Source organism: Hippopotamus amphibius, chromosome 6, assembly GCF_030028045.1.
Source record: "Hippopotamus amphibius kiboko isolate mHipAmp2 chromosome 6, mHipAmp2.hap2, whole genome shotgun sequence".
In the NCBI taxonomy this organism is placed as follows: Eukaryota; Metazoa; Chordata; class Mammalia; order Artiodactyla; family Hippopotamidae; genus Hippopotamus; species Hippopotamus amphibius.
The window spans coordinates 40,531,074-40,603,162 of NC_080191.1; the positions used below are offsets into that span (position 1 = coordinate 40,531,074).

Genomic DNA, 72,089 nt, shown 5'->3' on the forward strand with positions numbered 1-72,089 from the left:
TGCCAGGGATTTAACAGAGATCAGATTGATAAAGTCTCTGCCCTCAAGAAGCCTGAATTCTACGAAGAGACATAAATAAATAATTGCATAGCGTGGTATGATTTGCACACTTTTTTTTTTTTTTGGCCACTGAGCGGCATGTGGGATCTTAGTTCCCCAACCAAGGATTGAACCCATGCTCCCTCTAGTGGCAGGTGGAGTCTTAACCACTGGACTGTCAGGGTAGTCCCGGAGTGTGGTATGATAAAGGAAGTAAACGTGATAGGGAGACAGAATGATTTCTAGGGGAGCTGCTTTAGATAGAATAGAGGGAACACAGCTTCACCAAAACGTAGAGCAGGTGAGGCAGCCTTTCAAGAAGAGAGAAGAGCAAATGGAAAGTCCTGAGACAGGTAAAACCTTGACCAGTATGTCTAGGGCTGGGATGCAGGATCTGATTTGGTCTGTATCCGGTTCTGACGCTGAACTTCATCCCCAGCACAGGACGTGTTGGGTTTGCTAGTGGCTTCACATAGTAGAGCACAGTGAGAAGCTGTTCCCCGGAGCACAGCCCTGAGTGGAGAACACCAGCTGTTCAGCAACCCTCACCTGGCAAACGTGGGCTGCCTCTCTACTGGACCATTTCACGGGATATTTCGCTTGAGAGAGCACATGGAATCTGGAGTCAGAGGCTGAGCAGGCACAGAAACAATGCAAAGGGGTCCCTTTTGGAAAGTCTCAGGGGCTGTCGGAGCTCAGTGTGCGTGTGCCTGTCAGTGCCACCGCCTGTGCACTCCTCCCACTGCCCCAGGAGATGCGTGGCATCTTGCAGGCATAGTCCTTCCACTGACCTTCTTACCTGCTTTCCATCTTCTAACTTCACAGAGTTAAGCCAGCTCGGCCGCAAAGTCATCTGGAAAATTAATTTCGAGGTCTTGTGACACCAGACTCTTGCCCAGATTAGCTTTGGCCCCCAATTTTCCTTCTTCCCGTATCATATTCAGTGATGAGAATGTGAGCCAAGGAGGAACCACCCTGTGGGCCCTTCTCAAAAGTCTATGATGCAGAGGAAAAAATTACAAAATGTGGTCAGAGCTTCCGAAAAAAGAAACATTAATAAAAGTTCAGTAAACATGGATTCCCCCCAAACAGACAAGAGAAAATAATGTGAACTTATCTTAACAGCACTGTTTTAATTCTAGTAATGTTCTAAGAAGCATCTTAGCCTCCCTAACTTCCTCTGTAAAAATGACGAGACTGACATTAGCAGCTCTCAATTTCCAGATGCCATGTAAAGGTCCATGCTGGCCAGTTGACTAGATACCATAAAGAGGGAAATATATTCAGGTCAGAGTAAAACACATTCTGTTTTCATCTGTCACTCTTCTGACTGGGACGCGATGGAAATATCAAAACCTCTGGGGTCACCAAGACCTGAGTTGAATCCTGTCTTTGGCATTCACTAGCTCTTTGGAAACATTATTTGTCCTTGCTAGCCTCGGGTCTCCTCCATAACTCAGGGGTAACAGTACTTACCTGATGAAATAAAATAATGTATCTACAGTGCTTATACATAGGTAGGTTTCAACAGATGCTAGGTCTTTAACCTTTCCCTGCCTTCTGAGATATTTTGAGTTATGTCCAGGAATGTGTATGCGCTTAGTAGGACAGAAAACTCTCTTCCAACTGAAACAACATTTGATCGTTGCCTCTGCTCATATATAAGACAGAGGAATGACCTGAAAACCTGTCTGCAAGGCAAGCCTTCCAACAATGTTGAGAACTTTTCTGTTCATATTGTTTAAATATCCAGAAGTATCCATTCTTTTTGATGTTGTCTGAAGAGACACAACCCAGAGAATTAAGTCTTGGGTTTTAGTTCCATTTCTCCTTTTAACTAGTTATGAGACCTAAGCTAACCAATTAAGTTTTGCTTCCTCCTTCATTTGACCAATTGAATTTGAACATCTGTCTTAGCCCAGCTCTTGGAGCTAGTAAATAAGAATTTCAATATGGTCACTAGATGACTTTGAATTGTGAGTAGCTTGTATTTGCATTCAAAGATAACAATGTTATATACTATGTTCTTAAAACAACGAATTTCTACCTGTTTTTGAGCCACAGCTACTTTTTTTGTTATTGTTTTAAACTTTATGTACCAGTTTAGGGGCCAGTGAAGTATGAGTGATGCATTAAAAATCATGTGGCCTTTGATTACTTGATACTTTAGGCAAAGTATTAATCATCTATTATGTGCCAGGCACTGTAGTAGTCATGGCTTTCCCCTGTCAAGGTAGGTATTATTATTTTTTTTATTTTACAGAAAACAAAAAGTGAGTATCAGAGAGTAAAAACGAATTTGCTGAAGGTCACGAATAATAGGAGACCATAAGATTTATTTGGTGTTTCTGCCTCCAAATTTCACTGCTTCACATGATTATACTATAACATGGAGGACACACATCTTCCTGCCAATTGTCAGGGTTAAGTTAAACAAAAGAACTTCAAGGTCTTCCACTGTAAACCCACCACCCCCCAAACACCGAGATATACATGAGGACAAAATAATTTCTTGAAGTTCTGAAAAAAAGTTAAAAACCACGATGAAACAAATATTCTCATTCCCTGAGTTAAGTAAGGCAATAACATTTGTATTGTGAATGACAAATGTTGCCTGCCATATCAGTAAACAAAGCCTGTTGCAGTCATCAAGCCACTACAGCCATCCTCCTCCTCCTCAGTCTCCCCCCATCTCTCCTGCCACAGTGAGCCCTGAGGGAACTCAGGATGGAGACAAACTGGAAACAAATGGGCTGCCCAATGCCAAGCCCTCAGCCATTGCAGTCACCCCCAAAGGTGTACCCTGAAGGGACTCAGGATGGGAAAGAACAGGGTACTGGCCCTAGGTAGCTAACATATCAAAGGAATGATTTCAATGAGATTCAGCAGTCCCTATCCAAGAGGCTACATCCTGGGCTTAAGTCCTTAGTTTTGTTTGCCAAAGAAAACATAATTCTCAATTTTTAGGCTGTGTTTTTTTTTTTTTCAGTTGATAGTGTGGTTATTTAATTACTGTGTAGTTCTGACTAGATTGCAAACTCCCTGAAGGCAGAGACTGCATTCCTTTTTGTTTGTCATTGTATCCATAGCACTAAGCACAGTGTCTAACATTGAAAGGTACTCTAGATTTTTTAATTAAAGCAGTGTTATGTGTATGAATGAACAAACTATTAACAAGAAAAGTTTCAGCTGTGAACTCAATAATTTTAAGCACAACTTACGGGCAAATCAAAAAGGAAAGAGACGGCTCCAACACCCCCAATTTGTCCTCCTGTGTTAAATCACAGACTGTTTATGAGACAAACACTTGGGCTGCAGTTCTGACCGAGGACACCTATACAGGGTGAAGTATCCTGAGTAAAATGAGTTTACAACCTGACATTTGGTTTTTTAAAAATATTGACTTATCAAAATAAAATTCACTGGCAAAATGTCATATAAGCAATTTTTATAAATAAAGAATCTGAGGGAAATGTACTGTGAGCGAAATGCCTCAGTAGCAGACATGTAATAAAGGTCATACTTATCCCCGAAACAGAGAAGACCCATGAAAGTATCAAGCAAGACATTATTGTATCCACTGGGTGGCGCTGTAGACCGATGTTGATGCTATTTTACACATTGTTAAAAGGTGTCAGGAAATTTTTTAAAAGTTAGGACAGTAATTCCTTATGTGTAAAAGCTCCTTCTTTCATTTGATCCTCACAACAGCTCTGTGAGGAATGTAGCGTATGTATTACTATCCCTTAAACGCAGACTTTAAACACCAGTAAACATAAGAAACAGTCATTCAGGAGATTTGGAACACATTTCAGCGGAGGTTTTCCCTTTAAAATGGCCCATTCACCTTTGAGCTGCATATTCCAAAGTTTTTTATTGGTGACCTGTGGTTCCTTTCTCCAGTCTGAAGTGTTCATCTCATAAAAAGACAATCTCTACGGAAGGGAGACTAAAGTAGCTGGGCTATACATTCCTGGGATGAGGGTTCGGCTCACTGCTCAGTAAAGATACCAGGGTGCTCACAAGACGCCCTGAAGTCTGGTGTCAGAGCCGTGGGCCTCTATTCATTTAACCTTTTCAGAACCTCAATTTTAGCATTTGTAAGAAGGGACTAGAAGTATTTTACCATTTGCTCGCTAGTCTAATAATATAAAATGAGTTCATATGTGATCATGGGAAGTGTTCTGTAAATGCAGGTTCTCATTACTTTCTCTGGAAGCTCACTCCACAGTCATTACAATTCTTACCATCCTTTAATTCTGCTCAAATCATGATTCCCATACAGAAGACTCTCAGCCTCTCAAAGCAGAAACTGACAGTTTGATGTGCCTGATCGTGAATTAGCTAATCAATGACTTGCTCTATTTTTTGATATTTTGCTCTATTGCTTTTATAGTTTTATCTTTCATATTTAGGTCTTTTTCAGTCCATTTGATGTTTACTTTTATTTTTATTTATTTATTTTTATTATTCATTTATTTAATTTTTGGCTGCATTGAGTCTGTTGTGGCACGTGGGCTTTCTCTAGCTGCGGCTAGTGGGGGCTGCTCTTTGTTGCGGTGAGCAGGCTTCTCATTGCCGTGGCTTCTTTTGTTGCTGAGCAAGGGCTCTAGGCACGTGGGCTCAATAGTTGTGGCTCACGGGCTCTAGAGCACAGGCTCAGTAGTTGTGGCACACGGGCTTAGTTGCTCCGTGGCATGTGGGATCTTCCTGGACCAGGGATGGAACCCGTGTCCCCTGCATTGGCAGGTCGATTCTTAACCACTGCGCCACCAAGAAAGTCCCTGATGTTTGTTTTTAAATGTCATGTGAAGTAGAGATCCAACTTATTTTTCTTCATATAATGAGCTAAATTTCCTAACATCATTTGGTAAATATTCTGGTTTCTCCATTGATTTGTGGTGTCACTAATCTCATATTCTATATACTATCTCTCTGTCCCATTTCTCCCTTTGTCCATATGCCAATAGCAAGCATGTTGTTTTAATACTGTTTTTAGGTCTTTGTAATATGTTTTAAGATCTGGTAGATCTGGTTTTGCCTCTCTGCTCACTATTTGCTATTATAGTGGATCAATTATTTTGTATAAATTTTATATGAAATATTAGTGAATCTTACTCTTTCATATACATTTCACAATTAATTTTTCAATTCAGCCCAAAACATCCTTTTAGATTTACATTGGAAATTTACTGAAACCTATAGATAAATTTTGGTAGAATCAATATCTTTGCAAAATTATGACATCCAATTCACTAACATAACATACCTTAATAGAGCTGATTTTTTCCTCTACAAAATCCTTGTGCATTCTGTGTTAGGTTCATTAATTCCTAGGTACTTTATAAGTTTTGCTGTATCTGTAAACAAAATCTTTTTTTTTTTTTTTGTTCTGTCTTATAACTTTTATTGCTGGGTAGAAAAACATTAATTTGTGTAAATAGATGCTACTTGAGGCAATCTTGATGAACTCCCAATTAGGTTTTATAGTTCGTTTATCTCTTTGATATTTCTGTGTAAATAATTAAAGCATCTGCATCAATGACAATTTTGTCCTTTTTTTAAAAAATATTTGTTTATTTATTTATTTATTTTGGCCGTGCTGGGTCTTAGTTGTGACACACAGGGTCTTCGTTGCAGCATGCATGATCTTTTGTTGCTGCGTGCTAAACTCTTAGTTGCGGCATGTGGGATCTAGATCCCTGACCAGGGATCGAACCTGGACCCCCTGCATTGGGAGTTTGGAGTCTTAGCAACCGGACAACCAGGGAAGTCTCAATTTTGTCTTTTCTTTCCTGATGTTTATATTTCTTATTTCTTTTTCTATTTTTGTTTTTGTTTCTTTGTTTGTTTTGCATGGCTGGGACCTCAAAAACTATGTGAAATATGTTGAATAGTGACAAGGACTCAAGTTATCAGAGTCTCTCTCTTTCCCTCTCTCTCTCTCACCTCTCTTTTTCCCTCTATTTCTCTATCTATCTCTATCTTTATCTATCTCTCTATCCATTGTGTGATTTTCATTTAAGCAGAAGTTAAAGAATACTGAAAGAAAGACTTGTGTATAATTTATTTAGTAATATCTTTTATACCTTATACTTTAAATTGCTTGTTCAGATATATGATGTCATCATATTAAGAATTAGCAAGATGGAGAACAATTCTTACTCTCTGCATTCGGGGATTTAGTTCCTTGGAAAAGCTTCCTGCTTTTAAATGGGAAGAATTTTCAAAGGCAATACAAATAAACATATGCATTGCCATGTGTTAAAAAACTGACTTCTACTAGGTACCAGAATTCTCTGTTAAAAGACTCCTAGAGGCCGCAAGTCTTAACATAAACGACTGTAAATTGGTATAGTTCAAAGCATGGTGTTTTCCGGGAAGCATCTGAAACTAGTTGATCACTTCCTGGTCAGCAAAGCCCATTCCCCGATATTGTCTCTCTCGTTGGAACTTTGCATTGGCCTGTGAGGAAAGCAGAACAGTTATCAGTATCCCCGTGTTATGGAAAAGGTGGCTTACCAGCTTGGCAGAGGTAGTTTCAGAACCCAGATTTCCGGTTTATATCCAGACACATCCCCAACAACCCTAGGTTTGACTATACTGCTGTTAACAAAGATGAAAAAGGAAAGAACAAAGCTTTTGTTGAGAGAGTGTCACGCTTTCTCTCTTGAAAGAAAAGGTCCACATGGTGTAATGTAAAGGCTACTGTTGTAGCACTAGGCCACTGACTTTGTTGGTGAGTAATGTAGTACGAGTCTGCCTTATTTTATGGTGCATGTGTATTAAAGAAATCTAAAAAAAATTAATTTGAGAAATTTAATAAGCCTTTGGGATAATTAGAAACACCTTAAACTCCGTAAAACCAACATGTAGGAATATTTACTCATCTTACTCTTCACAATTTGCCAGTTACAGCTGGAAGGGTGGGCGTGTCTGAGAATCTGAGGGCACAAGACTCTTCTCTGTGCTTCCAAAAGTGCACAACAGGAGGAGGTGATTAGAAGCCATGTTTTAAGTTATGAAGCCTTCGGATAGAGGGTCTAGGTGGTCCCAGCCTCTCGCTCTCAAAGCAAGTACCAACAGCACCATTATTTACTGTCTTGTTAAATTAAATACATTTTTCTGCACCCTGACACATTACCTCAGATCTTCTACAGTAAGAAAGAAGTGCTTTTAGTCCCAATTTGGGAAAAAAGAAACCAAGGCTCAGGGAGACCGGGTTTCAAGAATCAGAACTTTTCCTAATTTATTATGCTGTCTTCCTCAACATGTCTCTTCTTGGCTTCCTGTTCTTTGAAACTCAGGACAGCTTGGCCAAGCTTTTTCCTTGTTCTTTTATGGAAGGCAGAAAATTCTTCAGATTATTATAAACAATGTGTGAGTGAGTGAGTGGTCAGCTCTAAAGGGGGCCTCTTAAATATTCTTGGATGATATACCAGGGAGCCTGCCTGCTTCCGTTCCGAAACTGGTGATGTAATTCTGAAGGACATTGGGGCCACCAGGTGTGTGCATATGATTAGAAGCTAGGAACAGTCTCTATCAAGCTGGAGGGATGGCCTTTGTGTCATCTAATGCCAAACTAGTGTCCCTGTAAGCCCGATCCTTCCTCACTGTTGCATAGCTGGGAGAAGCAGAGCTTTCAATCCCCAGTGTGTGGGGTTTTGTTTTTTGTCCTGTTGCTCCTAGGTAATGAAAGGACAAGAATGCAAAAGAGAGGGCAAGCCCACTGGATTTTACATAATTGCTCATGAGATTAGACTCTAACACTTGCAGATGCTTCTGGCCATAGACTCATTGCACTTGGCCAACAGTGGTTTTTGGTTTTGATCTTAATTATGATTTTACTTTCAATACTTTTAAGCGAAAACACATTGTCCATGGCTACTATTGTGTTAATCTAATATGATTTACAGCCCCGGCTCCCAAAGGCACTGAGTTTATGACCCCTGGAGTTAGTAGTGATTCTCCCCCGCCCTGACATTTTTACGACTTTATGATATTGGAAAGGACAGGATAGTTGATAGGGAGAATGACTTAAAGGAATGTAGGGAGGGTCGGAAGGGAAAGTATTATCCCCTAATCAGGTCACTTTTGTGAAAATATTCAGGTATGCCCTAGGCATGAAACAGCTGTTCAGTGACCAGAAAATCAAGGTGGTTCCTAGCTGTGTTAGAAAGAGTGCAGCCAGAATGAGGTTGCTGAGCTGTTAGGTTCTGAAGACTGTGGACAAAGCAAAAATTATACATAGTTGCAAAGGGCAACCTTGAAAGTCAAGTCTCCTGTCTCAGGGAGCCTACAGCTTTGTTTGTTCTGCAACATGAAACCAGATTGCTGTGTCTTCATTTCCCAGATGAAAAAGTCATAATGCAGTAAGAGTAGCGTTACATCAAAACATTTTAAGCATTAGACTCACACAAGTGAGATTTTGAACTTTTGAAAAATATGAACAATTAAGACAACTTAAAAAAAAAAATCAACCAGTCATCAAGACACTTCCTCTGCTCCCTCCCTTAAAATTCTAATTCTGTATTATTAGAAGCCTTTATGCTTATATATGCATATCAAATTTCTAAAAGGATATACCAAAAAAACTTACTGTTGGTTATCTCCAGCAAGGGAAAATTGGGATGGGAGTAGCTGGGCAGCGAGGCAATTGTGAACTTGTTACTCATTTTGACCCATCATGTTTTTATTTATTTATTTTACCAACAGCATGTTATCCATTTATACATAAAAGAAAAATCTAAAGAAATATTATTTCTTTCATATTCTTTACTCCTCCCTGACTATTTATTCTTTTGTTTGCTATGATTTTAAGAGTTGTCACATACGTTTGAAAAATTATATTTTCTCTAACCTTATCCCAAATTGTCCATTATTAATAGGTAGTGTATAATTTAATTCGAGCATCAGATCATTTCTGTATGTCCCTTTTTCATGATCTTTCAGAGGAAAATATAATCATTGTTTGCAACCCAGACCCAAAATTGTTTCCAGCTTAACCCTAATTAATCTAAATAAATGAACTTTAATTTAACTAATTATTGCCAAAACAAATAGATCTGTGTTGACCTTTGCTAGCAACACTGCAAGACACTTGGAATCAAATGGTTTAGGTCTGGCAAGGGAGGGTGATGACTTTGGCCTCTGGAATGCTAGGTCCAGAGTCTATGACCAGCCAAAGTGGTAGTAAAATCAGGTTGAGTAGAACTGTGTTAAAATCATCCGGATGTCATGAACAAATTGGCAGCCACTCCTCTGTTTTATACGTGTCTGTAAAGTGACACTATGGCTTTATGCTTATGATCCCTGTTCTGCGGTTGACCAGCGAGATTATGTGAGTGTGTATTTTCTTGTGAACAGGCTGTACCTTCTATATTGTTGTTACAGCATTGTCATCATGCCTGCTGTGGTACAGTAGGTGGAGCACAGAACAGACCACACAGGAAAGAGGAAACCAAGAACCCTGCCTGTCAGAGTCCATGGTTTCCAAGCTATCCAAACACACAAACATATCTGTCTGAACATAATTTTATAGGTAAACACTAAATAAACATCCAGGATTGCTCTGAATCTTGCTGCTAAAGTCCTTCACAGAAAAGGTGTGGAAGGCAGAGAAAACATACATATATTAAACATGTTCTTATAGAACAAGTATGCAGTGGTCAAAGCAGACTAGGAAAGATCACACATAAGCCACAAGTGAAGTCTAAGCAGTCATAACTTGTTAGTTTTGCTGATTAGCTAACAGTTTTCGTGCAATGTGAAAAAAAAATTTAACCAATTTCTCAAATTGGGCTTAATTTGTATGAGTGCTTTTTTCTTAATAGAAGTGTTGTTATGATTCACAACAGGTTAAGTTTAACATCCTTTATGCTCCTAATACAAGGCTTGAGGCATATGGAGGAGGATTTGGGCAGCTTTTTGATGGATGAGGTGAGAAATGTCTTAGGATGGGGTAGAGATTGAGTACAATGTGTAACATCTTGCCTTGCCAAGTACACTGATTGATTATCTATCAGCTGATCCATTATGTCTTGGGGATATTGAAGAAACTGGTGGGTGGTTTTTGTCCGAAATGCTATTGTTGTAGCTGTGACAACCACTTCAATAAGTGGAGTCAATTACATTAAAGAAATAAACTACATTAATTCATCCTTCTTTTTCCTGCGTTCCCAGCAATTCATGAAGCTCCACTGATTTGAGGCCTTCAAAATCTCTCTCTGTCCTTTTACTGCCACCACCAATGGGATGACTGTCAGAAGTCTCCTAAGTGGCTTCCTTATTATTATTTTATTATTTTAATTCCAAAGTTCTCTTCACACTCACAACTCTTGCCGAGAGTCACCAAAACATGCCTTTTGATCATGCTTTTTCCTCATGGAAAACCTCCAGATGCTGCATTTTACTACCTAATGAAATCTAAACATCTCTGTGAAACTTCCAAGAATATCAATCACAAGGTCCATCTCCCTATTCAAAATGACTTCTCACTGCTCTTTTTTTTTTTAAATATTTATTTATTTATTTATTTTTGGCTGCGTCGGGTCTTAATTGTGGCATACAGGACCTTTCATTGTGGTGTGTGGTCTTAGTTGTCCTGCGGCATGTGGGATCTTAGTTTCCCGACCAGGGATCAAATCCACGTCCCCTGCATTGGAAGGCAGATTGTTAACCACTGGACCACCAGGGAATTTCCTCACTGCATTGTAATATCTTTTTTTCCCCTATAATTTGCTAAAGAGAAGGAGAAATTGAGAAAGGTAATGAGTGGGGAAAGAAGAAATTAATTAGCGTTTTAAAATTCCAGTTCCTTTGGATCTTGTCTCAGGTATAACTATGAAAAAATAGGCAGTGTATGCATTTCCCCCCTAAAGAAACTGAAGTTAGGAGAGGCTTGCCCAAGTTACTACTTGCCCAATGCTAGAGAGTGGATGGGTGGGGCTGGGATTCTGACCTAGGTCTCCCTGAGACCCTCCCTTTTTCGCAGGCTGCCCCTTCGCTCCCCCATCTCTACCAGCCAGACCTGGAATGCCCTTCTTTCTGCCTCACCTTTAAGATCCAGTTCCCAAGACAGTCTACCTGGACTCTCCAGATCTCCCTGTCCTAAACTCCCTGAAAATTAGCCCTTTTCCCTGACCCCAACATTGGATAAGAAGTCCCTCCTCTGTGTTCCCATGTCATCCTGTTTTTATCATATCACATATTTTTTTTTTTTTTTGGCACACGGGCTTAGTTGCTCCGCGGCATGTGGGATCTTCCTGGAGCTGGGATCGAACCCGTGACCTCTGCATTGGCAGGCGGATTCTTAACCACTGCGCCACCTAGGAAGCCCACATATTTTTTAATAAACATTTTTATTGATTTATAACAAACATATAGAAAATTTATGTATTGTAAGTATTTAGCTTGATGAAGTATAAAAAAGCGAAGCCATGCCTGAAACCACCAAGATGGAGAAATTACCAGCACTCTGGACACAACCCCCTTGCTTGCGCTCTTGATCATTATCTCCATCCTCCCTTCCCCAGAGGCAACCAGATCCTGACTTTTAAATAGCTTTCTTTTGGGACTTCCCTGGTGCAGCTGTTACTGAGAATCTGCCTGCCAATTCAGGGGACACAGTTTCAATCCCTGGTCCAGGAAGATCCCACATGCTGAGGAGCAACTAAGCCCGTGCACCACAACTACCGAACCCACGTGCTGCAACTACTGAAGGCTGCACACCTAGAGCCCATGCTCTGCAAAAAGAGAAGCCACCACAATGAGAAGCCCAGGCACCAAAACGAAGAGTAGCTCCCGCTCACCACAACTAGAGAATGCCTGTGCGCAGCAGCAAAGACCAACACAGCCAAAAAAAGAAATAAAATAAACAAATAAATAGTTCATTTTGTTAGCCTGCTTTCAAATTTTATATAAATCAAATTATACAGTGTGGTTTCTATGTCTGTTAGATTTGTTCCCTGTTGTTGTATACAGCAGTTGTTCTTTCATTTTCATTATAGTATGGTATTCCATTATATTTATTCATTTATTAATTATATTTATTCATTTTGCTGTTGGTGGAGTCCTACTGTGAATATTATTGCAAAGTTTTTATTGAATATATGTGCACTCTTTGGGGTGCATATACCATGGAGTGAAACTACTGGGTCATAAGTTATAAATTTGTCCATCTTTATTTAGTAGAAAATGCCAAACAGTTTTCCGAAATGGTTGTATTGATTTACACTCCCACTACAATGTGTTTCCAGCTGCATCTCATTTTCATCAAGTGATAATGTCTACATTATAATAGTAAATTCTTTCTCCCTCCCCACCCCCTTTCTTTTTCTCTCTCTTTGCCTAGCATGACACCTAGAAGGTTTCTTAGTAAAAGTCTGGTGAAATAACAAGCACATAGTTGTTTGCTTCTATATTCTTGTGGTCACCTTTTAGACTTTGGGGCTAGACTGTCATGATTTGACTTCTAACCTCTCCATGTCCCAGCAAATTACCTTTCTGTGCTAGTTTCTTCATTTTTCACATCACAGGGTTATGCTGAAGATTAAATAAATTTTGTATGAAGTACTTAGAAAAATGTCTGGCATATAGTATGAGCTCTATAGTATTAACTATTACTACTGTTCTCTGTCCTTAGGAACTGCATCCCATTAGACTCCCTAGAAACAGAATTGATTGGTAAGAATCTTTGGCATCCCCTCTGTGAAGCTCGCTCTTGGTCGTCAACCCCAGAGAGAGCTTCTGGACTTTTGAGGTTCCCTTTACCCCTCATTCATCAACTGCCTGATACCATGGGTAGGTGCCATGTCTCCCCAAGTAGATGGCAAATTCCCCAAGCATGGTATTTGACTTATCCTCATGGTAGCAATGGTTTCAAAGTCTCTTTTTAACCTGTGGGACTCTTAGCTGTTCTATTCCCCCAAACCCATATTTGAGCGGCTCTACCACTGAAAAAACTATGGAGAAGTGAGTTGTCCCTTTTTCTAACCATCATGCTCAAATGTAATTTCAAATGCTGACGGAGGTGTGCCCCACACCCTAGATAAAAGATACGTCTGCACATATGTTATTTGACATCATGGTGTTTAGTAAATATTTGCCTTTTTAAAAAAATTTTTTTATTGATCCCCTGTTCTTTCTGGACTTCCCTGTTCTTGCCCAGTTCCCTTCCCACCCACCTGTGTTTGATCTAATCTCCTCCTGTTTGTGTGACAACACTTGGGTCTCCTCTGGCTCTTATTAACTCTCTAGCAATGCAAATCAGATCTTACATAGTGACTGGCTGAGCCATACACCAAATTTCTACCCTTAAAAAATTAAAAAGCTTTGTATAATTAGATAAGAGAGTGCCTGCTGCAAGACCTGTGTTCAGATAAAAATGCGATTTAAGTATTTATTGTTCAAAGAGCAACTCATAACTGTTATTGATCATGAGAATGAGGGGGAGACGTGCCGAAAGCCTTTCTGTCAGGGCCAGCATCAATCATTACTAGGGCTTTAGATTTTCTTTGTCACTGTAGTTGATTTTGGCATTTGGGTTCGGTAAGGGGTTTAATATGCATCTAATGTCCATAGGGCAGAGCAGTAACTCAAATGCAGAGCTTGATCTGGGGCTCCCCTTCAGCAAGAAGTCGTTGACTCGAGGGAGACAGGCTAAGCGATCTCCAAACACCTGTTCAGCCCTTAGAAGCCTTCTGGGAGAGGTGAGATATAAGAGCCATGATAAAAAAAGAAAACAATCACTGCTTTCCCCAGGGAAGTCCCTGTGCAAACGGAGAGGTCAAGGTAGAGGGCGTGCAGAACCAGACCAACTGTTGGACCCCGTGTACGCTAGGCATTTGTGAAAGGCTTAGAAGAGTGAAAAAGTCCAAACAACTCGGACGCAAGATGATTATCTCCTAATATCAAGCCACCTTCCCTCCTCCCACAAGAAATATTCCACTGGGTTGAGCTCTAGAAAAAGTCTCAGAACATCGTTGGGTGGGCCCATGCAGTGCTGAGTGCGTACCAGCACTGAGAGGCTTCTGGTTCAAACCAGGGATGCACCCCTGCAGCTTCCTTCTCTGAGCAGACACTGGACTTTGTTCGGCTCTGGTTACTCAAGGACCAGGAGTCCTGCCAGCTCAGCATTTTGGGAACATAGCCATTTATGACAAACATCCTCACCCTTAGTGCCTTAGTGGCATTCTCCTATACTAGCAAAATGTTATCTTGATTTCCATTTCGACAAACTATTGAAAAAGTCTGTCTTTCTCATCAGGATCTGTAAGGGCAGAGATTTGTCAGCTTTGTTCATTGCTTTATCCCCAGCATTCAGAATAGAGCCTGACCCGGTAAAGGCACCCAAGTATTTGTTGAAAGAATTACCTGTTACTTCAGACAAGCCAAATGTCAGGACAAACAGCCAACTTCACAGGGCAGGCAATAAATACAGGGAACATTGCTTCATGGCTGTCCTTGAGACAGTTAAATTGACAAGGATGTGTTTGGATGGACTTCTGTATAATGACTGACATCATACAATGCTGCTGAGAAGCCCTGAAACAGAAATTGGCTTCAGGGAATTCCCTGGCGGTCCAGTGGTTAGGACTCTGTGCTTCCACTGCAGGGGGTATGGGTTCCATCCCTGGTCCAGGAACTAAGATCCTGCAAGCCTCGTGGTGTGGCCAAAAAAAAAAAATTGTCTTTACGACCACCCTGTTCTCTCCTAGTGTCAGAAGCTGATGCTACAGGAGGAAGTAAGCCACTGAGCCATAAATTACAGCAGCATTTCCTTGGTTTTCAATTTTAAACGAGGTCTACTATTGTCCCCTTAACTGAAATTTACAAAATAACACACATGACACAATTTCTGTAAATATTTTTCAAGGTTTTATTGCAAACCAAAGTTGGTTTATCACACACAAAAAAAGGTGTGTGGTAGGGAGTGGGGAAAGAATTGTACATATTATAACTATGTTAATTACAGTACATTAAAATGGTGGTTTACATTACAAATAAGCCTGTAAGTTTAAATATACTAGTGTTATAACCCAATGTACAGACTTTCTTTATCCAATACATACAATTATCAGGAATGCCAAAAAACAAAACAAAACAAAACCATAAATAATGCCCATTTTACAGGTGACATTTTAAACAATGAAAACACCAGGCTCTGACTGACAACTGGGGCATTGGTCCATAAAAACCCTTTCTAAAAATAGAAATATTTGTAGCAGCAATGCTTTCTTTAAGCATCTGGATACAAGTCATTGCAAGACCATTTTCAATAAATTTTAGTTATTAACTATATCTTACAAAAACAAAAACAGTCTACACATAAATTTATCTTCCAAATATGGAAGAAACAAACAATGTCCCACATTGTAGAGTCCTGCAAGTGTCACATTGATGCTTATAACTGAGTCCTTCTGTGAGCAAGCATACCACACTCATACGGCTGATCACACAGGAAGTCCACAAGGAGAAACAGAGAACAGAAACACTGGGCAATAGGAAAAGCTTTGGAGCTAACACGATCTCATCAGAAAAGGCACATTTCATAAGATTCGTGATCACGGCCTGGACAGACCTTGCGAAGCTCCTTCTCAGAACAGCGTCCTCCTTTGAACGAGACCACTGCATCTGTCTAGGGCGGCCCTCTACTGCTCATTTCAGAGATAGCACCACATTGGAAGAAAGAATAAAAAGGAAAACCTCATGAGCTCACTGAGGAGGATGTGCTCTTCGAAAAGCTTCCAGCAAACAGTGTGCAATAAGATTGCCAAGATGTGCAAGCTTCCAAGGATGTGCAAATTCTCTTTTAAGATGTCCTGTCAACTGGCAGCTCTGCCAAAAGGCTAACTAAAATGTTTCAGAAACGCCCATAAAATCCTTCACAACCAACCCTAAGACCGTTCAGAGGAAAGAGTCCACGGGAGGTGCATAGGAGAAGCCCAGAAAGGCCTCAGCTGCTTCCTTGACACTGGCTGTGAGGAGGATGCTGTCAGGGGACCGGCCAATGGAGTTGGGGACCGGCTCTTCGGTGAACTCGGGATCAAAGTGCCGCAGGTCGCTGGGTCCACTCTGTTGCAGGAAGGCAAAAAAACACTCCATGTCAAGAATTCACAGTGGAAACAAGGCAGGTAAATTCTCATGCAGGCTTTAGGCATTACAGGGACACTTCCACCATCATCAACCATTTCAAGCACAAAACCCAAAGGCCACACAAAGTGTAAACTATGAGGATAATGTCTACTTTCTGTCTTTTGCTAGTGTAATTCATAAATGTGCTGAAAAACTATATGAGCTTTGTTGGGACAAAAGTTCTGCTTTTTCTGTGGGTAAAATAATGGCTTATGAATAAAATATCTGCCAATTTATTCCTTGAGGGCCCTTCCCCCTCCACCACTACCAACAACTGCTCTGACTTAAAGAAATGCCATTTGAGCCTCCGTACACTCACAAGAGAGATACTCACCACATTTGGGTTAAAAGGGGGAGTAATCTTCTTATTAATGAGATCATCCCAGTTAATTAGGGAGAAGAAGACATGATTCTTAATCTCCATCTGTTGAGAAAGAAACAGGAATTTACATGAGTGAAATTCAAGAAGGGCGGTAAGGTCTAGTGCTCTACCCAGAAAGCCCAGGAGGACAGGAAAAAATGACTCACAAAGTCATCCTTGGCACCCAGCCTTTTGGTCCTGTCCTTCTGCAGGAGGCCCTCCAGGACGTGTCTTGCAGAATTTGTAATATTTGGCTTCAGCTGGAGGGGCTTGTTCAGAATGTTGTCGTACATCTCAGCTGTGTTTCGGCTGTAAAAGGGAGGCTGAAAGAAGGGGGAAGATTACTTACCATTTAATTGGAAGTTTTGGAGAGCATCTATTATCAATAAGGACTTAAGCTACAATAGATGAAGCTGGATTTGACAAAGCCTATCACTTGATAGGTTTTCTCTGCCTTGGATTTTTAAATGTCTATATTTTGCCACCCTTATCAGGGGGCAGATGCTAATAAGCTGTATTTTTCACTCTCACATAGGTTTAGTGTGGTCATACCGAGTAAAAGGTGAACTTACAAAAGAAAAATCCACTAGGTAAGGATTTATCCACTAGGTAAGGGTTTACCGTAAGATACCTATAACTTAACCAATATGCCTCTCTCATCAGCATTTGATAAGCTCACTGATAAAGGGCAAGACACAATGATGAGGTCTGCAATGGGCCTGTGTGCCCTGATAAGTCTGGATTTTTAAGACTACATTCGAGAGAGAAATGTATCAACCCAGGGCAATATTCCATGCTTCTCAATGGGCTACTCACCAGGCCATACAGCATCTCATACAAGACGGCGCCCAGGCACCACCAGTCCACGGTCCTGTCATAAGGCTGCTTATGAAGTACCTCAGGTGCAAGATACTGAAAGACAGATCAGGAGAAGAGAGTTTAGAGCCCCTGAAACCAGGCAATTTCAAGACCAGGCACATACTTTGAAAGGGCTGAGAGACCCTGGATCCACTTGGAGGATATATTTCTTTAGACTACTTCCTGATAAAACTGCTGGCTTTGAAGCTGACTGGCCACTTACATGTCCGGATATTTAGAAAGCTATTGGGCCCCCCTCAGATATCCTACTTGGGGGTTTAGAAACCTTTTATGACACGGCTCTTGCAAACAGCTCATTTTAATTAAAGCAACATGAGGCCTAGGAATTTCTCATGCCTCCAACAGCTGATGGATTTTACTCGTACCGAATTGGACTAAAACATCTCCAAGAACAGCTTACTCTTTCAGTAGCTGAAGGCATGACTGCAATGACCCCTTCCTGGAGGAGGGGGTGGACCAGTCACCACATCAAGAACGCGCCTACCTCAGGCGTGCCGCAGAAGGTGGACGTCGTGCCATTGTGTTCAATGTTCTCCTTGCAGAGTCCAAAGTCAGTAAGGACAATGTGTCCTTGTGAATCGAGCAAAATATTTTCTGGTTTTAAGTCTCTGTAAAAAAAAGAATGAATAGAAAAGCAGTTGTATAAGTTAATTTCACTGCCTATGCAATCCTCTGTAAAGATCATTACTGGGGCTATTAGAAGCACTATACATTCACTGCAGTTGTGCTAGTGAATCTAAAAGGGAGCCCTTGTTCTGTTAATCTATTCTGGATGAGGCACGATCCTGGCTGGCTAGTTCCCTAGTGGCAGGGAGTCAAGACTGGTCACGTGCTGGGGATCTGGTCTTAGGTGACCAAGCTGTGCCTAAACACAAAGTATTTTAAGGCCCTGTCAAAGGCTAGGCTGTCTCCTTTACACCAGGAACGGAGCCTTAGGAGCTCTTCAGCTCACCTATAAACGATGTTCAGAGAGTGCAGGTAACCCAAGGCACTGGCTATTTCAGCAGCATAGAACCGAGCCCGTGGTTCCAGGAAGCATCTCTCCCTCTGGAGATGGTAGAACAACTGCAGGAGACAGAACAGAGTTAGCCTGGGTTGCCAAACCCAAGGACAATGCATTGAATCTGTCTTGACATATATAGCTAAAGAGGACAATTGCAGGAAGTAGCCCTAAATAGTCTATTAACTATCTGAAAACTGGCAGGTTAAAGGAAATACTAATTCTGATAACTTTTCCCCCACCAACTATCTTTTAAAAACTTTCCTCTCCAATTAAAACAAAGCAGGCTATGCACAGACACCCAGGGGTCAGCTCCCATCCCCTCCGCTCACCTCTCCACCGTTAATGTAGTCTAGGACAAAGTACAGTTTGTCAGCTGTCTGGAAAGAGAAGTGAAGGCCCACCAGGAAAGGGTGTTTCACATTCTTCAGGAGAACATTCCGCTCCGACATAATATGCTTTTCCTAGGAAAAGGACAATGAAGAGTTAGTGGCAAATTTCAACTTGGCACCAAGATTCCAAGGTAATGTCTACTGAATGTCAATCTCCAAGCCCAGCTCCTACCTCCTTCTTTTTCAGGATCGCTTTCTTCTGTAAAACTTTGACTGCATAGAATGCTTCTTCTGCTTTGTGTCTTGCTAGAAGAACCTGAAATTTAAATTAAAAATCATTTTCCTGTTCACATCCAGGGAGAACGTAAAATAAGCATATGCAAGACTATAAATAATGAGAGCATCAAATGTGAAATTACCTTTCCAAAACTGCCCTTCCCAATCACTTTCAAGAAGTGAAAGTCAGATGGTTTAGCATGAGGATTCGATGATGGGCCCAGGTTGATTTGCTGAGAAGGACTTGGCTGGAAAGTAAAAGGTTTTCTTTTAGTATCCTTGCCTCAAAGGAAGAGAGTGATGATATAGCGTAGGCAAGGTACAAGACAGTACATCTGCAAATGACTGAGGTAGGTCCCCAGACATCTATAAACACATTCCAAACTACTTTTCATCCATACACGTGAATATTGCAAATGAGAGTATGGAAATTGTACACAATTGTGTTGCTCTTAAGCAGATAACACTTTTATGAAATATGCCTTTTAAAATACGCCACTGACTCATATGTAAATACTTATGTCACTTGTTTGCCATGAACTCATGAGGCATTCCTGCCTTGATACTAACTAAAATGCTATTTTAATTCATCAACATAGGAAAACTAACTGATTCATTTATAAGATTTCTCCACTGATGCATCACAAAGAGAGAACACTTACTGGAGGAGAAGGGTTGGCATTCATAAGCTCAGGCTCCTGAGGTTGGGAGATTTTCAAAATTGACTGAACTTCAGGGCTGCAAAGAAAGGAACAACTTAGAACACCCTAACTCGCCACACGGGGGCAGACCAACACAAATAATGAATTTCTGGCTCAACTTTTCCGGAGGATTCAGTGTTTAAGCTAAAAACACCCAAATCAATTACTCAGTTAAAGAAATAATAGGCAAAACAATAAACCCAGTTAAACGCAGAGACGAGGACTGTTTTCCAAGGAGAGAGGGGGTGAAGTAGGCAAACATGAAAATTTTCTCTTGCATCACTAGAACAAGCCAAATGAGCAAATTAATTTTAATGTTTTAAATATTTTAAATAATTAGCACTTAAAGAGAAAAGGGATCCCCACCCTCGGGATGTCTTTGGCTTTCTGATCAATATATTGATGAGTATGTGTCTTTACTGCTGGTCAATGGAAACTTCACTACTTACTTTTATTTCCCCAAACCACCCCCAAACTTACTGTTTGCATGCATAGGAGTTATTGGCAATCTTCTGAATAAAGTCGTTCAGGCCCATTCTTCTCTGTTTCATGAAAGCTGTGAATTAAGAGAGGAGAAATGTTTAGACGGATTTGTAGCATCCGACGCCTCACACACTAATCTGATCGGGACCTTCAAAATGGGAACTTCTCGTAACCTAGAAGTCCAGTCGTATTCCTACACTCACCGATGAGAATTGCTACCATGCCCCTCATTCTGGAGTAAGTGAGGGTGTCCCTAGCAGCCTCGGTTTTCACCGTCATCGCCACACAGAGAGTACCAGGAGTCGTGAGAGACGGGAGATCGGCTCAGCCAACACTGCGCTCCGGCCGCGCCGCCGGCTTTATAAGCGTTGTGACCCGCGGGGGCGGGACCCACGCGACAACGAGGAAGCGGCGCTGCCCGGCCCCGCCCCGGCCCCGCCCCCGGCTGCCCCGCGGCGCCCGCGGCTGCAAAGCGGCCGGCGGCAGGCGGTTCCGCCCCCGGCGAGAAGGCCAGCCCGGAGCTGGGGCCTAGGAGGGGGACGCGGGGACCGCCCCGGGAGGGCCCGGCGCGGGGCTGTTATCGACCTCCCTCGGCTCCCGGGCCGGAGAGGGGAAACCGCAGGCGGGGGGGGCGAGGAGGGAGGGAGAGGCCGGGGTAATTTTCCACCTTTCTCATTTATTCCGCCCTGCGAGGAAATCAGAGTCGCGGCACATCAGGAAATCAGAGCGCTTTCTGCCCGGTGCGCGGCGATCCGGGTGGCTCTGTGCCCGCTCTGGCTTCTCAGACCCTCAGTTCGGATTCACTCCCGGCCCCGGCGCCAACCCTGACCCTCTGCCCTAATTCACAAGGCAGCCCCCGCAGCCCTCGCCGGGCGGCCGCGCACCATCAACCGAGGTTATCTCGCGCGCGCAGGGCGGCAGCGCCGGGGGAGGGTGGTCCCGAGCGCCCTTATCTTTGGGGGTCAGCGTGGGGCCCGGCGGGTCTCCCGGCTGCCGCCACCCTCCTACCCCTGCCCCATCTCTCCATCCTCAGTACAAGCCCAAGTACCCAGCCCCTCTCGCCCGATCCGAGCAACTAGTGGAGGAGTCGGTGAGACAAGCCCCCGCGTGCCGGCAGCGGCGCTTACCCAGTCCGGTCAGCAGGAAGGACTCGCTTCGTTTCTGCACCTCGGCCCTCTTTTTGTGGCGGGGCCGGAGCAGGGACTCGAGCCGGGCCCTGGCCAGCGCGCCCTGCATCTCCCCCATGGGCAGCGGCGGCCGGGCGCGCAGCGAGCGAGGGCGACAAGAGAACACTGACGTTTCCTTGAAGGAGCCGCCGTGACTCAGGCCCGGCAAGATTTCCTGCCCCGAGTCCCAAAACAAACAAATGGCCCTTGTGCACGGCCGAGCCGCTTCCGAAAACGCCTTTTTTGTGCTTTTGGCCCAAGCCAAGCAAGGCTGAAAAATCCCAGAACTTGGAAGAGGAGGAAGGAAGGAAAGAAAGAGGGAAGGGGGAGGGAGAGAGGTCAGGAATGTGGAGGGGAGGGGGCGGAAATAAAATTCGTCTCTGCACTAAAGGAAAAAAAATCTGCATTTCACTTTTTTTTTTTTTCCCTAAAGTAATCTTTGGGAACATTCTGTCCTTTCCGCGTGTAATTTTTTCCCTTGCATTTTTAATCCCCGCCATGCCAAAAACACGTGAGGAGGTGGCAACTTAGGCGACAGACCTGGAATGACCCTGGGGCCGTGCGAAGCGGCACCCCAGGCATCCTTGACTCCCGAGGTTCCCTCTCCCGCTCCCCGACCTGAAAACTCCGCAAGGTCGCATCTCATCGTCTTCAAATCTCTTCGTTTGTGCTTGTCTTCCCCACCCCTCCTCCGGTTTAATTCAGAGCTAACCCCGGAGTCTTCTTACAGTTTTACCACCTTGCTCTTTCTCTCAAGTCCCAGATTACTGTGCCTCGTTAACTCCTGAAAGATTAGCCGGGAGCCTCCTCCGCTCCAGAAAGTAAGAGAGGGAGGAAAGCTCTGCAGAGCAGCGGTGCCTTCCAGTAACCCCGCCGCTGGGAGATGCCTGGGAGCTGCAGTCTGACGGCCGGTGGGAGGACTCGCGCCAGCGCCGGCGAGGAAGCCACGAGCTCAGCGACCGGGCCAGGAGCGGGGAGAGGGCTGCAAGTTACTAAGTTTGCAGGCCCGGGAACCTGGCGCTTGTCAGTGATGTCTGCAGTGGCTGCCCTGCCATGACCCCTTGCTGCCAACGGCCTTGCCATTTTAAAGTTGCCTTACTGGATCTGACACACTCCGAAATACCAACTGTCAAACCAAGAATAGCATGTGAAGCGGTTTTACTTTGGTCCTGGGCAGGAATTTGTTTTGCAGGCACCACCACCTTATTTGTCCTAATGTGATCTGTAGCCTCAATTGCTTCTTGGTTTGTTCAGTTACAACAGCCCCAAACTGGCAGAAGAGAACACACATCCTCTCTCCTGGAGACTTGCTGGGAAATTTTGCTTAGCACCCACACTTAAGAAAGCACTTACTAGTGCCTGAAACTGACATTCCAACCCAAAGCAAGGTTTAGGAAACTCCAGATCACAGTAACTGTCCCACTTCTGCTTCCTCTTTCATGGATTTTTCATATAACATGACTTTGTTATTGCCAGTACCCCATATCCCATGCTCCACTTCAACTCACCTAGCCCAGTCCTGCTCCCACGTGGTTCCTTCCCCTCTTGAGAGAGCAACATCTTGGTGCACCAAACTGCACCAAGATTTCTGCCTGTTTGTTTTTTAAACATTAAGAAACCTCCAGAGACTTCCCTCCTGTGCCCTCCCCATGCGAAGTAACCCCAAATCTGCTGAAGCATCTTTGTTTTACCCATTCCATCCAAATTATAGTAATAAAAGCAGACAAACCTTTCAAAGGGGATTTTATAGCTTCCTCTTTCATTCTTCAGGTTGCCTAAGATATGAAGGTTGGGGAGTCCTTTCTGGAGGCTGGAGGTAGAGCTTAGTTATGGCTGGAGTAGCCTCCCTGCTATGTGCCTGATAGGATTGGAAGCTGCGATGACAAGGGAGCACGAGTCAGAGGTGGCTGTCCCAGCTCTGTTATGAACCCCACTTTATATCAAGGCAATTTACATACAGGAAGGGAGCAAGCTGCAAAGTTCAACACAGGGCCATTTATTCCCTTCATTGCAACATCACCCAGAAAATTACAGTCATCAGTGTCCTGAGTTTATTACACCCCCAGCAAGACACAAGAAATGTAACTTGACTGATTACCATCACAAATCAGTCCGGAAAAAATTCAAAACACATGCACAGAGTCCATTTTCTCAAAGAAGCTCTGCCTGCATTCCAGGAGGAACATGGAATTTAAGTTAGAGGGCTCTAAGTGGAATAGAGAAGAGGCACAACCATATGATTTGTGGTTGGAACAGAAAAGCATCGTCTGCTGTGCTCCCTCCTCCCCCTACCCTAATGTGCAGCCGTTGGAGACGGATGGTCTGCTAAACTTATCATTTAACGGAGAGAATCAAGTTGTTGAGACTGGCTTTTCTTCCAACCGGATACCCGATGGGTGGAGCAGGCGCCCCCTGTTCTGTCCCAGCAACCTACTAAGACTTCCGAACAGGAAGGTGACACACGGCGGCGGGTGGATGGGGTAGGGGGGAGGTAGGCGGGGGAACTGTGTGTGACGAGCGCCTAACTGCACAGGCTTTAGGTTGTCCTGTGGCCGCTATTCAGACGCTTGATCTGTTCTTCCTTCCCGTCGCCAGCCTCTTTCTTTGGTTCAGATAGTGCTCCTACCGGGAGGAATCCGGCCCCTTCCCTCCTACTCCCTGGTGGTGAAGTGGCCCGAGTGGCGTCACCAGAATCTGCTTGTAAATACAACCTAGAGGGCGCTCGTGTTCTCCGGGAGAACTACTGCTGACTGTAGGACTTCCCCGCACTTGTCTCCTGGGGTTTAATCAGTTCCAGGTAATTCCTCCACAACACCTTGTGCAGTCAAAGGAAATATATAGACGGCTTGATATGAGATATGCCAATTAGCTCCCCACACCACCAAGCCAATTGTCTCATTTATGCCTCATCCTGGGAAAATGCAATCGAACTCGCAAATGGGAATTATTCACCAAGATGGTTATGCTTGCACTGAAACAAAAATTTCCAATGTATGTGTATTTTAATACGAAAATTATTTTAGCTTTTCTACTTAGTGATTAAGTAACATTTTTCTATAATGATGAACTATAAATACTACAACCTGAAAGCTTTGCTAAGATATGATTCTTTCCATTTAATTTAAAGGCCCAGAAAACAAATCCCTGGTCTTTCTCAACACATTAGAGCAAATATTTTGAAAAATATAACGATTTAACTTTCTTTTTAACTGTTAAAATGTTTTAATGTCAATATAAAATGAGATCAGTGTTTTACAAGTAAGCTTCAGAACACAAACATCGATTTCTAAAATGATTTATCTTCTTTTCAGAAGCCTAGATATGAATGCATATAAATCTTAGGGTTTTTAAAAAGTACCATGGTATTTTTCCCCCATTTTAATACATCTCAATTGACAAACATGCAAATTAATTAAGTTCCCTTCTTGGGTTACTTCTTTAATGTGTCAGTTGTGTTACTCTTCATTCCTTAGATACAATATCTTCCATTGATAACAGGGCAATGTAATTATTTTGTATTGCTCAAAGTGTCATAATAGAAAAGGAGGATGACAAATGAGCTTATTCAGGATAACTGTTATAGATCAGTAACTAGCAATGGTGGTTAAATAAATGTCTATTTATAGAGCACAGTTTCTATAGTGATTATTACCATCCCTATTCATAATTCTCAAAATTGACATGCATAGAAGAGTTAAGATACAGCAGATAACTAAGAGAACACATTATCTGGAATAATGGTGTTAAGAGTTATTAAAACCCACAAAACTACATGCTTTATTTATGCAGGGCTTATTTTTTCTTCAAGACAGTGGTTTTGCATAAACAAGACTATGTACTATAAGAAGCTTGGAACAGGGTTTTGTTAAATAACCTACATGTAGGTGTCTCCTCTGCAGACCTCATGTTGTTCTCTCTAACTGCATTTTTTCATTATTAAGGATTAAGCAATTATTGTTAGTTTTCTTCTGAGTTGGACAGATAATAGGCAAAATTGTGAGGTAACAAAACTTACTTTTAGGACCAGATTTATCTCCTTCCAGTAACCTTTCTTGGTCACTGAAGTTGACTCCTACGCCACTCCCACTTCGCACCCATAGCAGTGGCGTACTCTGTGGTCCCCCAAACTCTGAAACATTGCTTCCCATCCTCCTTCCCACTAATGCCAAGTGCCTCAAAGCCCTGCTGTCAGCTAATCATCACAAGAGATACTGAACTGATCCATCCTTCCTTCCTTCCTCCCCCACTCCTTCCCTCCCTTCATTTTATTCATTCATGCAAACATTCAACAAGCATTTAAATACAAATATTAAGATCAAGGACACAAATACGAGTAATATGGTTATCTGACTTCACAGAAGCACTCATTCTAAGTAGGGAGCCACAGGTAAATTATGATACAATTATGATACAACGTAATGAGTTTAAAACAAAGGTCTGAGCAATCTCCTACAGAACAACAGAGAGGGGGATTTTCTACTGAGGAGAGGCAGCAGACTTGGAATTGTTGAGGAAAGTCTCCACAAAGAAATGATGTTTGCGGGACTTCCCTGGTGGCGCAGTGGTTAAGAATCTGCCTGCCAATGCAGGGGACATGGGTTCAAGCCCTGGTCTGGGAAGATCGCACATGCGTGGAGCAGCTAAGCCCTCGTGCCACCACTAATGAGCCTGCGCTCTAGCCCTCAAGCCACAAGTACTGAAGCCCGCGCGCTCTAGGGCCTGTGCTGTGCAACAAGAGAAGCCACCTCACTGAGAAGCCCACACACTGCAAGGAAGAGTAGAAAAAATAAATAAGAAATGACATTTGGGCTGAGCCTGGAAAGACCAGCTAGGTACAAAAGAGGGAAATCATTCTAAGCAGAGGAAGTAGTAGGAGTACCAAACTTTAAGGTGTTATGTAGTTTCTCTGGAATAATTTGGAAATATGGTCTTTACTCAGACCTTATACACAAGCAAAGGTATATGGCCCTCTTGCTCATACTGCTGAAGTGGATAACAGCACTTTCAAGTGAAATAAAAAAGATCTTAGGGACTTCCCTGGTGGTCCAGTGGCTAAGACTCCCATGCTCCCAGTGCAAGGAGCCTGGGTTCGATCCCTGGTCAGGGAACTAGATCCCACATGCCGCAACTAAAGATTCCACGTGCTGCAATTAAAGATCCCGCATGCTGCAACTAAGACCCAGTGCAGACAAATAAATAAATATTATAAAAAAAGATCTTAGCTGGCACAAGTCTGCCTCTCCCCTCTTCCTCTCACTACCCCTCCCCACCAATAAATATGGAATTAATAATGTCTTAGAAAACATACCCATTTGAAGGACTGCTGATTATTAGCCTGAATAGGCACCTCTGTGTTTGATACAGCTCTAGGTATGGTGGAACTCATTCATTCATTCATCCACAGATTCTTCTAGAACTATGCATCAGACATTATGCTAGATGCAGGAGATACAGTGGTAAACATGATATCTGGTGAGGGGCAGGTAGGGAATTACCTACAAAGGTAGATTGAGCCCTATTGTGAAGAGATCTAAAAGCCACCAAGGAGGGACTTTCCTGGTGGCACAGTGGTTAAGAATTCGCCTGCCAATGCAGGGGACATGAGTTCAAGCCCTAGTCTGGGAAGATCCCACATGCCTCGGAACAACTAAGTGCATGCCACAACCACTGAGCCTGTGCTCTAGAGCCCATGAGCCACAAATACTGATGCCTGCGCATGCATACAAGCCCCTGCTCCACAACAAAAGAAGCCACTGCAGTGAGAGGCCTGTGCACCACAATGAAGAGATGAAGAGTAGCCCCCGCTTGCCGGAACTAGAGAAAGCCCACACACAGCAACGAAGACCCACTGCAGCCACTAAATAAAATAAATAAATAAATAAATGTTTAAAGAAAATAATAAGGTTGTAACAAACACAAAAACAGTATAAAGGGCTTTCTTTCTGGCAGACATCTTTTGCTAAACTGAAGTGAAACCTGAAAGCTTTCATTTACTCAGGGTAAATAAATCCCTCACCAGTTGCCCCCATTTCTAAACCTATAATTAATCTAGCAAGAAGCAACAGAAGCCCAGGCCACCCTTACAGACTGTTTCCCATAAGTCCTGCCTACAAATTGCAGCAACAAAATAAGATAAATGTCACAGTAACTAGTAGTGGGAAAACCAGGAGTGAAGGCTAGCTGGCAAAAGGTTGATTAGCATCATTTTAATGTACAGCAACTTCATGAGCTTCCTTTTGATTTCAACCCTGAATGTAAATGACATAAATTTTTATGTCACCTCCCACAGCAAGCTCAGCAGTGCAATAACATGCTGAGGATAGAGATCTTTGCAGTACCCTTAAGTCAGCTACAACTGAGGCTCATTACCTGTGAGAATGTAGACAAGGTATTCTGTAAATCTTAACCTCTTAATCTGTATAATGGGGATACTAATACTTCATGTAAGTTGTGAAAAGTAATTGAAATTAAGAATTTAAAGAGCTCACTCAAGTTAGAATCTCACATAGGAAATATGACGTCTTAAAAAAATGAATGAAATAGAAAAAAACAAAAAGAAAATATGACCTTACCCTCACCCCACGCATATCACAACCACAAACATCATGTAACATAAAGGGCTCCAACAAATCAAAATAATAACGGTTATGTGCTGTGTTTAAAATGCAGAAATAGTATGGGCCAATTAATCTGCTGGGTCAAGGTCAGACCAGTTGGATGGGAATTCCTTTTAAGGCCTGAAAAGGTGATGCTATTTGCTTTTCAAACTCCCCCCTCCTCCCTTGGTCTCCACACAGACAATGTTCCAGAACAGGCAGTGAAGAACTAAATACTGTGATAACAGAATAAGCGCTTATTTACCAAGGGTTTGAAGTAAAAGTTACAATTGAAGGTGAAAAAGCAGAGAGTAAGCCAAAAACTAAACCAAAGAAGTTTTTAATTGCTCAAGGTGGATGAGAAATATAGAATGTAAATATGGGCCTGTAAAGAGGGTAGAATCATGAAAGCAGGTCAGAGAAGGCCAGTAGCACAGAAGATGCTTCTTCTAGGTCGTTTAGCTTATCCTTCAGTTACAGAAAGAGGTACAAGCTCCAGTTCATGGTGGCCTGTTATTTTTAATCCTTCAGGCCTCCACGGAGCACCTCTTTTCTGTCAGGGACTGTGCTAAGTCCTGGGTCTAACAAAGATGCCCAAGATGGATGGCATTGTTATACTCAGGGAGGGCAAAGTCTGTATTTATTTTGTTAAATTGAACAGCACTTTCCCAAAAGCAAAGGTAAGCTTACAGATATTTCTACTTTTCCTAAGGCCCTGCTATGCCTTAATGCCATTAAAATATGGACTTGGGCATGTTGAACCCTTTAGATTATTCACTTTCTCAAGTGAATGTGCTGGGAGTTCTCCTGCAGCTCTAATATTGTACAGTTCTGTGATTTCTGGGAAAAGATAAATCTAAAAAGGAACTTCTGAAGGCCCAGAAGCACCTCGTGTGACTTCCTATAATAATGCTCCACACTCAGCTAGTTCTCTGCATGCCTCTCCCCTCCCTCCATTGTCAGGGATTTTGTGCTGTTATTTTAAATCCCAGGTACCCGGACTTCCCTGGTGGCACAGTGGTTGAGAATCTGCCTGCCAATGCAGGGAACATGGGTTTGATCCTTGGTCCAGGAAGATCCCACATGCCACAGAGCAACTAAGCCTGTGAGCCACAACTACTGAGCCCAAGTGCTGCAACTACTGAAGCCTGCGTGTCTAGAGCTCAGGCTCCACAGCAAGAGAAGCCACTGCAATGAGAAGCCTGCACACCACAACAAAGAGTAGCCCCACTTGCCACAACTAGAGAAAGCCCGCCCACAGCTATGAAGACTTAACACAGCCAAAAAATAAAAAAAAAAATTTCAAAATAATAAAAAAATAAAATGAAATTAAATCTCAGGTACCTTCCTGGATCTTGAGTTCCTTGAAGACCAGACAACACAAACAATTCAGGTTTCTCTCCTGCCAACAACCTCCAATCAAACATCACTTACACAGTGTCACTCATCCTGTCTCAGTTATCTGCATATTAGTTTTATTAGCTGACTTTTTGACTGCTTGTTATTTGTCTCCCTCAGCTAAAAAGTAGTCTCTGTGAGCCAGGGATAGTACCTGTCTCATTCCCCAGAGTATCCCTGGTGCCCCAAAGAGTACCTGATCCATAGAAAGTGCTTAATAAATGAAATGGTTTAATAATATGCCCGTTATATATTGTTGGGCATATGATTTGTTTTCAACCAAATTTAGTTTTTTTTCCCTTCACCAAATAATTAGGAGTACATTTCCCTAGCAGATACTTGACACCTCACTATAAAAAGCAAACCAAAATCAAACCAAACAACCCCCCCCCCAAGGTTAACTATTTTATTACATGTTACACATTATGCTATTCATTTGCTTCAGAAGTTGAGGGACTAGATTTTATAAATGAGGTACATGAAGATTTTTAAATCAAGGCTTTGAGTCCAATGGGATCATGAAACAAGCATATTGAATAACCATTTTTCAAGAAAACTAAAGTAGATGGCCTTGTCTATAGACAACATTCAATGGATAATTTGTCAAGTTCAGAGAATCAGACCCTCAGGAGGGTGGACGTCTAGGTTTTTGTCTGCCCAGCTTGAGAAATGTCAATTTAGCCTCTGGTTCAAAGGACCACAGATGAATCTTCCAACAAGTCAGAAAAACGTATCTTCTTTTTTCTTTCCTTGCCCCTCAAATTCTCCTTTGCCCCCAAATTCTTTGCTGTCTATAAAGATAGAATTTACAAATCAGAATCCCATTAGGTTCCATGATCTTTTACTTCTGTTTTCATCTAAAAGCCCTCTGACCTGTTCCTGTTATGAACCTCCCCAGTTTTTTAGGTGCTGTATGTTTGTGTTCATGACCCATTAGCAGATGACTAAGAACTGTTCTTTCCTTAGAGAGAGTTTAAGGAAAGAGATAACAAGCTTTCTTTCTAAGAGTGGCAAAGTCCCATCAGAGAGGCATCCTGGTGCTCTCAAGGTCTCTGCCCGGCCTTCTGTGATTGCCCTGCATAATCTATAAAAGCAGAGGTACCCTCCGTAGATGATGGTAGCAAAATGTCACACTGCATCTGGAGATATGTGTGAATAAAGGGAGGAAAACCCTCTTCATTAATGATACCGTATGAATTTGGTGTATAGAAGAGAATACTGTCATAATCTGTTTGACTTTTGTCGTTCAGTCAACTTTCTCCTAGAGCTTCAGAACCTCTCATCCAGCCTGAGAACATGGAGGATAACATGGCCACCTCACAGAATCCTTTCTTTCTATCTTGTAATCATATATATAAAGTTCTTCCATAACTTTCATATTGCCAGAAAACCTGAATGAACGTTTTGTTCAAAACTCTTCTACTTTATATCTTTTTAAAAATATCCTTTTCTACACAATGATAAGGTCTTGATAAAAGGGCCCCTATTTGTGCAGTGCTACCCTGGACAAAGGAATTTTAAAGCCATAGCAGAATGACCATTAGATTGTCAGAAGTGGCAAGAGCCACTTGCCATGCACAAGTGGTGCAAATGCTTAGTACAAAGTTAGTGGGTAATTACACTGTCATACCTCTGTGATTATATACATGTACACCTGTATTAGTTCTCCAAAGCAGAGAAAGAGAACCGATAATGTATATGTATACATATATATGTTTATGTGTGTATATATATATATATATATATATATATATGGAAAGAGAGAGAGAGAGAGAACCAGACTGATTTTCAGTAATTAGCTCACATGATTATGGAGGCTGTCAAGTCCACAAGCTGCAGCTCTGCAGGGTGGGTCAGCAGGTAGAATACTCAGGGAAGAGCAGTGGTTGCAGTTCAAGCCTGAAGGCTCTGTGCTCACAACAGAATTCCCTCCTGCTCTTGCTCAGGTGCTGGGGGTGGGGGTGGGGGGTCAGTTTTTGTTCTATTAAGGCTTTCAGCTGATTGGATGAGACCCACCCACATTCTGGATGACAATCTGATTTACTCAAAGCCCTCTGATTTAAATGTTAATCTCACACAAGAAATACTCTCACAGAAACATCTGGGAGTGTTTGACCACATATCTGGGAACTATGGCCCAGTCAAATGACACATAAAAGTAACTATCACAAGCCCAGCCCTTGTCAGCTTGAATCCATATGCATCTCCTTAAATCTCAGTTAATGGGACTTCCCTGGTGGCTCAGTGGTTAAGATTCGACCTGGCAATGCAGGGGCCCCGGTTCCATCCCTGGTCCAGGAAGATCACACATGCCACAGAACAACTAACCCCATGTGCCACAACTACTGAGCCTGTGCTCTAGAGCCTGTGAGCCACAACTATTGAGCCGTGTGCCGCTACTACTGAAGCTCATGCACCTAGAGCCTGTGTTCTGCAACAAGAGAAGCCACCACAATGAGAAGCCCACGCACCACAATGAAGAGTAGCCTCTGCTTGCCAGAACTAGAGAAAGCCTGAGCACAGCAACAAAGACACAACACAGCCAAAAAATTAATTAATTAAAATACATAAATAATCTCATTTAATCTCCATAAAAGGGCAATGACAACATTATACTTCCACCTAACATGATACACTTATCCTGCATACAACCAAAAACCTAATACTTTCCCTAGAAGAAGAAGCAAAGTCCTTGAAGATTGTTCACTGTTCTTCTTGCCTGTGAATTGGTATTATAATCCCATGTCTCCTTCCAAGTAAAATGAGCAACCAGGTACACGGCTCTTAAATTCTGCACACGGAGGGGCTTTTCCTTCACTACTGGCCTCCAGCTACGTCCCAGAAAGGGACATATCAGAGGACTCAGTGATTGTATCAGTAACTGCGGTATCATCCATCACATGAGGGTATGACACACAGCTTCATCTCACACAGAGGTATGAAAATGCAAGAACCACAGACTTGATACTAAGCACTTGGATTTTTATTTCCTGAGGATTCTACATCTTCATTTGCTTTTTTCTTAGTGCTCGGTAGATTTGGGTATGTTTCATTATTTTTAGAACATTCCTGGCTGGCTTTAATATTTGGGTTCTGTTGTTTTCTAGTCCTCCCACTCACTTTTTAGCTAATAATTTACAACCTATTCTTTGTAACCCAATGAAAATTGGGCACTGCTTCAGTTTACCAAGCAAAAATTCAAAGAAAGATTACTGTGATACGCTTAATTACACTATCTGATATCCACTTAATATATTTGAAAATATTGTATGAAAGCATGGAAGGCATTGTCTTGACACTAGACAATTTTTGTGGGAAATTCAGAGGGTCACCTAAAGCACATTTTATCAATATGTTTTACACAGTGGCACCACAACTTGGCAATGGGAAGTAGCCAAATACCCCAGATGTCAAGATGTGACAACTTATGACTTCTGATGCCTAAAAAAGCCCTGCCTTATGGATATGCTACTTTGGGAGGTGTCCATTATGCCTCTGTAATTGGCTACTCTTAGAACTGCAGGAGCTATGGCAAGAACCACATTTCCTCACAGCTTTTCTTGAAGTTTTAAAGTTCATCCCCAACTGTGAAGACCACCAGTAACGTCATTGGTCTTTTCACTACAAACAACAACCCCCTCAGCTGAGCAGGGATTTTAGGAATCTGTGCACATGTTTGTATTTTTCTAGTAACTTGAGACTTGAAGAGCAGGATTATTTTGTGCAATTGTCCTTCCTCACTTCCTAACATTTGCCTTGCTCATAGTCGATGTTCAGTAAATATTGGGTGTATCTGATGAATAAATCTCTTTGCTGGGCTCACCATAATTTCCACTACTTACCTTTATTTCTCAGCTTAAATTCCTAAGATGAACATTAAAAGTTTCGATCCCTTGCTAGACTAGTTAATAGGAGTAAATTCATTTTTGCTTGTATTATTATTTCCTTGATCAGAACTCCCATAATTAGCCATTAGAACCTAATTTTCTAAGAGCATATGGTCATCCCATCAGATATTTTTGATTGTACTATTTGTTTTTGAGTTGGGGTATTAGAATCATTTTAACAAGATTAGTTGTCTCACACATACACATACACACACAAACTGATGGTTTGGCCAGAAGTTTCAGATATATTAACTGCTTCTGTTATTTATTTTTTCTATTTTGTTTCATAATCACCACTTCACAAAAGATATAAATGACAGCTAGCAGAATAAAAATGAACATATTTTAAGACCACAAGAAAATTATAGAGAAGAAATTAAACAGATGTGAGCAAAAGATAGGAATCATGAATAACACCTCCCTTTCTACACTAAACAAATATGGTCACTTAGAGAAGTTACTATAATGTTATTTGTTTATAAACTTTATGCTTAAAATTGCCTTGTATTCTATCCTCATTTAGAGTAAATGAATATTCCAAACAAATAAGACTATTACTATCATGAGTATCTGCAATGATCCTATTTCACAATTCATAAACTACTGCTTAAAAATCTAAAGCCTTAGAACACAAACCTAGGTCATCATGAGAGACCTATTTGAAGTTCATTCTTCAAATCGTGTTGTTTATATACCTTTTCATGTACCAACATAAATCCAGTTTGGCAAGTTCTGTTTAACAAGCCTTGAATTTACCTTTTAAAAGCAAAAGCATTTTCCTTTTTTCTCTTTTTCACCTTGTAAATACTGTACTTTTATATCCACAAGCTGCTCTTGTAAGCAACACTGATGGCCCACTGCCTTGTGACTTTTTTCATTGTATAATAGGAACAAATAACCGAAGAGCAGAAAGGAGCCCAATGTGCATAGTTTCTGTCTATGCCCCATTTGCCACCCTCCTCTGCCTCCTTTTTTCTCTTTCCACTTTCCATATTTTTTTTCTTAGGACTTTCATTATTTAAGATCATCAGTTTCTGTAAGGTTGACAGGGACTTTGTAAAATTCCCCCAAGACAAGACTGCTATTCCTTTTCCATCTCTTTTTTTAAAAAAGTTATAGAGGGTTAGAAATAATATTACACACATTATGTGTATATATACATTATATATAATACACATTATATACCACATTAATATTATTAAAATATTAAAATTTTAATATTTAAAAGTACTAGAAAGTATGTTTACATTAAGTTGTCAAAGAGGAACAAATACACCAGCCATAGCTAGAGCGCTTCCAGGAATAATAGTAAAAGTTTCTAACATAAGTAGTCTTGTTAGAATATGGTGCTGCTGCTTGAGGTTTGGGAGGGGGCCGGGGGTGAAGGGGAAGCTGAGACGAAGCGAGAGAGTAGCACAGACATATATATACTACCAACTGTAAAATAGCCCGTGGGAAATTGTTGTATAACAAAGGGAGTTCAACTCAAGGATAGAAGATGCCTTAGAGGACTGGGATGGGGAGGGTGGGGGGGACTCGAGGGAGGGTGGTGAAGGAGTCGAGGGAGGGAGGGAATACGGGGATATGTGTATAAAAACAGCTGATTGAACTTGGTGTACCCCCCAAAAAATAATAAATAAATAAATAAAATTAAAAAAAAAAAAAGAATATGGTGCCGCCGGATCTAACATGTTGTCTTCCCCGTAACATTCAATTATTTCTCCTCACAAGGCAATTCTTTCTGATTTTCAGAGCCAGCTTTCTGATCATTTATCTCACAAAGAGACTGGGTGAGGACATGTGTTCGGACCATCGTAGACCCATTGCCATTTGCAAAAATAACCCAACCGCTACTCACCTTAGTTCTACTGTATTCATGTATGTGTACGAAGGGCAGGAGAGTTCATAGCCAGCACACTAAATGTTCCTTTTCTCTTCACTTTGTTTTAAAGTTTGAAACTATTGTATATATATGAAAGTTGGAGTTTTTAATTGAAGAGCACCGCAAGCCTCATTTCATGCTATTCATATTATTGTGAACAGATTCTGTTGGTGTTAAAAGGATCTCAGAGACTGTGAACCTCCCTACAATATTTCTGATAACCATTTACTGAGCTTTCCCTTTAATTTTTCACCTCTACTTCCAAGGCTATCTCTACCACTGTTAACTAGCATCAATTGGTAAAGTTCGTTCTTAGACTATGTTCAAATATCCTCATGAACATTTTTTAAGGAAAAGCTCTCCTATATGTTCTAAAGCCAGGCACTTAGGTGTGCTAAGGACATACTGATAAGCAGAAATGAACATGTTCCTCTTTGTAACTTCCTCACTTTAGGGCATCTTTTATAATAGCCCACATTGAATGATTATACTAAGTGGCAGATGCTATGCTTTAGTGCTTTTTATGCAATTTCTCATTTAATCTTCATAAGGACATTATGAAAAACTGTTACAATCCACTTACACATTCTTTAAGATCCAAGGCTTAAAGAGATAGACATTAGTTATGTGATGAAACCTAGCTAGTAACCAGAAAAACCAGAATGCACAAGGACCTACTATATAGCACAGGGAACCATACTCAATGCTATGTAATAACATATAAGGAAAAAGAATCTTAAAAAGAATGCATATATATATATAACTGAATCACTGTGCTATACACCTGAAACTTACATATTGTAAGTTACATATCATAAATCAACTATACTTCAATAAAAATAATTAAAAAAAAACCCAACCAGAAAGCAAATGTAGGTTTTTCTCATACTAAAAGCTCTGCTTTTAACCAGTAAAACAATCTGCTTCTCTGTTTTAAAAACCAATCTTTCACATATCTGTAGGCAGCTGTCAGGATTTTAACTTGTATTTACACTATTTTATTCAAAGTCCACCTGTCTATTCAGTTTATCTACCAAAGCTTTCCAGGGAGAAAACTGTTGCTTCCTTGTCCAAAGAACCTAGCAAAGTGCAGGGAGGCAAGAGATACAATATACCTAATTTCTGTAAAACAAACCCTGTATTTGCCTTAATTTCCTCATTTTCCCAACTGCTGCATCCAATGGCAAGATCACATGTCAGTGGGAATCTCCTCCTTGACTTGTTGTTTCCCCAAACACCTGCGTCCACATTCAAGCTACTTTCATTACAAAGCTTCCCTCTTACCTTTCTGAAGCAGTAGAAAGAGAACCCGAGGAGTTTCTGGGAGATCTGACTTTTCAGCTCTGTGTTTCAGAATTTATGACTAAATATTTAGCTCTGGGCAAAGCACTTAACTTCCTTTAAGTGTCCTCAGGGTTAACACCCATTTAGTTAATCCCTCAGGGGATTGGAAAGATCAGATGAGATTAGGTATGGAAGAATAATTTGAAAACTCAAGTGTGTTATGTAATTTAATACCTGTAAGAACAGTGCAGCTGAACTATTTATATAAAATTTTCCTCTAAGAGCCAAAATTTTAATTAGTGGAAAGAGCTGATTGCCACGTGTTTCTGATGAGAAAGGGTCAGGGTTCCCAGAGCTACACTGTTCACTGAAGTCTATTCCAAAGGCCCCAGCCCACCCTAAACTATTTTTTTCTAAATCTTTTTGCATTTTCTTTTTATTATCAATTTACACCTTCATAGAATAAAGGAGTTTCAGAGTAAGAAAGAATCTTAGAATTGATTTACATCAACTCTCATTTTACAAATGGGTTTGCTGGGGGCTCCCTGCCCTAAATTTTAATTCCATTCTCATCTCTGAACATCCTGGGTTCACACAAACCTCCCTTTCTGTAGGCTCCGCTCCATCCATCCCACCCCTCCGTTCCTAATGCCTCACTCTCTATCCTGCATCCACCCCTCTCTGTGGGCCATTTCATCTCAGGGAAAGCCTATTTTCAGTGTAAGTCACTGGCCCATTCTCCTTATTACATACACTTTTAAAGTTGTAAATAATTTTTCTTCAAATTTTGTAAACTATGTTTATATTTGACCAGACAAAATATCTCTGTTATTAAGGTAACAATCCAAAACCCTTTTTTCAAATGATACAAATGATCTTTTAGAAATAGACCCACTGACATAGAAAACAAACTTATGGTTACCAAAGGGGAAAGCGGGGGGAGGAGTAAATTAGAAGTTTGGGATTAACATATACACCAACAAGGTAAAAATAGATAACCAACAAGGACCTACTGTATAGCACAGGGAACTACACTCAATACTTTGTAGTAATCTATAAGGGAAAAGAATCAGAAAAAACATACAAGCATATCTATTTATCTATCTATCTGAATCATATTGCTGTACACCTAAAAGTAATACAAAATTGTAAGTCAACTATACTTCAATAAAAAATAAAATCAGAAAAAACATTTTTTCATTTATTTTTTCTATGATATACATATAACCTCCTGAATTGTCTTATGTCTTACGTATCATGTATTGTAGGACACTTTTCTTGGGCAAAAAGAAAGCTGCCAAAGGCTGAATATTTCAGCATGCCTAAAATAATAAAATACATGAGGACATTTTAATATTAGCTGTAACTCAAATCCACTAGCTTTTTAAAAAATCTGCTATCACATTAGTCTGATGTAAACAATTAAAATGAAGACAGATTTATTAAAATATGAAAAAAAACTTTGCTAATATTATGAAGTTGTATTTAGTCTATTTTTCTTTCATTTTTTAAGTGAGAGAATTTCCTGGTACCATTTCACATGTCGACCAAAATACAATGTCCTTTAATACTATGGAAGTCAAAGATCTTAGACATGAAATGAATGATTTGGATAAAATGGGCACCAGGAAGTACTATGTGAAAATATTTTAAAAGAATGTTGGGGAATCAGAAAAATCAGCCATTGTGAAAGAATTGCTAGTTTCGCCTTAAGTCAAACAGCAGAAATAACAAGTAATTTTGGTCATAGTCAAGAGGAAGAGAAAATTGTGTGTTTAACAAAGGGAGAAACAGACTTTGCTCTAACTGTAAAACTAAATTGAGGGAGGGGCTTCTCTGCACTGACCTGGCTGGGTCTATAGTCACACATTTACACATGCACACACTAGGCAGCAGGACTGTCATGGGGATAGGATTTGATAACATTTTGCTGTCAAACTTAAATGCTAGATGCGCATGACCCTAGGTATCTTTAAACAGAAAAGCTTTGAAATGACATTTTGCTACTCACTGGAAGAAATAACCTGTCCTTGAACTTGGAATCCTCTAAACCAGTGTAAATGGTTAAAGTCATGCAAAACTAAGTGCTTTTTTGCTTTATGGATGCTTGCTTAAGAAGACAATATTTTATCTAAATGACTAGGCAATGTCTAAGGTTCTTTCCAGTTTGAGAGTTTTATGTCTAGCCATATGTTTATTTTCAGGAAGCTTATCAGTGCTCTGTGTGGGGACTCAGATAACAGAAGACAGTGAATGACGAGCTTCTTGGTTCAGGGAGAAGAGAAAAAAAAAAAAGAACCCAAACAAAAAAACAAGCTATGGGTTCAGAAAAGTATGAAATAGTAAGAGCAGTGACAAGATAAAATGTATTCTTCTTTCAACCCATAGTTTGTAGACCTTATGTGCGGCAGGGGGATGAGTGTTCAGGTTTGTATAAATGACATAATTCTTTCTCCAAGTAGAAAGAGCTGTCATAAATTGACCACTAACTATATGCTCGAAAGAGTTCTAAGTACCTTCACCTGAATTACCCCTTTAGCCCTCACAAAACTATGATCTATTACAATATTCCATTTTTGCACGTGAAAGAATTGGAAGCACAGAAGGGTGAAATCCTTTGTGCAAAGTCACACAGGTAATAAGCATTGAACTTGGTGGCAAACTCAGGCAGGCTTACTCCAGAGCTCACAGCACTAACCACAGCAGAACCTAAAGTGTTGAGCAGTTTCTTGCAGCTCCATGCATGCCTCACTGGGAAGCACGGCCACATGGTCTGCTGGTCAGCTTTGATGTGAGGCCAGTTGACTGAAAGAGATGCAGTTCAGGAAACTGAGGATGAGTGTGGCTTCCTGATCTAAAATGGAGAGAATAAACACCAAGTTTGATTTTGAAAAGTTTGAGTGGCAGAAGGCGGGAAAGTCAGAAGCAGCCAGGCCAGCAGAGTTCTTGTGATGGCATCCATGTCCTTTCCAAAGCCTACCCCCATCTCTGCTCCCATCGGTGGAATTATGTGATATTTGGAATTTCTCACTGTGGGTAAGGTGACTTTCATTACTGAAATAGCTACGTTTTTTAGTTAGGACTTGAGTAAATGAGGTCAGTGTACTTAAGAGATCTTCACATATCCACAGATTTTTACTAAATGATTTACCCTAATGGCAAGAGGCAAAGTCTACACAGGCCAGCAAGTATCAGCTGGAAAGTTTCTGTGTAAGCAAATTGTTTAATTTTTCTCACTTTTTCTTTGTTTTGGGGGGGGGGGCCTAGATAATGCCATATTTTGAGGGATGAAGCAACAGTTTTCTAGATATTAAGTATGAGTGGTTTGCATTTTAAGCAAAAAGTCTAGAAATTGTTTTCTCCACTTTGAAAGATCTATGGAACGAAGTCCTCCCTCTCCTTATATTGATTCAATGATCTAATTTTCTATATTCTCTGAAACACTAAAATATTTCTGTAGTCCATATGTTTTCAAACTATGAATCATTTCATTTCTACATTTGGTACATAAATTATTACTGCTCCTGTATAAATATGAATATACCTCTTTATATTGATTTCTACATCTCCAGAAATTTGGGCTGAATTTTAAAATGTGACAAATCATTAAAAAATGTAACAAAATAATGATAATCCTGAAACTACAAGGGAAAATTTAATTTTTCCTCTGGAAAAAATTTGCACAATAATGAGTCTTGCTCTTTCATTTTTGCTTGAAAGAAATCTAGACATTTTGAACATCCCAATGGTAGAATTGCATTTTGTTAAAAGGTGACTTCAAGTAAGGGCCCAGAGAGAACATTAAGGAGCTACATTTTCCTACCTGGCAAAACAGGTGCCCAGATAAAATCATGGCCCTTGCAAGAGAAACTTTATTGTTTAACTGCTTCATTATCTGACTTCCTCTAAGTAAAGACCATTATCTGTGTTGCCAGTAATAGCACCTGGAAAAACACACATTCTGAAAGTGTGGAGAAACTCATCATACCTTGAAATTCTCATTTAAGAACATGTTGCAGGCTACTGCAGGACCCGAGATTGAAAAACAAAGGTGTGCAAAGACGAACAGATCAGGTTTCAAAGCCTCAAAACAAAGATAATAGGAAAGACCCTAAACTTGTGCAGCCTGTTTGTTTATCATCAGAACAAATGCTGGGAATGCATGAGAGAGTCAAGACCAAGGAGAAAATGTGGGTGGGAGGATTATGGGTGGTGAATTTTCCATTTCTTTCCTATGATGAACATATGCTATTTTTATATATGTTAAAAAAAAGCTTTCAAAAAAATCACTTTTTCTTCTCCAACTACCATATCTGCATATGGCGACTGAGCACGCCAGCCCCATTTGTAATCACACAAAAAGATAGAGTATGAAAATCTGGGTAATCCCACCAGATTTCAGGGGGAGCAAACCCTCAGTAATTCCCTACTTCAAAACAAAGATTTTTAAATTTAACTTCTATTTCTATCAAGCAATCTTGACTAGTTACCTCCCATATTGAACTCTACTTAAACTGCATATCAAGAGACTATACAGGGGACTTCCTTGGTGGCACAGTGGTTAAGAATCCATCTGCCAATGCAGGGGATATGGGTTCAATCCCTGGTCCAGGAAGATCCCACATGCCACAGAGCAACTAAGCCCGTGTGCCACAACTACTGAGCCTGTGTTCTATAGCCCATGAGCCACAACTACTGAGCCTGTGTGCCACAACTACTGAAGCTCACGTACCTGGAGCCTGGGCTCCACAATAAGAGAAGCCATTGCAATGAGAAGCCTGTGTGCTGCAAAGTGTAGCCCCCACTTGCTGCAACTAGAGAAAGGTCTCGTGCAGCAACGAAGACACAACGCAGACAAAAATAAATAAATATATTTTTAAAAAAGCCTATACATTAGATTAAATAAGTAAAATATTCTCTGATGATGGCTGGCTTTGAATGGAAATAAGCCATTCACTAAAATATATTTGCTGGAGGAAATGATAAAATCACTTCATCACAATTATTTCAGGAATTCATAAAAGTTACCCTAATAACATTGACGCTATGACTAGAATATTGTCTTTGTAAACAATCCATTTGCAGGCTTATAAATTTGCATATTGCAGAAGGCTGTGGAGTTGCTTTAGCTTGTGTTTACACTTAACAGAATTGTAGGCATCTAGGAGAAGTTTTAGTTGGGGTGCTGATGTCCTGATGAAGAAAGGGCACGCCACAGTGTAGAAACTACAGCAGCAACAATTGCATCCCTCAGATTCAAATTCTTTGTGGGAAAACTACTAATAGACTAGAAGAATGTTTAACTTCTTAAACCTCAGAGTTCTATATCTTAAAGAACATTGACTCTAATCTAGACACATCATGGTCAAACTGATGAAAACCAAAGATTAAAAAAAAATTAAAGCAGCCAATGAAAGACAACATATTACATTTAGGGTAACAATAATTTAAATCATTACTGACTTCTCATCAGAAACTGTAGAGACCAGATGACCATGGACCAGCATCTTTAAAGTGATAAAAGAAAAAGAAATCATCAACTCAGAATTTTATATCCAGAAAAAAAACCTTCAAAAATTAAATAAAAATATTTTCATTTATAAAGGCATATCATAAAGATAAAAGAAAACTGAGAGATATCATTGCCAGAGACTCACTGCATTATAAGAAGTGCTAAAAGAAGTTTTTCCAGGCTAAAAGGAAATGATTTCTGAGGAAAACAGGATTTTCAAGAAGAAATGAAGTGTATCAGAAATGGTAAACATCTCAGAAAATACAAAAGATGGTTTCCTTTTCAATACATTGTACTGTAGGTTTAATTTCATATGTAGAAGTGATATATATTACAACCATAATGTAACGTATGGGAGGAGGAGTGTGATGAACAGACCTAAACTGTTTGAAGTTTTCTATAATGGTCTGTGAAAACTTAGTTATTACTTGTAATCCTTAGAGTCACCACTAAGCCAATAGATAAATTAATATTGAATTCTAAAATGTATTCGAATAATTCTAGAGAAGTTGTAAAAGAAAGAACAGCAAATGAAGAAGAGAAAGGTCATAAGGAAAACAAGTACAAAGACAGATAGTTAGATCTAACAATTACACTAAATGTAAGTGGTCCAGACATTCCAAGCAACAGCAGAGATTGTCAGATAGTCTTTAAAAGGAAAACCTAACTATATGAGGTCTATATGACAAGCACTTTAAGAAACAAATAGGTTGAAAGTAAATGGGTAGAAAAGTATACCATGTGAAGAGTAGGCTTCAGAAGGCTGGCTAGGTTATATTAATATCAGAAAAAAAAAAAAAAAAAGACTGCAAAGACTTTTACCAGAGATAGAGGAACACAATCAATTCATCAGGAAATTATAATGATTACAAGAGCATATGTGCTTAATACCAAAGCTTCAAAATATATAAAGCAGAAATTGACTGAATTTTGAAAAGCAAAAGATAATTCTACCACCATAGGTGGAGATTTTAATATCCATGTCTCAGTCACTGACTGAACAGCTACCTCTCCCCACCAAAGCACTAAACATAGACCTTAGTCTAGGAATTGATGATTGGAGAGGATCTTTATTAGATGAGATGCTACTACAGAAGGGACAGTATCTTTGTAACTCCATTGATGACACAAAAATAATTTTTAAAAAGTTTTTAATATGAGTAGATCCAGAGCATTCCTATTACTATTTCTGTAGATGTTCTGCATTAATTTTTCTTGTAACATAATTTCTTCAGCTCCAATAAGTGCCTGAGCATCATTTTCTGGATTTGGATCTGACCTGTACAGATTCCCCTCATTGCATTCTCTTTTTAATTTTTTATTTTTTTAAGCTCTTTATTGGAACATATTTGCTTTACGCTATTGTACCAGTTTTTGAGGTACACCAAAGTGAATCAGCTGCATCCATACATATATCCTCATATCCCCTCCCTCCTGCAACTCCCACCCTCCCTGCCCTGGCCCTCTAAAGCATCACCCATCATCGAGTTGATCTCTCCTTGTTATACAGCAACTTGCCACTAGCTATCTATTTTACATTTGGTAGTGTATCTATATCTATACTACTCTCTCACTTCATCCCAGCTTCCCCTAGCCCCCCACCCCCCACCCTAGCCCCGTGTCCTCAAGTCCATTCTCTACATCTGCATCTCCACTCTTGCCCTGTCACTGGGTTCATCAGTACCATTTCTTCAGATTCCATATATATGAGTTAGCATATGGTATTTGTTTTTCTCTTTCTGGCTTACTTCGCTCTGTATGACAATCTCTAGGTCTATCCACCTCATTACATATAGCTCCAACTCATTCCTTTTTATGGCTGAGTAATATTCCATTGTATATATGTGCCACATCTTCTTTATCCGTTCATCTGTTGATGGGCATTTAGGTTGCTTCCACGTCTTGGCTATTGTAAATAGTGCTGCAATGAACATTATGGTCCATGTTTCTTTTTGGATTATGGTTTTCTCTGGGTATATGCCCATTCTCTTTACATAACTTTAAGAATGGATTATTTTTTAATTGTTCTATGTGGCTTCTTCACAACATATATGCTGTGGATCTTTTTTTTTTTCCCCATTCTTCATTCGTTTATTCAACAGCATCAATGAATAAAATTCATTCCTACTACAAATTTCTTCAGTCCAAAGAGTCAGAGAAAATAATAGTATGCTGTGGATCTTAATAGCAGTATTAGCCAGTGGACAACTTGTTTATTTTGTGGCTGTACTACTGGACCACAGTGATGGCATTAATAGGCCAATTTACTTTCATGTTTCTTCATCTTTCTTCAAAAGACATAAAACAAGACAGAACAATTTTTTTGACAGATGAAATTGACAGTAAGTTTAGACTATAAGCCTGGTCTTTGAAAGAAAGACAGCAGAGTATTTTTCACTTTCCTCTTCAACCCTTACCACTTCTGCTGATAGGCATAGTTTCTGGCTCTCTTTCACAAAGAAAAGATTAAAGCACCAATTTAGCTCATGCTACTTCTTCCTAGGAAGAGTGATACAGAACCAAGTACGCAGGCTCTCTGTCTCCCTCCCAGTCCTGGCATTCTCTGCTCATGAGCTTTGGATGTCAGCTACCTTCTTTCAGCATCTGACCTCATCTCTCACACGTGAAGAGTGAGGACAGGCTGCCCATCTATTTCACAGGGTTGGTCCAAACAGTAAATTAGATTTTTGTGAATACACTGAGGCCTAAACAAATATGCAAACTGTGAGGCCTAATACAAATATTAGGTATCATCACAATTCTCCATTTAATTAGACCCTATTTAATTAAAGAAGTGAAAGCTCTGGTATTACCCTCTTAATTATTTTGCTTCTTTTACTGAACCTTCCCTTCTCAGTTCTAGTGTCTTTACTTGGTATCTTTAGGCTACATGGCTCAATGTGTTTGTGAAAAAGAATGAAAAGATGTCTTCAATTTCCTATAAGAACATACCCTACCCTTGGTCGTAGTGTAATTTTTAATTACACACCTGAAGTATATTCTTCGATCTCAGAAAGTGGCATTCCTCTGATTCTGATTAGATTTATACTTCCGGGTTGATAGCGCAAGTCATACCTGCCCTCCACTGAGTATTCAGAATATGACTCACCTTGGGGCTCTTAATCCCTTCCTTCCCCTGAAAGAGACACTTGGACCAGTGTATTTGCCCACCTTATCCTATTTCTCTGTCCTCCACTCCAGGAAATAGACTCATTGCTTTGTTCACACAACACTTGAATATACTTCACAATTCATCAAGGTGTACTTGATGGTGTACATGCTTTAGATATTAAAAAAGAAGATAAAGGGACTTATAGGACTTCCTAGGTGGCACAGTGGGTAAGAATCTGCCTGCCAATGCAGGGGACACAGGTTTGATCCCTGCCCCAGGAAGATACCACATGCTGCAGAGCAACTAAGCCTGTGAGCCACAACTATTGAGCCTGTGTGCTGCAACTACTGAAGCCCATGTGCCTAGAGCTGGTGCTCTGCTGCAAGAGAGGCCACCACAATGAGAAGCCTGTGCACTACAACAAAGACTAGCCCCAGCTCACCACAACTAGAGAAAGCCCGTGTGCAGCAATGAAGACCCAAGACCAAACACAGCCAATAAAATAAACAAACAAATAAATAAATTTTTAAAAAAAAGGGACTTATAAAAAAAATAATTGTGAAGTACATTCAGGTGTTGGACTATGTATAAAGAAACAAACAAGCAAAACCAGAAATGTCCTCTAAACCTTGCCTCTGTGTAGGGCTTTACCACAGCATGCTTCTTGTATATCACAGGGCCAGAATGTATTTTTCCAATAATACCTGAGTCATCATTAGTCCAGAATGTTCTTGGGTCAGGCTTGGTCAGGATGTTGGCATGATTACATGGCTCTTTCACCTTGAAAACATAAGGAGAAAAGAAGTGACATGAAAAAATGGCTTCACTGTTTCAGTTGTTTCAGACCTACACTGCTATAGACAAGTTAGGGTGACCAACCATCCTGCTTTGTCCAGGACTATGCTGGTTGTGGCACTGAAAGCCCCATATCCTGGGAAACCCTTCAGTCCTGGGCAAACTGGGTTGGATGGTGACCCTAGGCCTGATATGGCTTCACTGCCAGGGCTCATGAGGGCTGGAGTTCAGCCCTCACCTGCTCCGTCATTCTGTGCCTTTTGCAGTACACAAACTGCACAGCTGGCTGTAGAGGCCCTGCATAATTAGCAAGCTTTTCCTGTAAGAGTATCCATCACATAAAAAGCATTTTGGGGAATTCCCTGGTGATCCAGTGTTTAGGATTCTGCACTTCCACTGCAGGGGGCATGGGTTCTATCTCTGGTCAGGGAACTAAGTCAGGGAACTAAGATCCTGCATGCTGCACGATGTGGTGAAAAAAAAATAAAAATAATAAAATAAAAAGCATTTTGGACTTCTACATAGCAGAGCTGGTATTTTAGTATATACGCTTGGGAAAACACATAATAAGGAAGAGCTACTTCTAATTCAGTTGCACTTTCATATAAATTCTTATTTTATAATTATAACGGAATATTTTTAAATAGTAGCACATGCATATATGCAATATGTATTACTTATTCAACCTAAAGACTCTGCCTGGTACACATCCAACTAATAGACTCCTTATAATAAATATCAGGGAACAGTAAGAATCTTTTTTTTCAATTTTCTATAATTGTGATGTGTGGCTTTCAAACATATTTTCAATTGGGGAAATATAAATCTTAGTGTTAAAATGGATGCTCCATTTATACATATTTCATAGTGTGATAATTTGATTGTTATGAAAATTCTCTAGTATTTACTATTTAATGGATAAATTCCTTCCATTGCAGCAATAGTCAAAGTACTCAAAATACTCAAAGTATTCCTTCCATTGCAGCAAGAATGTCACTAAGTACCTTGTTTAGTTCTGTTGACATTTTCTTTCCATAGCAAATCTTTTTTTTTTGAATATTGATGAAGGAAGCAGTGTGCCCATTTACAATCTGGCACAAGTTCTTCCTCTTGTCTTAAACTAACACCAAGGAACACATAGAAATCAGGATCTCAAAGGGCTCTTTGCACCCCTATGTTCATCGCAACATGATTCACAATAGCCAAGAGGTAGAAACAACCTAAATGCTTATGGACAGATGAATGGATAAAGAAAATGTAGTATATACATACAATGAAATATTCTGACTTAGGGAAGGAAATCCTGCCATATGCAATGACACGAATGAAACTTGAAGACATTATGCTAAGTGAAATAAGCCAGACACAGAAGAACAAATACTGCGTTATATTACTTACAAGAGAGATCTAAAGTTGTGAAACATGTAAAAACAGAAAGTAGAATGGTGGTTGCCAGGGGCTGGCGGAAGGGGAAATGGGGACTTGCCATACGATGAGTACACAGTTGCAGTTATGTAAGGAGATTAAATTCTAGAGATCTGCCTGACGACATTGTGCCTACAGTTAACGTTACTGTATCGCACACAAAAATCTGCTAAGAAGGTAGATTTCATGTTGTGCTCTTACCTCCCCTCCCACAGCAAAAACATCTAGGAATAGATCAACATCCTATGTCTGTTAGTATATCAGATATGCACATAAAATATTTCATACATAAATATGTAAATAGTCTACATTTTATTAATGGAATTTTCTGGCAATGTGGTTTATTTTTAATTGATAGGAACCATCATTTTAGGAGTCAAATTGTGGTAAAAAATCATTAAAATGTAATCTCAAGGAGATAAAAAAAAGGTGTAGATCAGCACCATTCTGTGGATACCATTTTGAGTGGCAAAGCAAAAACATCCCTCAGACTTCACAAAGCAGCCCCAGTCTAAATTTCTTCAAAGGAATGACCTCTTCCACTAAAGTATTACTCCCATTGTTAGAAAATTCTTTGTAAGTTGAACTAGAATCTGGATCCTTGAAACTTTCCTCACTTGTTCTAGCTTACACCTGAGTTACACAGAAGAGATCTTCTTTCTCTTTGATAAAATAATACCTAGAATATTGGAAAGTAGTTGCTAGGTCTCACCTCAGTCTTCTGTTCCCAGGTTAGCTGGCCCTCTTTCCTTCCACCATTTTTCATGAAATGGTTTTAAGTCTCTTTACTGAAATCACTCTACTCCAGAAGACATCCTCTCTGGCCTGTGAGCTAATCCCCTAGGAGCTCCCAGGCCAGGGCCAGATAATAGATCCTGAAGTAAGGAATTGGTTTTGAGGAACAACTTGGGAAGGACTACAAGCATTATTTCCAGATGTGAGTAATTAAAATGTTTCCAAGAACCTATAAATCTAACAGAGTAAAGAATGCACTGCTATTTATCCACATTTATACTTTTTTTATTTGGAAAGTCCTAACTGAGTTTATAACTATGGGCCCAGTAGGGAAAATTGCCGTGTACAAGCGTCCTTCCTGCATTCAGCTCTAATTACCTTGTGTTTTTGTTTGGTGTTTCTGTCAAACAAACATCATTCCTCCAAATCTCATTTACTCCTGAATAACTTTTTATCACTATTTGTTGGAAAAATCTTCTACAGTGTTGAAGTTGCTCCTGTTAAATTCAATTACCAAGAATGCCTTCTTGCTCTTTGTGTTATCATCATGCAAGTATAACACACTATTTTTCATGATTCCTAAGCACCAAATTACTCACAGCAAATTATCTATAGAGTTCATGGAGAATATTTTTAGTGCAAGTTTATGCAAATTCTTTTATAATCATAGTAATAACTGTTTGTAAGCAATGCCCTAAAACTCATTCCCATAGTTTTAGGTACTTCACAGAAGTGAGAAAAGTCTATATCAGATGTCAGTCCTGCTGAGTCTTCACAAGACCCTTCACAAGTGGCTGAAGTAGTGATAAATCCACAGTGGGCTCTTTGGTTTTTTTCCTTCTTTCCCATCTCAGGTTACATGATTTTCAAAAGTAAGCAAGAACACTTTATACCTAGAGAAATGAAATTTTGCTTCTCAAATTGCTCTAATAAATCTTTAGAAATGTCCCTTGGACAGGATCACAGGATGTAAAGCCATCCTGCAAACATTAATTTTGAATTCAGTTCAGTATATCTGGGAAGAGGAAAAGTCTTCCTTGATTTTTTCTCTTGGATGGGTTTATTACATCCCAAATGTATTTATTAAGCATTTGTTTAAGATGCTACCCTGTTTTTTATAAGGACACAAAGGAAACTTGATCGTTTGGACTTTATACTCTGATTTGGGAACGGCACATTTACATCCGCAAAGCCGCTTGCAGTCTGATATGATATTAAGTACCTCCAAACCCAATATATACCCAGTGTAGTATAATTATTAATTTTTGGTCAGGGTTTAAAGGAGGAAACATTAGTGTAGGCAAAGCTGTCAAGCAAGGCTTCATGGAGGAGGGAGGATTTGACAGGTTTTCAAAATACTGGCGGGACTTCCCTCGCAGTCCAGTTAAGACTCCAGGCTTCCACCACCTTCCACTGTGGGGGTCATGGGTTCCATCCCTGATTGGGGAATAAGATCCCACACGCCATGTGGCACAGTCAAAAAATTTAAAAAAAAAATAACAATAATACTACCAGCAACATTTGGCCATTTGGATTGGTGGGCAAGCAGTAGATAAGTATCCAAAGTGGGAGGAACAATACAAAGGCGTGGGAGCAACATACAACAAGGTGTGTTTAAGCAACTGTTGGTTGAACAGTTTCACGGGAGTAGAGGGCTCCTGGGAGAAAAGATTGGAGACTAGGTAGAAGCCAGATAGTGGAAGGCTTTGAATGTCAATGAGTGCTTCACTCTGAGGAAATTCAAGAGCCTTCGCAGTTTGTGTGAGAGGCCAGAGTCAGGAAAGACCCAAACTGAGGAAATTAGGAGGCTGCTGTACGTTCAGGAGGTAGTGGATGAGGGCAGGATGAGCATGGGGACTGTGAATATTCAAAGGAAGGGATGGATGTGAAGAGAAGCTGGAATGATTTGGGAAGACTTGATAAGTGGCTGAACATGAGTGAAGATGGAGGAGTCCAAAATATTTTAGAGCTTTGGAACTTGGTGTGTGGTCCCAGCAGTCCACAATTGCTGGCAGCTAATGCGACCATTCTGCACTGTGTTTAAGGTAGTATGGTGGGCTTTCCGAGCACATGTGGTCCTCTGTTCATGTGCTGGGTCTTCAGTCCTCCTAGGAGCACTTGCTCATCTCTAACCTGCTCAGACCAGATCCCCTTTGGGTGTCTAGTGCGAGGTTTCACTTACATAGTCATGTGCAGGTAGATTTCTCTGGCCTTCACCTCTGGGCTATAATCCTCCACTTCACACGGGGCAGAATGAGAATCCACCCGCATTATTTCACTACAGCAAACATCCCGCAGTCTGCAGATCTGGAATTACTAACCTCTGCCCTTGTGAAGATGACAGTTTGAACAAGGACAGCAAAAGTCAGATCAAGAGCTTAGTCGAGGAATTTCATCAGAGATCACAGGTCTTATCAGTCAGGTCTCCACAAGCTAGTGATTCATCCTCATTCAGTTGCCTAACGTTAATTACATCCATATAACATGGAGCATAGGGACTGTTCTTGGCCCCTGAAGATACTGTGATTCCAGGCAGCTAGACAACTGTTCTTCCTTTTGTGGCTTTATTTCACTTGAGTTCTTACTGGGATTTTGTATTTTTCAGTTTAGCCCTTGTGACTGTGAATTGCTTAAAGCCGTTTACCATGCAACCCACTTTGCTTACTTATGCCTCCTGCCTGGCCCAGTAAGCATCTCAGTTTCATAAAGTCAAGATATCCAGGTTAAACTTCTATTAAATTAAGGTGTTTTCTATATTCTACACTAGTAGTAGAGTTCAGAGGATAAGCGATGTGAGGAGATGGACAACATCGTTTCTCTCCTTCCTCCTTACTTTATGGACGAGGAAACTGAGGACTAGAAAGTAACGTAGCTTAAGTTCATGACTGATGGAGGGCTCGAGTCCAGGTCTCCACTGTTACATTTCAAGATGTCAGTTGAGAATTGTTATTGGTTTCTTAAAGCTTGGATTTATCCTCAATTTTGAAAGTAATTTAATTAAACATTTCATTCAGTAAATACTAGTGGATTACCTGTGGACAGTATGTACAGTACTAGGAGCCACATGTACAGATGGGAAGCAGATAGACGTGTCCCTGCCCTCATGGGACTTATTTTCTAATGCTGGTGATTGAGATGAGCATGATGGAGGTAACAAATAGGGTGACATGAGTAGGAAGTGGGGCAATATATGGTCATTTTAGATGCCTTAAAGTAGTCCACCTTCTTACATATTTTTTCAATAATATTGCCAGAATCAGCTATCACACATCTGCATTTATAAGCTAAAACCTAAAGCAAAGTAGGCATATGGAGTTGGTTTGACTGGAATACAGACCAAACCTTTATGTATTCTATACCAAAGTATATAATTAAATCCTTAAGTAAAATTTATTTGGGGTCATGGTGTTTGTAGATTGTGCCTGGCTCAGAAAAGGCAACCAATGCATGTTTATTGACTATGTGATTGATTTGGTAGGACTCAAAAAATGTTAATGTGGCCAAGGTGAATACATCATAGAATAATAGTATTTTGTGGGTAGAACAGATTTAACAAATGACTTAGTTCAGCCCCTTATTTAATGGATGGGAAAATGGATTCTGAAGGAGGAGGTAAAGTGACTTACAGAAGGAGATACAGAAGTTACGTCTATTGTTTATAATACATCCACTGTCGTTAAGAGAAACTTCCTTGCGTTTATTGTTTATTTTAGATCAAAGTTGATGGAAATAATTAGATACAGCTGTTTAGAACATGGGCTTTGGAGTCAGAGCTGGAATAAAATATGGCAGCCCCACACCTGACTATGCATGTGACCTTGGGTGAGTTACATAATCTCTCTTAGGCTCAGTCTACTTATTGGAAAAATTGGCAAACGTATAGTTAGGGTTAAATTTAAGGTTAGATTTAGCTGCTTCTGGGGCTCAATCATTGATAGGAGTTATTATTATCCATGATTTTTTTAAAAATTATTTTATTTATTTATTTTGGCTGCGTTGGGTCTTTGTTGCTGTGCGCTGGCTTTCTCTACTTGCGGCAAGCGGAGGCTACTCTTTGTTGCTGGGTGCAGGCTTCTCAGTGCGGTGGCTTCTCTTGTTGTGGAGCATGGGCTCTAGTAGGGTGGGCTTCAGTAGTTGCGGCTCATGGGCTCTAGAGTGCAGGCTCAGTAGTTGTGGTGCCTGGACTTAGTTGCTCCAAGGCATGTGGGATCTTTCTGGACCAGGGATCGAATCTGTATCCCCCGCATTGGCAGGCGATTCTTAACCACTGAGTCACCAGGGAAGCCCCTATCCACGATTATATAGTCAAACATGTTAACAGGAGTATCATGACTTAGAATGAAGGCTGGAGGAGAGAATCTTTTGATAGAAAAAGTTTACTGTGTTACTTGAATTATCTATGTGCAAATAATATCAGCAAAAGTAAAAAGACTTCCTTCTAGGCATTGTGCTTGTTGAGCACTCAGACTGGAAATTTCTTTGGTCAGATATCTACATAACTTTCATCTCCTTCAGTTATCTGCTCACAGGTTGCCTTCTCAGTGAAGCCTTTCCCGACACCCTGTTTAAAATGGAAACTTCCTTCCCCTTCCTGCTTTATATTTCTCTATGGCACTTAACACTGTCTCATATATAACTGTCGTCTTCATTTTTTTTTTAATGGTCTCTTGTAAATGCGTCCTAAAGGGGTGCTTGGCACTTAGTAGGCATTCAACAAACACTTGTTGAATGATTGAATTATTAATCTCGAAACAATTAAAAACAAAGACTATAAATTCCACTCAACTTAAACTATTTGAATTAAAGAGATAGTCATTATGCCAAAATGCTGTGCTTTAAAACATGTGTCTTTATTTCCTGTAGTGTTTGAACCCTTCTGAATTCCTGGTGTTGGAGAACTGAAGTGATTTAGAGTGGGGTCAACTCAGAGTAGCTGATGCTCCCATAAATAATTAGGAGTGACAGCTTCCCTGGTGGTGCAGTGCTTAAGAATCCGCCTGCCAATGCAGGGGACACAGGTTCGATCCCTGGTCCGGAAAGATCCCACATGCCTTGGAACAACTAAGCCCGGGCACCACAACTACTGAGCCTGAGCTCTAGAGCCTGCGAGCCACAACTACTGAAGCTCACGCACCTAGAGCCCATGCTCCACAACAAGAGAAGCCACTGCACTGAGAAGCGCGCACACCGAAACAAAGAGTAGCCCCCACTCTCCACAACTAGAGAAAGCCCGTGCCAGCAACAAAGACCCAATGAAGCCAAAAATAAAATAAACAAATAAATAATAAAATAAATCTTTAAAAAGGTAGTAATAATTAGGAATGAAAGAAACTGAACCCCAGTCCAGCCGTAAGCCTGGGACCTAACCTGATATTCAGCTCTTGACATTGTCATTCAAACCATTTTTTTCCTTTGCATAAAAATACAGAAAATTGTTCAGGCTTTACTCTGTTACTGAATGTATTTATTGAAAAAATTATTAATGATTGGCTTTTCATCTTTCAGATTATTGTCTGTGACTATAACACACTATGTGGCTGGGAAAAAATAATCTTCAAAACTATTTGCATAGATTCAGTCTCCATTCAATAAATCATCTGAATTTGTCCATGACTGATCCATGTCTAGTCCATGATTAAATTTTTCTTTCCTCCATCTAAGACAGTGGTTTTCAATCATGGCTATACATTACAATGAGGAACTTAAAAAATAAATACCAGTGTCAGGACTGCATGCAAGAAGAGAGGAGACGGGGGTGTCTGTATATTTTTAAGCTCCCCAGGGATCTCTAACATACTTAAACCAACTTCTGCCAAACAGAAGTTACTTGGATTAAGTGGTATTTATCTACGGGGTACAGGAAAGAAACTACATACGGCTATTTCAGGGTCATCGTACCATCTAAAGGTAATGTAAAGAATGGTTCCCAGGCCTGATTTAAATGAACAAACATCCACTCCTAGGCTTTCTGGGGAAAAGGGAAATGTTTCGAATCTCTCCTTGCAAATGGCAGTATTTTTCTTAGTATTTTTCTCCTTGAGCTTACCTCCAAAAAGGTATTTGACAGGAGGGGTAAAAAAAAAAAAAAGAGTAGAAATCTGAATCTAGATTTTGTGTGAGGTTCTAGGAGAAATATTTCTACTGCTTGCCTATACAGAAGCTATGTCAGATTCAAGGCCAATATGATTATAATTTTCTCTGCGCTATAATTCTTAATGTTTAATTTTCTTTTAATAAAAAAGTCTGATATTCAATTTTCCAGTAACACTTTAACCATAGAGTCTAAACTGTCAAATGCCATTGCCAACAAATGCGTGGTTTATTTTTCCTCCTGTGAATGGAACTAGACAGCTCCATTTAAGTACCCACTGTTTTTCTCATGTAGTAGGCTAATTGTACAGTATTTAATGATCTACAGGTCTAAAATTATTTCTTATATGCCTTGGCTTGCACAGAGTGCTTCTGCAAAAACAGTTAATAATCTGGCCATCCCAAGAGTCCAGAATGTTGAGTTAATTTTTTACAGAGGTTCCCAGATGTGCTGGAAGACTCACTCATAGCAGATCCAGCCAACGTGTTTTTTTTAGCTTTCATTTGACCTTTCTTGCATCTGATATGAAACATATGTTAAAAACAATACCTGCCAATTATGAAATACATTTTTTTTGCATAAGCAAAACCACCATGAATACATCTTTTACAAAGTTTTGAATGGCAGTGATGGAAGGTTTTCATTGCAAAACTGTGTTAGCATTTAGCCAAGTTAATCATACATCTTGACAATGATTCTTTATCCAACATCTCTTTGGTATTCAGTGGGTAGATCATTAGGCCCATGGAGAAATAAGTGGGAGAATGTCCAGAGAATGAAAAACATCTATATAGCATGTGGAGAAGTGGATAGTTTGACTAAGTACTAAATTTCGACTTTAAGAGATGCAGGTTCTGATCCCAGCCAGAGCCCTTGAGCTCTTAACTTCTGGGAAGTAAGCAGAATAACAATGTGAGTCTGTGAATGTTCCTGCATGAGTTGTTTCCCTTTGCAGGTATTTTCCGTATGCAGCTTTACTTTTGCCTTTTTTTTTTTTTTTTGGTCTGTTTTCTTTCCTATTTACTTTTCAGTGGGCTCTAGGAAATCCTTATATAAGTTTGTATTTTATCATTCCTTATAGAGATCCCATAATATTCATGAAAAATAATTATGCATCCAGAGTTTGGCCAAGGATCAAATGGACATCCCAAATATTTAAAGACATGAGACTACTGTTGAGGAAGGAATGGTGCTACCCTTTGCTCTCTTAAGAAGGAAGTAAAGGTCATTGCAATCTGATATTGAAGTTTTCCTAGACTTAGAATATCAAGCATTTCAAGTCACACTATATTTCAGCATAATGATTACTGAAAACTTTTAATGGAGTGTTTACAATGGGCCAAGCACATTCGTTATCTCATTACTCAGTTTATCCTCAGAACAACCTCTGGGTACTTTTGTTGTCTCCTTTGGGGGAGGAAGGAAGTATGGACAAGTTCATCTTTAAAATCTTATCCAGGGAGGTGATGTCAGCCAAGTGGCAGAGTACGCATCTCCAAGCTGCTGTACCCTGACAAAAAAATCAAAAAGCAAGCAAAAATTGTCAACTGAGTATGCTAAAACTCTGGAAAACAGTCAAAAGTTTACAGCAATCAAGTGAAGGCAGAATAAAAAAGAGGAGGGAGCAATTTAAAAATTGGAGGAAAGCTTTGTAATGTTTTTAGTTGCCTGTAGCCCACCCCCTCTCTAGCTTAGGGACAGTCTTGAAAAGTCAGCCCTCCCCCCAGCCCCCACACCCCTCATTCTTAGTTCCTGGTCCTAGAGGACCTGAGTGTATGTCCCTTTGAATCTGTCTGACAGCTACCTAAAGACAGAAGCAAGGAGATCATCACTCACCCACGCCAGAAAAGCAGCAGGCACTGATGGAAAACCTTGTTAAGGAGATAAATAAGCTGCAACCTTCTAGGGCAAAAGACTACAATTAAACCTAAAGAGGAAACACATCATGTTCTATGTGTTAACTAACTCACTTTATGCTCACAGCATTCCTGTGAGAAAGGGATTATTATCATTATCTGCATTTTACAGATGAGGAAACTGAGGTACCTTGGGAAAGGTAAATGCAGCTAGCAAGCCCAGGCTTTTAATTGCTAAACCACACTGCCTGCAAATACATACATACTTGAAGTCAAATGACTTAGATTTTAACTATCATACATGAATCTATAAATAAAATCTTATATGAAAATTTTATTTAAAATTTATTCTTTTGAACTTTAGGGCTCATGTCTGCCTTTTAAACCTGTTTGCAAGAGAAGAACAAATGGAATTCATTCTCAATAGTATCAGTGTTCATTTTCTTCCCAGAAAGTGTAAAATATATTACTATTTCAATGGAATATTACTCAGCCATTAAAAGGAATGAAATTTAGTTATTTGTAGTGAGGTGAGTGAACCTAGAGACTATCATACAGAGCAAAGTAAGCCAGAAAGAGAAAAACAAATACCATATGCTAACTCATAGATATGGAATCTAAACAAATGGTACTGATGAACCCAGTGCCAGGGCAAGAATAAAGATGCAGATGCAGAGAATGGACTTGAGGACACAAGGTGGGATGGGAGGCAAAGGGGAAGCTGGGACGAAGTGAGAGAGTAGCACTGACATATATATATATATACTACCAAATGTAAAATAGATAGCTAGTGGGAAATTGCCGCATAACAAGGAGATCAACTTGATGATGGGTGATGACTTAGAGGGCAGGGATAGGGAGGGTGGGAGGGAGTCATGGGAGGGAGGGGATATGGGGATATGTGTATAAATACAGCTGATTCAGTTTGGTGTACAGAAAAACTGACACAACAGTGTAAGGCAATTATATTCCAATAAAGAACTTAAAAAATATAATACTGTTTCAATTCTTAGTTTGTTGTGGGGAAATAAAGATTTGATTAAATAGGATACCTTTTCACAAAGTAATGGTAAAAAATTAATTAGGGACAATTCTCCATTTCCAGGAAATAAAAGTAAAAAGGAAGAGGGAGGAAGCGAAAAAAGGCACAAAAATGTATACTTCCTGAATAAAACAAAGTTTTTATATTGCTCATTATTTATAATTTAGGTATTCCTAGACTACAGCTCCATAGAAAAGGGACTGTGTTCTGAATTATTCACCAGTCAATTTCCAGTGCCTTAGCATAGTAGCATACTGGCATCAATCTTAGTAGTCAACCAATAGGTACTTGGTATAGAAATGAATGGTAAACCATGGTTTTACTTTTATACATATTTTACTACTCACTTCTGCTCAAAACAGTAGTGTGTCCTAGGCAAACAGATATAGATGATTGCTTTTGTTAGTTTATTTTCTATGTATTCCAAGGTCTCCCATGGAGAGTTCCAAATACTCTACAAAGAGAATGAAAATTCAGGTCTTGTAGCTGCTGTGATTGGTTGCTACAAATCACTAGGACCAAAGAAGCGAGATACTGGGGGCTGGGGGATGGGGGTAGATTTATAGCAAGGCTTTGTCTCACATATACTGTGCTTGTTACTTCGACTTGGTCCCCAAACCTCCTTTACTCTTTCCATTGAGTATATTAACCTAATAAGAATAAGCCTGTAGCATTCAAGTGCATAAAGGAAAATGAATCTGAACAGTCTATTACATCAACATCTGCTAAAGTCAGTCCATCGTTTCACATTTACTCTTTAATCACAAAAGTGCCAATTCCATTTATATTGGTCAAATATGCATAGTTTAAAAAAATTATTTATGTATTTTATGTTATTTTTGGCTGCATCGGGTCTCAGTTGCGGCATGCAGACTCCAGAGCATGGGGGCTCTGTAGTTTGTGGCATGCAGGCTCCGTAGTTGTGGTGCAAGGGCTTAGTTGCCCCGCAGCATGTGGGATCTTAGTTCCCTGACCAGGGATCAAACCCACGACCCCTGCATTGGAAGGCAGACCCTTAAGCACTGACCAGGGAAGTCAGTGCATAGTTTTTTAAATTTGCGTAGTTTTTTAGAGGAGACAGAAGAATTTCTTTTCTGAACATTCATGAAAGTAATCCATTTCTTAACTAAACTGATTATTAAGGGGAATGGTTATTCTTGATTATTTGTCCCCAATCCCACACCCCAGTAATCACCACCAACAGTTTCTCATGGATCTTCCAGAAAAGTACCATGCACATAGACACAAATACATATATGCAATGATTTCCTCTGTGTGTGTGTGCATGTGTGTGTACGTGCAGGCTTACGCACACATCTCTGAACTTTGCTCTCTTGAAGAGAAGAGCAAGAATGGGGCCTCAGGGTCAGAAGTGGGTAAATTAGGTAAAAAGAAAAGGACCAGTCTTGCTTAAAATCTTTGTAATTTCTTTCTTGAGCTCAACACTTCTTTTACCAATACCTTGTTCCCCAATTTAAGCCACTAGAAAGTCTGGATGCAAAAAGGCATTTAGTTCAGGGCATAATAGTTTAATGTGATAATTAACAGGATCTGAGCTGCTGAGTAAGTCTGGATGAAAGCCATTCAGAACACAACAGCTTATGCAACTCTCCTCGAGATGAGTTAGACTTTAGCCTTCAATCTGCCTCAGGGATTACTTAGGTAGATTTTTTTATTTTTTATATTTTTTGGCTGCACTGGGTCTTTGTTGCTGCATGCGGGCTTTTCTCTTGTTGTGGTGAACGGGGGCTACTCTTCGTTGCAGCGGGCAGGTTTCTCAGTGCAGTGGCTTCTCTTGTTGCCGAGCACAGGCTCTAGGCACTCGGGTTTCAGTAGTTGTGGCACTCAGGCTCAGTAGTTGTGGAAGGGGTTCAGTAGTTGTGGCACACGGGCTTAGTTGCTCTGAGGCATGTGGGATCTTCCTGGACAAGGGATAGAACCCGTGCCCCCTACATTGGCAGGCAGATTCTTAACCACTGTGCTACCAGGGAAGTCCTACTTAGGTAGATTATAACTGAAGACCATGCACTGTTTTATCATTATACTCCTCAAATAATTCAAGCTACTCATTGGAAAACTTAGTGGAAAATGCCTGCTCATATGTTTTCAATAATATGTATTTGAGTCTTCCCCATATAAAAAGACAAGGTTAGCAATGATGGTATTTGGTTAGACTATTCATGTTTGAAAAAAATTATATTCATAATAATATACAAAACTAATTTTTTAACGGCAGTATTCAATGCTGGCAAGGATTTGGGAAAACTGGTAGTCTCATAGGTTGTTCACTGTATTTTAATTTTCAAAGCATTTTCTGAAGGCTATTATAGTGTATTTTAAGAGCTTTAAGATTCTCAATACTTTTATTTATTTCATTTTAGGTGATTTATCCTAAATAAATAATTCATAGACCTATATGCACAAAGCTATCTTAACATTGTTCATAATTACAAAACACTGGAAGCAGCCTAACATTTAATTTGGAAATGATTGGATAAAGAAAGAGATAGCCACTGTTCACATGGTGCCTCTGAAATGTTTTTGTTGGTATGGAGAAATGTTACCCATATTATGTTAGAGAAAAGAAATCACAGCATAGAATTGTATTTCAATTGTGTATAGAAGGACAGACAAGTCAATGCATGAAGCACCGTTTGTTGTTTTACTGTAGTGGGATTATGGATGCTTTTGTTTCTTATTTCTTTGAGTTTTAGTAATATTTTACATTATCTTCATAATTTAAAAATTATCTAGCATCTATGTCTGTAATTCTATCTATCATCTATCTATCATCTATCATCTATCTATTTTAATAATAGCAAACAGAACTGCTTTGTTCACATCTAGGAAATGGAGTGTAGGAATGAACGTCCTAATGATTGGAAAAGGCCCTGATATAAAGCGTTACTATAAAAACAGCAAATGAACAAATGATATACATTTTGAACTATAATCTCATGCTTCCTTCAGCACAGAATTATTGATGAACGTGAATGCATGTGTACCCCACTTCTAGTGTTCTCTTCTAATTTGGTGTTCTTGAGTTTTTCTGGACTTGTGCAAAGATAAGGCCCTCTAGCACCAATCCGTGACAGGTTCATTTTGTGTCATTGGGAAAAGGCAGACCGGGAGTGTCAAAGCTCCCCTGTGAAGATTTTCCTTTAAGTCCCAGGGCCTCAATCATTATTTCCATTGCCCACTTTCCCCATAGAACCGGTTCTCACCCAAGGTAAGTGAAAACCCACGTGCCAGGTCAGCACTTTACTGAACTTCCCAAAGACCCATACTGACTATGCCAGCGCCAGTCAAAGCTACCATTTCTGAAGGCCCAAAACTTCAGAAGGATTAGTGACATTAATGAGTTACAAATTTCACACTTGCATCTTCTATCATCACTTTCAGCCTGATTTCCTAAAAAGCAAAACAATAAACCTGAGGTTCAAATATAATTCATGCAGAAATAGCTCAAAACATTCCTAAAGGCTCTAAATTTGTTCATAATCACACTGACAGCAAACTAAATTGGCCTAGTTATTGTACTAGTATTATGCACCTAGTTTCTGAATTTTTTTTTTTTTTTGGCCAGAAACTTGTTGGAAAAACATAGAACTGGAAAATTCATCCAAGATTAAATAGAGGAAAAATATTAGAAATAAAAATTAAAGAGAAACTAAAAATATTTTAACTGTAGTTATAATTTCTATAGATGTTTCTTGGAGGAATTTTATGTATGGTATCAGTGTTGCATTAAAACATCTACTCTATATAGACACCCTTACTTATTTATTTATTTTTAAAATAAATACATTTATTTATTTATTTATTTATTTTTATTGGCTGCATTGGGTCTTTGTTGCCGAGCGTTGGCTTTCTGTAGTTGCAGTGGGGGGTGGCTACTCTTCATTGTGGTGCGCAGTCTTCTCATTGCAGTGGCTTCTCTGGCTGCAGAGCACGGGCACTAGGTGCATGGGCTTCAGTACTTGTGGCACGTGGGTTCATTAGTTGTGGCTCTCGGGCTGTAGAGTGCAGGCTCAATAGTTGTGGCACACGGGCTTAGTTGCTCCACGGCATGTGGGATCTTTCCAGACCAGGGCTCGAACCCGCGTTCCCTGTGTTGGCGGGCAGATTCTTAACCACTGTGCTACCAGGGAAGACCTTAGACACCCTTACTTTAAAACAATCAGTTGCATTAAAAACAAATCTAAATCTAGATTCAAAAATTGTTTTTTATAATAAAACATTTTAAAAGGCCAATATAAAAATAAATAAATGTAGAATGAGAGTGTGATGTGAAGGAGCTGTGAGATGATCTCAAGTTAATATTGCTCTGAAAGGTGAACTCCTGGAGTCCATGCTTAGAGACTTGATTGGAGAACTTGGAAATTATTTAAAAGATAACCAGGAAGATGGCAAAATGATTCAAGCATTGGAAAATAATACCAGTAAGAAGAGTAAACAGGACTGTTATTCATTTTCTTGAAGAGAAGTCCAGATGGCAATTGAGTACATTCTTTGAGGGTATGGCGAGCTTTTTGTAAGGAGGTGGTGGGCTATCGGCATTATGTATAAAACAAGAGAAAACAGGCTGGGTTTGAAGTTAAAGGCTTTGGTTAGACAGAATGAGAGTATTTCTATTTGGAAACGAGATGCAGGTTGAGGTTGTGCAATCCTCTAGAGCCATGAAAAATAATCATTGTATGGTATCTTCTTTGGGTGGCTCTTCCTGAAAGGAAAAGATGTGTTCACGTCCCTTTTAGGCCTAAGATTCAGGTTCCTAGAGAGAATCTTCTTAAAGCCAGGGAGTTAATGTACACTCTGAAACCAAATTAGCTGAACATGGTAAAAAAAAAAAGGGGGAGAAAGCAACTAAAATGAAGCTGAACATGTAGCTTTTTTCTAGAAAAAAAAAAAATGGGACTAGTTAAAAATAATGAAATTCATTATTAAAAGGTTTAAAGAGGTTTTGACAGGAAGGAAGTAGGAAAAAATAACTATTTTAAATAAGAACGAGATCACGTGTTTCACCTAAATTATAAACTCAGTATTTCTAATCAACTCATTTTCCCAAACACAGCGTTAGGAGACATAACCTCGAAACACAGAGAGTTTAGGTCAGCCTTGACTTGGAGGCCAGATGCTCAGTGTTAACGTAGGGCCACATGTACGAAAGGCAGACTTATTTGATTATTCCATTAGTCTCTGACTTTTCTGTGTGAATTGTAATATATAGCGGAAGGGTTGTAGTACTAGCAGGTTTGTCCCAGAATAGACTGTGAGTCAGTTATGAAGAAGGGATTCCAGGAACTAGAATTTAAGAGTGAAGAAGTTAAAAAAGAGTTTTTACATATGACTCAGTTCCAACATATTTTACATACTATTGGGTACTTTCTCTTCCTATAATAGCTTCTATGCCTCATCCCCAGCGTTTATCATTTCTATCAATAACCCTAGATAAGTGATTTTTAAAAAATCATTAAGAAACAACTATTTGGGGGTAGCTTGTCAGCAGCTCAAATATCTGAAATGGCCATTTTCTAAGTATCGAATGGTAAAGTTTTTTGAGATAATTATACTAACTGCAGAATGGAATGGTTTGCTACCTTTTGAATTCCAATTCTCTCCTTCTCAAAAATCAGGGGGATATTAACTCCCAAGTGCTAATGGGATTCAGGTAGAAATCCTTGCTGCTCTTTCGTTTCCCTACACCCCCCACAGCATTACAGTTGAAATAACAGAGTGCCCAGAGCATGCATTTCCAGCGCTGCTGTCTTCATTATAAATAAAATCATGGTGGAGTGAATGCATTCCATTTGTGACATTCATTTTCACTGACTTTATTTTTGTAAAATAAACTCAATTCCAGTTAAATATGCACTTACTTTTTAGGAAGGTTCTTTTTTGTTTTTTTAAATGTCCGATTGCACGGTCTGAGTCTACTGAAACAGCTTGCCCCCCCAAAATATTCTCTTTTCTCAAACAAAGGTATACTGAAGGGAGTAAATAAGTTACATGTTTCTAATCCCAGAGAATCTAAAATAGAATAAATAGAATAGCCACTGAGAATAGGATACTGTTGACAGATACTGTTGACAATTCATATAACTCACAAAATTTTGTACCTGTAAATGTGTGAATAGAAATCTTACTCCCCAAGACAAAGGCTCCCTCAGTTTATGTGACTTAATAATTATTTAGCGTATAATTGTTCTGGAATCTAAAAAAAATTTAAAAGGATTATACCTATCTCTGGGAAAGGATTGCCTTCCAGCTGGAAAGATAATCTTTCTTCCATTCTCCCACTTTTTGCATAGAAAAATAAATAACTGACTTCCTGCCTAAGCACACCTGGATTATTTCTCATGAGGGCAACAAATGGGTTGATTTAAGAATTAGAAAATGACCCTAAGGTCTAACAGAATCATTGACTTTACTTGTAAGAAGGATCTTGGAAATCTGGTTTAAATCCTTCATAAATGACAAGAGTTAGGTATGAAAACTGCTTTTGAGAAGCGCATTAACTTCAGGAGTGAGGTAAGTCCCCTTTCGGCATTAATGACACTAACTGCTATGTAAAGAAAGAGGATTCTGGCAACTATTTCCCACATGGCATAAATCCAGAACAGACTTGAAACTGAAGAAGTAAGAATGAAAGTCGAATGGACTGATGTAAAAACTTTTTTTAATTGGGACTAAAGAATATCAATCCTCTCATATGATTCCCAAAGTTAGTCAAGTTTTTTTTTTTTTTTTTCTTTAATTCCCTCAAAACTTTCATGCATCAAAAGATGGTCTTGAGATACTAGCATGGAAATAATTAGCACTTTTAATTAGTACTACTGGGAAATAAGGCAGACTAACCTCAATAAGGGTCTTCAATCTGGAGCACACTAAAGTAAAAACTTTTTTTTCCCTAATATCAAAGTGCATCCTACTGATGAACACACAAAATGAGTTATTTTGCAAATTGGAAAGAGTATAATTGAATTCAGAACAAGTTTGATGTATTAAGAATGGAGACGAATTAGAACTCTGGGACCTGGGAATTAGATTGTCTCAGATGTTCACTAATACACTTCTAGAACACACTATTCATACAGCAAGGTTTTTTAACTACTTAAACCCTAAATATCTATAAATACTGAATAATGCCTATTTTGGATCAAAGAGGAAAATGAAAATTATCACATATATTAGGAGTATGCCAAACAACATATCTGAATACCGTCTAACAGCTGAACACATACTTGGCAAGAAGAAAGCTGGGGTCACATTACCCCAGGTCAACAGTAGCAAGCACATCTGGAATTCTAATGATCCCAGGAGCTCTGTGGCCTTTGGGGGACAACCATCTGGTGCAAAGGAAATCTAGACCAAGTGTCCCACCCAGCAGAAAGAGCCTCACTGTGCTGCTGTGAAAAGCAATGGGCCCTCCTTCCCTCTAATAACACGCAAGCTTCTAACCAGCGAGTGAGCAAGACACATATGTGTGCACGGGGGCTGACTAACAGGCTTCGAGCCAAAACCACGACAGCGTGGCAGGTAAGGAATAGTCAGGGATATATTGGTGAAATAAATCTCTTTTTGAAAAGACATCAGCAGGTTCTGTTACCTTTATCTAATCTTTCAGCAATTTCTTTCGATAATATCAGTTTATGGGCTTCTTCAGGCCTCCACTCTTTATCTGTAAAATGAAGGGGTTGGGCTGTGTGAATTCTATGGCGCCTTCTCCTCTCAACATCCCAGCAGTTTGTGATTGCACGGAATAAATATACTCTGGGCTCAGAGAGAAAGGACTATTGAGGAATAAAGAATGACAGCAAGTGTGTGAAGCTGGTTGTGGGAGAGCATGGCTTCTGAAGGCACCAGGTCATTGGCAAAGAAGATGATACTCAAAGATGACCTCTCAAATGATAATAGATGTGTTTTATAATCCTGCCAGTGTTGTCTTTGCTCTAAACTGTCTACAAACTATGCCCCACTTGTTAGGTCCTCCCCACATTCAACACACTGTAGGAATCTCTGGTAGTTGGGGAGGGGACCTGCCACTTCCGCAGATAAAGTTGGGGTCTCCGTGATAAAGAGCCGGAAAATAAAAGAGAAATGACTGGAGGGTACGATGAGGAGAAGAACAGGCAGTGAAGGTGAGGGAGGAGATGGGGGAGCAGAAAGCCTTAGTCAAGAGGTAACTGCTGAGTATAAAACCTTGGAGAAGGAACAGTTTAGGATAATTGTAAGATTCAACAAACAGGGACTTCCCTGGTGGTGCAGTGGTTAAGCGTCCATGCTCCCAATGCAGGGGGCCAGGGTTCCCTCCCTGGTCAGGGAACTAGATCCCACATGCATGCCGCAACTAAGAGTTCACATGCCACAACTAAGAAGCCAGTGAGCCACAACTAAGGAGCCCACCTGCAGCAACTAAGACCCAGCACGACCAAATAAATTAATTAAAAAAAAAAGATCCAACAAATGGCCATTTGTAGGTTGACATGGAGTCAAGGTACAGAGGTCTGATTGAAGAGTCTAAATAGCTACAAAGCAGGAAAGACACTGTGGATCAGTTAAATATGGCCTGAATCCTGGTTCTGCCACTTAATGTCCTATGTAAACTTGGACTTGTTAAATAATGTTAATGATCCTCGTCAGTGAATTGAAAGTAATGACATCTCTTACTCGTAGTGCTTGTGGAAATTAAATGAGATAATACATGTCAAGTGTTAAAGATACCTACTGGTGCACAGTAGACATTCAAAAATAACCTATTACTTATTGTTACTGTAACTATTATTAACTGAATCATGAATGTGAATATTGAATTTGCCCAGAATGATTGCTTGTGAAAGAGTAGACATCAACCACCAAAGTGATTAAAGAATAGGAAGAAGCGTCTTGGAGGTCAGTAGAGGATGACAGTAAAGGTTGTGGTTGAGTAAAGCTGGTGAAGTTCTCAGAGGCTACATTAGAGAGTGCCTGACAAGCTCTTGGCCTCTAGGCAGAAGAGGCTAGAAAAGAGGCCATTTCTGCTCTAGGGTATGGGAGAATCAGTGCCATCTTCAGTAGAAAGCCAAGTCTCAACTAAGGCTGCAGTCTCCTAAAGATGTTTCTTTATAGGAGATTTTTGGTTCCAGTGCATCTGGGTAATGCTCAGGCTCTTCCCTCTTGGGGATTCACAGAGCTCACTGCCCAAACGGAGGCGCTGAGAAATCTAACCTGGCTTTTTCAAATCACAATTGATGATAAACCCTGTTTAGTATATGGCACATATTGCCATCTGGCATAAGAAGGTGAGAGGGCAGAGGGAGGGCATTGAGGAAAGGCTGAATGATTTAATGGTGTTTACTGACAACAGTCCCGGAGGATGCTGCAGACAGGAAAAGTGAGGGGATTAATGGTATTGCTGAGTGAGAAAAACAACGGACCGGAGATGAGTGGGATGAAAACTGTGTTGGGGACTGAGCAAGCTGGGGTGCTTGCTGTGATGCTGGGACTCGGGCATCCCTGAGTTGGAGGAGAGCAGTTAGAGGAATGTGCTCGTGCAGGAGGATGGATTGCTGATCTAGATGTCTCTCCGACTCAGTGTTGAAATGGAACTTTGAAAGAAGGGATAAGAGTGAGGGAGATAGTCTGGGCCAGTGGTGGAGCTATTTTGAACATTTGAAATTTATCCAATGTTGCTTTATAACCCTTCCAATATTTAGAATATTTTCTATCTTCGAAACAGTAATCTGTCCTTGAGTATGAACTAGATTACACTGTGACAGTCTGAATAGGTGTTTCAACTAGTGATAGAAAATCCTTAAAAAGATTCTTGTCTTCCAAATAAAAAAATACCTAAAAGCGTTGTTATTAATACATTTCCTTATTTAGCTTCTGCCTTCTGGTTAGGAAATGTAGACAATAATAATGGATGAACAAGAGAATAATACAGAATATATGCCATCTTTAATATACTAATGATTAGGTTTTAAATGGCCTGAATGGAGGCAAATTAAAAGTAAATTACAAAAGTATAACTGTAGCAATTGATTATATACCAAGTTATAGCCTTGTTATTTTCATTCTAATTTAGAGTTTCAAAGTATCATCTTTGAAGAAACTAAATTGGTAATGGTTTTCTAATCTATATTACTCATTAACCCTGCACAAAGGAATTCTACTGTCTGGCTTGTTCTCAGAAAGCTTAAGATGCTATTCATTAATTTATAGATAATTATTATTTATGTTTTAAAAACTCCATTGCATTTTTTCTTTTATAGGTGAAGAAAAATTGTCTTGATGAGATTAAAACTGAGTTTGAGAAAACTCTAAACAACAATAAATAACACTAGGAGTTGTGGTTTTATTTATCTTTTAGGCCCTAATAGTTTAGTCTCCCAGGCAGCAATTATTTCCTAGAATTAAGATAAAGACACACCTGCTTGAGATGATCTTGAGATTATATCGAGAATCTGACTTTTCAGAAGGAGCTGCAGTTCAACTGGAAAAGAATGTCAGTGGAATTATTTCTCTGTGAGAACAATTCAGATCAAAGTGTGGGTTGAGCAAATAATCTGTGTGGTTTTGTCCATAATAGGTATTCAGGGGAGATGTAGCCTTCACAATTGGGGGTGGGAATACTAAAAATTTTGCCCTAGAGAAAGGTAAACTCGAAGATCTTTCCTCCAATTTTCCCTCTAATTTCAGTCAAGAAATTTGGAAATGAGACGAGAGATAAGTTGACAGAATACCTTGACTCGTCAAAAGTTCACTTGTTTTAGAAAAGTGACACTGACACAGGCTCATTTAGTAATGTGCTTGTTTTGTAACCTTTACTTTCTCTTTTAATTCTCTTTTTGCTGGACATAAAGACATAGGACACAGGCGTATGATTAATAACTATAGTATCCTATTGACACCAATTACAAAGTAAAGAGAAGTAGTACACTGGGCGCATGACACATAGTTCAGAATCAGCACATGACTCTCATTGTTAGACCTGTTTGATTTCCTTTAGGCTTGGGAAACTACGAAGGTGTTGGAGGGAGGATGGAAGCAGAAAGAAATGTAGTCAGCGACTATAGCTTTTCTCTTTGAAACCATATACCAACCCCGTTTAGTTTGTATTATTATCCATTTTATAGGTGGGGAAACTCAAGGATATAGCTGTTAAGGGTCAGTGTTGGGCTTTGAACTGAGATCTGACACCAAAACCATGTTTGATACATATGTGGGTCAGTGATAATTATTATTATTTTTTTTATTATAGGTCCGTATCAAGTAGCATGCCCATAGATATGGTGGGCTGACCAGCGTGCTCAGGGAGTCTTGTTCTTCCTGCCTCTTCTACACCCCAGCCCTTGCACCCCCTCCCCTCATTCCCTACCCCTGTCCCCTTACTGCCACCTCCCCCCCCAGTACAAGTACAGTCACTCGTGACAGGGAAAATCGTTAACTGTTTTGAGAATATTTTTGTACCATAGAATTGAGGAAGGGGAAGGAAGTAATGTGCTCCAGAGCAGAGGGGAAAATCCCTCTTTTGATGAGACATCCTGTGTGGCAACTGCGAAGCCTGGATTTCCCCACAGTGAGGTTACGGTGGCACCGCTGCTGCTTGTCACATGGCCTTAGTTCAAAGTCACATCTGCTGTGGCCTTTTGTAAAATTTACCCATATATGGCCCACGCAAAGCCACAAACACGGAACCCAAAATGGCATTCACCCCTGAGATGCTCTACAGAAAGTTTTTTTATGAATTAAGTGTCCGGTATGTGCCCCCAGGAGGAAATGAACCCTCTGAGCTTAAACTTGCACATCCTCTCAACACTGAAAGATTAATTTTGGTGGCTGAAGTTAATAAGACTACGGTTATTTGTGTTTGGATACGAATGTAACTTGACTGATTGGGAAAGCAGGTGCTGGGCTGATGCACCGTGCCTGAGACCCATGAGTCATGTCACTGATTTACAAGCTGTCCTTACCATGAAAATGAAAGCCAGGGCCAACTTGGTGTCATACAATTTATGCCATTCACTGAAATTATAGATAATTTCAGCCTGTGCATTTGTGAAACAGTCTATGCCGTTCGGGCTTTAAACATCTTTTGTATTTGGTATTTCTGACTTGTTGAAATAAATATTATCATCCATAATAACCATTCCCAATCCATTAAGAGACTTCACCAAAGTACATACAGCTTTTAGACTTAATCCATGAAATAAAGCCTTATGACTCCTTGCGTCTTTGATAAACAGCCGAGTTCTCACAGCTGTTATGATTTCAATTATGAAGAAAATTGGAACTTTGGCATTCTCCAGTGGCTAAAAATCACTAAAAAAACAAACAAAAAAGCAAACAAACAAACAAACCCACTCCTTCAAATGCTGTTGTTTTCTTCTCCTCGTGTGTATTTCAAACCATGGATCTGATTCGGGTAGCTGATTAGAGCATTGTGCTGAAAGACCAAGCCCCCTCGTTTAAGCCCAGGGAAGGTCAGTCAAATTAACACTCCAAGTCTACTGAAAATTTGTTTGTCTTCTGTGAGATTAGGCAAGAGGGTATGAACAGATCAGTACAAATCCAGTCTTTAATGCCGAACCACACTCAACATTGATACAAGGTCAATGGTGTCGTCTTCCCATACAAAGACTGATAACACCAGTGCAGAGGCATCTTACAAACAGCCACTCTTCTTTGGCCTTTTACAGCTTTTTGCTTACTCATGTACAATCACCCCTAACAGAGAGAACTCCTTGACTGGTCCACGTAGGCTCTGCCTCTGCAAGACACAGTTAGATTCCTCAAGTCAAACACAAAATGGTGTAGAGCTTGTGATCGTGCGTACCCTCTCTCTCTCTCCATCTCCCTCTCCCTCCAACAACAATCCTCTTTGAAACTTTTCAATTCTCCCACATCTTAATTTTACTTTTTCTTTTCAGTCACTAAATAACTACAAACTTGGCAAATGAGCAGTTTATTCATGGTTTAAGGCTCTTCTTTTTCACCCCCTCCCCCATTTTAATAATGAGGGAATTTTTAGTAATTCGGTTAATGTTACCCTTTTGCAAATCTGGAATCCTTGTTTTTCTTTGCAAAACAAGAATCAAGCTTATTGTATTAAATCTCTAGCATATTTATCCTCAACAGGGTCAGAGCCATAAACCTTAATCCAAAGCCATAAATCTCCAATGGAAGAATTTCTGGAATTTGACTCTCTCCTATCCATTCTTTATGCCTAATGATAACACTGTTGTGATGGAAACATATCAATGGATCTTTGTTTCCTGAGGATAAATTATTTAAAATGCCTTGTGAAAAGCCTTAATGATCTGAACTCTTTGTGTCCCAGTTCAGCTTCATTTGCCTTGCTCCAAATTTGCTATGTCACTTGAGTTCTCCAGGCTTTTGGTCATTTGTTCCATCTTCTCTTCCTCACCTTTCCCTATCTCACTAATTCACTCATCCTTCACTTTTCTTTTTTAATTGAAGTGTAGGTGATTTACAATGTTGTGTTAGTTTCAGGTGTATAGCAAAGTGATTCTGATACACACATACACACACACATTCTTTTTCAGATTCTTTTCCATTATAGATTATTACAGGATATTGAATATAGTTCCCTGTGCTATATACTAGGTCCTTGTTTATCTCTTTTATGTAGAGTAGTGTGTATCTGTTAATCCCAAATTCCTAATTTGTTCCCCTCTACCTTTCCCCTTTGGAAACCGTAAGTTTGTTTTCTATGTCTGTGAGTCTATTTCTGTTTTATAAGTAACTTCATTTGTATCATTTTTTTTAGATTCCACATATTAGTGATATCATATCATATTTGTCTTTCTCTGTCTGATTTACTTAGCTTAGTATGATCATCTCTAGCTGCATCCATGTTGCTGCAAATGGCATTATTTCATTCTTTTTTATGGCTGAGTAATATTTCACATTTTCTTTATCCATTCCTCTGTTAATAGACATTTAGGTTACTTCCATGTCTTGGCTATTGTACATAAGGCTCCTGTGAACATTGGGGTGCATCATTCTTCACTTCTTAGTTTAGATTTCTATTCTGTTGAAGCCTTCATTGATCCTCAACAGTGGGCTAGGGGACCCTGTTAAGCACCTTCCCCTTTGATAGCATGTATCACTGTTTTATAACTGCCTGGTTAATTATCAGTATTCTCCCCTTTCCTGAATGCACTGCATGAGATATCACTTACTGCCTGGCCTATAATAGAAACTCTCAATAAACACTAGTTGAGAGAACAAACCAAGGCTGTGTCAGGCGCGGGAAGGGGATTTCACATTCTGCTGTCCCTCTTAGCATTTTGCACAGGTGGCCGCTACCTGAAAGGTCTGCTTTCATGCTAATATCAGATTTCTTGTTTTAAAAATAACCCAGTGCTGGGACATTTGTAGAGACATGGATGGACCCAGAGACTGTCATACAGAGTGAAGTGAGTCAGAAAGAGAAAAACAAATATCATATATTAACACATATATGTGGACTATAGAAAAATGGTACAAATCAACCGGTTTGCAAGGCAGAAATAGAGACACAGATGTAGAGAACAAACATATGGACACCAAGTGGGGAAAGCGGGGAGGGTTGGGGGGGAATGAACTGGGAGATTGGGATACCAAATTGTACACTCTAAATATATGCAGTTTATTGTAAAAAAAAAAAAAAAAAAAGAAAAAGAAAAAAATAACCCAGTGCTGCTGACACTGCAATGCTAAGCCAAAAAAAGAACTGTAACGGTCATTAATTTCTCTCTTTTCTTTTCTTCTTCTTCTTTTTTTTTTTTTTTTTTTTTTGGTATGACCAAGTTAATGCATTTAGCATTTTCTAATCTACAAAGATTTATAACCCCGGCTCTCTGTGTTACTTAACTAGGGAGCCACCTGTCTGCTACTTATCTAACCCAGCCAGAGGTGTTGAATTCTTGAATTTTTCCCTCAAGTAGAAATCTAGGGGAATCTCTTGAAAGATCATTTTAAAATCAACTCAAAAGGAAAACCACCTATCAGCACAAGAGAGAAAAGTGAATTGAGGATAGAATTGTGTATTTATAGTTATCAAGGACATTGGAAAAGTACACTGAAATTATAGATTGCGAGCTATAAAGTTTGGCTT

At 39.9% G+C, this 72,089-nt stretch overlaps 1 protein-coding gene across 3 annotated transcripts; it reads right to left on the reverse strand.

The window, feature by feature from the left end:
• Positions 1-14,906: 14,906 nt before the first annotated feature.
• On the reverse strand, positions 14,907-23,261 carry SGK1 (serum/glucocorticoid regulated kinase 1). 3 transcript variants are annotated; one of them, XM_057739202.1, is made up of 12 exons: positions 23,101-23,261; positions 20,203-20,278; positions 19,684-19,759; positions 19,165-19,269; positions 18,978-19,061; positions 18,746-18,877; positions 18,366-18,478; positions 17,898-18,021; positions 17,351-17,446; positions 16,702-16,857; positions 16,508-16,597; positions 14,907-16,113 (listed from the first exon to the last, which is right to left on the reverse strand). In XM_057739202.1, exons 1-12 carry the CDS (start codon positions 23,132-23,134, stop codon positions 15,946-15,948), a joined length of 1,254 nt encoding a protein of 417 aa, XP_057595185.1. In that variant the 5' UTR covers positions 23,135-23,261; the 3' UTR covers positions 14,907-15,945. The 3 variants fall into 3 exon arrangements, with proteins under 3 accessions (XP_057595185.1, XP_057595183.1, XP_057595184.1); XM_057739200.1 differs by lacking the exon at positions 23,101-23,261 and adding an exon at positions 21,333-21,634; XM_057739201.1 differs by lacking the exon at positions 23,101-23,261 and adding an exon at positions 20,409-20,551.
• Between the last annotated feature and the right edge of the window lie 48,828 nt (positions 23,262-72,089).

Coding starts and splice junctions, on each gene's coding strand:
- SGK1 (XM_057739200.1), bottom strand. CDS start 21,450: ATGGGGGAGATGCAGGGCGCGCTGGCCAGGGCCCGGCTCGAGTCCCTG. Junction 17,447..17,897: donor CCTTCTGCGGCACGCCTGAG/GTAGGCGCGTTC, acceptor TCTGTCTTTCAG/TATCTTGCACCTGAGGTACT. Junction 16,858..17,350: donor ATGAGATGCTGTATGGCCTG/GTGAGTAGCCCA, acceptor CCCTTCTTTCAG/CCTCCCTTTTACAGCCGAAA.